The 62196-nt window shown below is 41.1% G+C and overlaps 1 protein-coding gene across 1 annotated transcript; it reads right to left on the bottom strand.

Moving 5' to 3' along the window:
- Positions 1–37863: 37863 nt before the first annotated feature.
- On the bottom strand, positions 37864–59799 carry tiparp (TCDD-inducible poly(ADP-ribose) polymerase). Its single transcript, XM_034701861.1, has 7 exons — positions 59464–59799; positions 57290–58343; positions 47206–47395; positions 46475–46662; positions 42669–42956; positions 40808–41065; positions 37864–39284 (listed from the first exon to the last, which is right to left on the bottom strand). The coding sequence occupies exons 2-7, from the start codon at positions 58315–58317 to the stop codon at positions 39095–39097; spliced, it is 2142 nt and encodes a 713-aa protein (XP_034557752.1). The 5' UTR covers positions 58318–58343; positions 59464–59799; the 3' UTR covers positions 37864–39094.
- Between the last annotated feature and the right edge of the window lie 2397 nt (positions 59800–62196).

The following is a 62196-nucleotide window of genomic DNA, read 5'->3' on the forward strand; positions in this document are numbered from 1 at the left end:
AGGAAGCAAAAAAGAGACATTTCCTGCTAATTTATATTCACACCATATGGCATATCATATGTGAATATGTAACTGCCACCTAGCACTGACAAGGGCATAAAGCAACACGCCATCACTGTTATGTTACTTCCCATGTGCTTTATCTTGAAACAGATGGAAGATTAAAAGAGGGTACATTTCCTTTTTTTTTTTTTTTTTTAAATCATATGGATTACTGCAGCATATGGAGTGAGTGAAGTGTGGAAATACCAATCAGGACATAACAAATATGCTTTCAACATATTCATTTTTCTGTTTTGTAAAAAAAAAAAAAAATCACATTTGCAAATAGCATATGTTGTGTCAACATGGTCCTTCATTAACATGCAAGGTAACATGTACAGAATAACCCCAGCTGCATGCTTGTCTTTGATGTAAATGATAATATATTGGTTCCCTTGGTGATAAGATATAGCTTTGACTTTCAGGAACATGAATTTTCAATTGCTTTCTACCTTTTTTTATCTCTTCAGGCAGTGGGTGGATCGGCGGACAGTGAAGAACAATCTTCATTTCCTTCTCATCCTCCTCCTCCGCCTCCATAGATCAGTCCTTGTCTCCTGGAAACAAGTAACAGAATTAGCTACACTGAAAATGGTTCACAGTATGTGGTAGGAAATCTTCTCTGGTGCAAGAAGCTTGGGTTGTATTAAACAACTGTTTTTAATACCTATCTGTCAGTTATGCTTTCTAATAACTGGAGCTATCATGTCTATAAAATTTAAAAATATTTTTTAAAAAGTCCATCATCACTTGTGTGTTATAATGTGTGTGTGTGTATTGTTTTGAAAGTTATAATTCTGATCAAACAGCTGTTGATATGACCTGCACCTTATAACTTACAACATAATGTCCAAGTGTGTGTGTAAAAAACAAAGCTTGCCTGCTACTGACTCCAAAAGTCAATCACTAAATTCAAAGTTCTTATACAAAATGTCAAAGACACAGCGTTCTACCCCATCTTACCCATAAGGGAAATTGACTACTCTTCTCTGGCTATAAGTGGGAGGTACTCTTAAATTGATGAATAGCACGTTGCCTCTGAGGTTAATGTAAGGGCAGATCCGTTAGCGTGATGCGCACCATATTAAACCCATTTGCCGTACACCCTATTCAATAGATTAATCAGCCAAGCTTATGGCATTAAGCTTATAGACTGTAGATTACGGCATTTCACAGCTGAGGGTATTTGGACTTCACAGCTATACATTAGCCTGTCCTCCACTGTAGGGCAACACAAGGCTTAACAACGACTATTTCCAGCTTCATGTGCTGAAACTAACGATGGGACAAAGTTTTTACAACTTCTTTTATGCATGTTGGTTTCAACTTGCTATGAAGGAGATGAGATAATCGTACAAAGTGTACTCAGTGCCCTGTGTACCCTTTGTTCTGTTTTCTGAATAATGCAAACCAGGAAAATTACAGTCTTCCCCTGTTCTGTGATAGCATCCACAGCAGTCACCCATGCGGCCATGGGTACAGGAGGTCGTGCGAGGAGAGCAGCAATGTAAGCCTCACCCTGCTATGTCTGTCTATCTGTGTGTGCACGCTCTCAGGGCATTTATCTATCAGCTCACCATTAGTGCAGGGAACGAATCACGCCAACCTAACACTTGACCTCCGATTAAATACCTCTGGCTAACTTGGGGCCAGAGGTCTCTCCTATCAGATGGTCCCTGTGCACGGCTGCATGCCAGACATTAAATGCCCTCACAAGCCATCAGAGGGAAATAGAGTGAGAGGACACGCAGGAAAATGTACAGCACAAACGCACTAAGATTTGGCCACAGGCACAGTGCACACAGACAGACACATATCTATCTATAGACCATTTAGAAACTCATGCAAAGGTAGGCAGGTTTAATTTGTAATACACGCACTTCAACATTCAATCACTAGCATGTTAACAAGCATGTGTGCTCCCTCTGCCTCTCTCTCACTCACACCAGTGCAGACATACAAACCCTGCTCGATCAAAGAGCAGGCTTCATGCTCATGCACGCTAATAGCCTGATTGCCCCCCTACTGTCTTTAGGCTCCGCGTTTGAAACACAGCAGAGATCATCAATCTCTTCCTCACACAACACAGATAAATTAGTAACGCTCTGTGACAGCATTAAGCAGGCCTATCCTTTTAGATGGACCCGAATACAAAGGACTGATTTTGCATGACAACTGTTCCCCCGTGACATTTTGTCCGTTTTAGCCCTGATTGAACTATTAATCAGTCTAATGTGAGAGAGGCAAGCTGTTCATAAACTCATCTATTCTGCATGGATGCATGCTTCAATCGTGACAGGAAACATACACGAACATATCAACTCATGAGGGCCCACAGTTCAGCACGAGCACAAAGACAAGCACTGAAGGGCAGGAAACATTTAGTAATAAGGGAAGGGAGGACCTGAGATGCTGGGATTTCAGAGACCCCTCACCCGGATAAAGCAGATAGAGTTGAAATAATTAGATTTTATTGATCCTAAACATAATTGTATGATTAAGATTTGGTGGAGAATTGACCTTGTTATAGATGTATAGATATTTCACTGACAAAAACAAGACTGATATTTGCAGGGTTGAACGCTTTCAGCTCAGTCAATACATTAATCCCTTTCATATTTTCAGCATAACTTGAAAGGTTATACTTGGATATATGGATGAATATTGGCAAGAACCTCACAATACGCATCACGATACTTGGGTCACGATATGATAGTATCACGATAGCACAATATTGTGATATATTACGATTTTCTACACAGTTAAAGAAAAAAATAGAGATGTGTATATGTAAATCACACAGTATTATTCAAAATTGAAAGGAAAAATTAAGTCAAAACTATTTGATTGAAAACAACTTTTCCTCTTTATTGTTTTTGAAATACTGAAGTCGTATTTTAGTTCTAACTCGGCCAAAATACGATTTTTTATTTTTCCAAAAAAATCAATATTAAGAGTTGAAATATCGATATTATATTCGAGGTCATAGTATTGTGATATATTGCCGTATCAATATTTTTTCAAACCTCTACTCGGATATAAAAGAAAATACATTTAAGCTGTATGTATGATGAGATACCAACCACTGAAGTCAGACATGAGCTATCATAACTAAGAATGACCGACAAATTGCCTCTTGTTGTTGTGTTGTGTCTTAAAGACAGTGTTGTTTGGGTAAGCGAGGGAGAGATGAATTATCATCAACTCCTAGTTGCATTAGTTACTGTTTGGCAATGTTAATAAAAAAAATTAGAAAAACATGAAAAGAAACTTGGTCGAACTGAATTTGATAGCAGATGCTAACCCTGTAAACACACGCCTAGCTAACGGTGTAAATAAACTAGTGTGGTCCCTCTCCTCATTCTGCGTTTCTCTCTAACACATGAATTAAGCTTTTTTGGTTTCGACTTGTAAGTGTAAAAAAATCTCTACCCACAGTAAACAGTCTCTTACCGGAGAGGATGGCAATGGTCATATAAAACACAAATCTTTTACTGACTTTTTCTAGAGTGAGTGGCGCTGTTACCAGGGCTAAAATGCTAACCATTGTTTCAACTTGTTAAGTTAGTCAGTGTTAGCTAAGTGGCAACATCTTGACTTAAAATATGAAGCCAATGCAGAAGTGCTAAAGACAGCAGTTCATCGAACATCCACTTGAGGCCGGTTGCAGAAACACTGGAAACCACATACTCACCCATTCAAAAGAGTTGATCTTTACTGCAAAATTAAACATGTTTACAGGCTGGTTCCAAATCGGTTTCGGTCTGAGTAGCTCATTCCTTTACACTGTACGGGGGTGAATTTCCTTATAACTCGTTATTTTTGAAGGTTTTATTATATAGTTATTAAACTTACAAGTTTTGCATAGGGCATAGCTGACTTGAATGGCAGGCGAGCACACGGTTGCTGTTACCGAAGAGGATAAAGTCCCACCCATAGACAGTATAAAATATGGACGTAGTATCCGTGACGTCACCCATCTGTTCCTGAGAGCTGTTTTGAAGCCAATAGACGGCGGCAGCCATATTGGAAATGCGGAACTCAACCAGGAAGAGTGTGACGTAAAGAGGTGGAGTTTGAGCCTCCTAACCAACAGCTATATGTTCCCGACTGGGAGTCAAGTCAGTCATGTCCTTGTTTGGGTAAAACTCGTAATCTTAATATCTTCTGAACCGTCGCGTTAGGAAAAAATTCAACCCCCGTACAGTGTGTGCCGATAGAGAAATTAGCTACGTGGAGCCAAGCCGTTTTTTTAACCAGGCTGTAAACATGTTTATTAATGCTGCAAATATCGTCTTTTTCCCATTCATGTCTATGTGGTTTCTGGTGTTTCTGCAGCCAGCCTCAACCAGATTCTCGATGTATTGCAGTTTCTAACACTTCCGCATGGGCTTTCCTCATTTGAGACCGGAGGTTGCCGCTTGGTCCCACCTCAATTACATCTCTTTGTATGTTGCTAGGTCGACCAAAAGTTAGCATTTCAAATAAGGCAACCACTTACTATAGGCTTCAAAACTCTGCCTTGGAGACAAATGGGTGATTATATAGTCTATGGTGTTAACACAGGACGTTTTTTCACTCAAAATAAAAGCAGTGTATAAATTAAAATAGAGTTTATTTCAGCATTGATTTTGATCATTTTCAAAATGCATGGGAAAACAAAATATTCTGCTTGTGGAGGATACAACTCCAAGTCTTGGAGGGAAAGCTCAATTTCTAGAGGTCATTGTTAACCTTGAGTGATCATTCCATCTCAGTAACTAGCTGTGTTTGTTGTCCATTATTGAGTAAGCCTTTCACAATAACATCTTGAGCATGTTAACCCTGATGACAACCACCTTACTGCCTTCGATCTCAGCGAATGGAGGCTTTACTCATTGTTTTATTTTTATACTTCAGCAGCTCTCGCATGACATTAAGGGCTCTGATGTACATGAAAAAAATAGATTGTCTGTTTGTTACATTTTGTAATAAATAAAAAAAATGGTATTCATATTAGAGAGATGAAGCCTTTGAGTCACATTAGCTGAGCCCTGCCTGCTTGCATGCATAGGTCACACTCCATGCTCTGTTTGGGTTGTGTGCATTCAATTCAATGCATCAGAAGTAATGTGAAATAACGGCCAGACATTCCCGCCGGGGCTTTTACAAGACAATTTTTTTCATGGTAATATATGGTTTACAAATGACTTCTGATGGACTATTTTGCCTCTTTATGGGATATCATTGCCCTCATTTCTTTGTGGCTGACCAGACCAAACCCGTGTCTTAGTCTGGGCTGATGTCCGCCAGCCTAACAGAGAGTGAGAGAGAGATCTTTGCTAGGATTTCATTTGCAATGCATGTTGTGCTATTTCTGGACCCGTCAATGAATCGTGCAGACACAGTCACTGTGATGCAAATTGCACTCGCCCACTCAAGTCTAGCCTACCTTCCGTGCTTGTTTATCTGCCTCCAAAGCAGAAAAAAAATTGGTGAACGTGACAAGAGAGGAAAAAAATGTTGTTACTCAGGCAGGGACAATAATCAAATCTCCCACCCTACTGTGTCAAAGAGGGGAGAGGAAAGCAAAGCCCTCTCTCTGAACCCCCCGCCCTCCACCCCCTCCTACTCTTTCTGTCTCACTACCCTCACTGAAACGGTCATAACCTCAAATACCCCTATGGCAAGGGCATAAGAAGAGGGATTTGATAGCATACAGTTAAGCAGCCTCTAATACAAGTCATTATTGCAACTTTATCAGAGCTGTTTTTCTTAAAATATCAAATAGTAAGAGCAACTTCCTTGTATGTTTGTTGAAATTTAAGCCTTACTTCATCATCCAAATGGTCTGATATCAGAACCAGCTTAATATTCCTTCTTTGAATTATTTTTTGATTACCTTTTCTTAACAAGAATAATGATATTCTTATATCTATTTCACTTCAGCTAGCCTTATCATTGAGCCCTAAAAGGTTAATAATTGATGAGCGCTCAGATTTACAAAACAATAATCGAATTGTTTCTCTGACATAATTGTTTGTAGATCCACTAGACTGTATTTTGGGCAGTCTCTGTGGCAAAAGCAAATTAACCTAATTTGGGAAGGTGCATCCAGTGTTTTAGGGGCACTGAGCCTGCAGGGACCGGGAGCTTGGCATCTATTGAGTCTGTTTCCGGCACGCTATGCTGTGTGGGCAAGTGTATAATGAAGCATGCTGAGTGTGTGCTTGCGTGCGTGTGTAAGAGAAAGAGAGAGAGAAAGGAGATGGCGGGGGAGGGGCGCTGGGTGAAAGTGTGTGAGTCCGTGTATGTGTCTGTGCGTGCAAGCATGGATTTAAGAGGCGGAGGAGGGGTGAATATGACCCACTATTCTTTTTTTGGCATGAAATGACTAATATTGTCACGCTTGACATATTTGGACTAGACTATACGGGACGAATGTGATGGGCAACCACGCAGGTTGAACTCCTCAAACTCCGCACAATATACAACAGGCCCTGCACTCCGCACACAAAACTGTGACTTTCAAAGAAAGAGGCGCATTATGACTCTGATGAAAGAGGCTGGCACTCAGAGAACATGCACAGAGAAATTAAAAGGTCTGTCTTTGTTCTGTGTCATGATATAACTTTTGTGTCATAAGCTCCTCTGCACTCACGCCCTCAGTTAACCCAAACAGTCCATTCCACCCACTGCTTTCACTGAGCACGTCAGATGTGAGCTGCTATCCTTGGTATTTCTTGGGTGATGCCAAATGGTCCTTTTGTGCACGCAAGGCTCTCCTGAACAAGCCCCATCCACGCTGTCTAAATGTTGGTGCTGTCCACCTGTTAGGCTGCGTCACTGCTTTTCTTTTCCATCTAGAGCAGATTGAGAAAACTTCTCTTATGATTCATGAAACATTGACACACCACTGATTTGTTCACGAGCACGACAGGCAATTTGTCATTGGCTTGTGTAGTTGGCTTATGTAAATGTATTCAAGGGCAGGAATCCCCACATCCCAGTATATAAAGAATGACACAAAAAGTTCTAATTAAAGCCCAACTATAACTAAAGATATAATTCAAATCAGCAAAGAATCTGAGAAAACAGATCTAATAATAAATCTGCCAAAACTTCTTACCACATAAAGTTTATTTTAAAATGTGTCTTACTTCCTCGAACTCTTCATTATCCTCTTGCTGGCACAGCTGGAATTTAAAGTCACAGGTGTCATAGTTCAAACAAAAAAGGAGTCTATTTTTTTGTAAGAAAGGAAACTCTTCACTCTAATGGAGAGTTAAGCATGTATGTCTATATAGTTTAGGGCATCCAGAGGTGCATAAGAGTTACTTGACCTACATGTTTCCTATTGGGTTTTTTGCACTGACTGAGGTCACTTCAGTTTCAGAAACTCTCCAGGAGGTTGAAGTCTACCATTCTGTGGTCTGAAACTGAAACATGCCAGTGTCTGGTCTCACTTTTCTTTTAAAATGTATATTTTGGGGAGCATTTTCCTCTTTAATGGACAGGACAGCTGAAGAGAGACAGGAAATGTTGGGAGCAGAGGGTGGGGGAGGACATGCAGTAAATGGTCGAGGCTGGAATCGAACCTGCCAACTCTGCAATGAGCCCCTGTACATGGGGCGCAAGCTTAGACACCTGGGACAATGCACCCAGTCTCCCTTTTCTTTCTACACATAGTCCCTCCCTACAGGGGTGTCCCATCTCTGTCCCTGTCAGGATGAGGGGGTGTGGGACGTAAGTGCAGAAAAATCACAAGCGATCAAAAGGGAGAGGGGAAACCCAAAACAAAGAAGGCTAAAACAAAGAGACTCCAAAACTTACACAAAGCTTTACAATGATAAGAGAAACTAAACCACTGCTGCAGAGCAACTGACTGGAAACCAAGGTATCACAGAGAAACCCTTTCACAAAACTACAATACAATACAATACAATGCAGAGATCACAGAAGAGCTCCTCTCACTAGCTCTGAAGGTGAGCCAATGAGTGAGCACAGAGCACTTACACCGACTGGTAAATATAAACTACCCACACCTGGTCTCAATCAGGACCAATCAGCCACACACACCTGACTATCCTGGAAAGATTCGTCCACCAAACTGAAAAAGAGTGAGTGCCCCTCACAGTCCCTGCTCTAACAGGACCAGCCATTTTTTTCAGTTACATTTGTTTCCCTGGTTTGTGTATTTTTACGTTGGATTGTTTATGTATTTGCTGTGTATTTGCTTTCTTTTTGTTTGCTGTTAGATCATCAGTTGCATTTGTTTTGGGCTTTCGTACATATGTTTGATTTGAATAATTTCTAATGGAAATGTTTCGGGCTTCTGCTGCCATTGTTGGTCAGTAAGGATTTGCTAAAACTTTGTTAGCTGCTTAGGTTTTAACAAACCTATTCTTACCTTTCGGAGCAACCCGCAGGTAAAACAGCTTTTGACAACTTCAAAAGTTGTGGACTTACAGCCAGTGAAAGTTTGAATCAGTCCATCAACGCGACTGTCAGGTTCAGTGTGTGTGCCTGTGTGTCTTCAGCTAGATTTGTATGTCTGTCTCTGTCTGTTTTTTGTCCTTCGGTCAGTTTGTTCCTCTGCCTAATGGTTTCCTGTCCACCTGTCTCTCTCAGCCTGATTCTTTATTCGCTCTCTGCTTGCCTTCCTGCCTGTCTCTCTGTCTTTTTGCTTATCTACAGGACTGTTAAGTGCGTGTGTTTCTGTGAGTGTGTGTGTGCGCGTGTGTGCTGAATGGATTTGCATGAGAGCCAGTGGGGTGACCCTGCTCTCTCACGCCAAGGCTTCTGTGGAACAAATAGGACTAGTCGGATGTCGTGACAGCACTCACATCAGTTTAAATAAGAGTGCTGTGTTGCAGCCATGTGTGTGTGCGTCTGTGTGAGAGTGTGTGTGTTTAAGCAAGCAGCCAGGCACGCATTTAGTCAGAAAAAGCTTTGCGAGGCTTTGTATGTGCGTATGTGAGTGTGTGTGCAGGGCTGTGTGTTTCAAGCCACTGAGCATGCAATTTCTTGTGAGGTTTGAGGTTTTTGTGAAGAGGGAGACAGTGATATTAACAGTTTAATGAGCTCTGTGGGGTTCGCACACACTGACACACAGGCCAAACGCTCCACAGAGTTCCTTTGAAAAGGAACAGGTTTGTCCTGTAAGGCCAACCTGCTCTCTGAATAAATGAACGCTGTCACGAGGTTAAACAGAGTTCACTCCATCATACATCACTGCAATATAAATGAGTGCCAAGTACAATTATGAATCATAACACTTCATTATAGTCACGAAGCCTGAGAATTCAAAGGGAATAGTTATTTCAAGAGGTGCAGTTAGGGACAGCCGGTTGTTAGATCAAATTAAAGTAATTATTCATGGCTGTTAACCCAAGCAAGGGTTAATCTTATTTTTGTTTCCTTGTCTGCATGCGCCCATTCTGCCATTTAAGATGCTATTATGTTTTATTTCACTGTTACCTTTAGTAGCTACTGTAGCCTTTTCTTGGATCTATAAAAACATGCTTGCTGTTTTCTTTTGAAATGCAAAATCTTAAGAGCTTTCATGAAAAGACAAGAAAGTTCAAAAAAGCAACATATTTCTGAGCTATTCTCTGCAGGAGACTTTGAATCTATGGATGTCAGGTGATTGACAGTGAGCAGAATAACATGAACACCACAATGCAAAAACACTACTCCAGCTCAGTCAAATGATAACATATTAAAACTGGAATGAGTCATGCTTAAAGATGTTTACTAACTGCGTACTGACAATATTTTGTTTCATCAGATTGTGTTTATATGATAGCCTTTGTTGCTTTGCAACTGTTGGGAAGGCGCCATACAAATTGCACTGAGACAGTTGAAGATGATTACAGTTTTTGTCCATGAGGTAGCCAACTAAGTGTTCTAGCTTTAGATTTATTGTACTTGGGGAAACTTTTTTTGCGCAAAAACCCCAAGATAAACATGTTATGTGTTCTCGAGTCATGCTTATGGTTATGGTTAGGCAGCGCTAGTGGTGCTTCTCCAAAACAATGAGATTGGAAATTACAGGTTTAGCTGTTAAGCTCCACATGAAGCATTTATAGAGCAGTGATAACTTTCTATTATGGTGGAAGAAGTCTGAGGAAATGTTTAATGATATAATGAGAGGAATGGGCAAGAGATGGAAACAGTTTAGGATAATTACTCAAACAACATAATCATCTGGCATTATACATAGGACTATAAAGAGTTTTGGTTTGCTACAGCATGTGTCTCATTGTTGTAGCTCTTGTCGCATCCGCCCATCCACCCACCCATCCATCCATCATCCATCAAAGCATCCATCCATCCATTCATCCTACCACACATCTATCCATTCATTCATCCTACCATCCATCCTTCCATCCATCCTATATCATCCATCCATTCATCCTACAATCCATCTTATCATCCTTCCATCCATGCATTAATCCATCCACCCATCATCCACCCATACATCCATGCATGCATCCATTCATCCCACCATACATCAATGCATTCATCCATTCATTCAAGCATCCATGTGTTGCGACCATGAAATATTTGTATTACTGAAGCGTAATATCACACATCTGTTTCATGGGTGCAACACATCCATCCATGCATCCATCCATCCATCCATCCAACCAAACATCCATCCATCCAAGCATCCATCCAAGCATCCATCCAAGCATCAATACATCTATCCATACATCTATCCATCCATCCATCCATCCATCCATCCATCCATCCATCCATCCATACATCCGTCCATCCATCCGTCCATCCATCCGTCCGTCCGTCCATCCGTCCGTCCATCCATCCATCCATCCATGCTTACATACATACATACATACATACATACATACATACATACATACATACATACATACATACATACATACATACATACATACATACATACATACATACATACTCATATAGCACCAATTCATTAAAATTGTTAACTCAAGACACTTTACAGAAAGAGTATGTCTGCATGACCATACACTTAACAGAGACTCAACATTGCATGAGTAGAGGACTTCAGCATTTAGTAATGAACAGTGGCAAGGAACACCGGTGATAGCATTTCAATAGGCAACGCTAAGCAATGGCAGAACTGTTGGAACTTTAATAAAAGAGTCCTACAGGGCAGGAAAGTTAACCAAGAAATTAACAAACAAAATAGCAAGACCACCAATTCTGTGTACTTTGAAATAAACTGGGATTGCATGCTTACAGTTGTGGAAATACTTCATCCTAACTTGCACTGACAAAATCAGTTGTCCAAAAACTAAATATTTTTTTGCTTGCTCATTTCCCTTTCATCATTTTAAGATCCTTTTGATGAATATATTGCCTGTCCAGATTCATGTGTGTTATGTTGCCATTGTAACACTATTCCCATAGCAGGGAAGGCTAAGACCTGAACCTAAAAAGCATAAGACAATGTGATGTTAAAATAAACACCAGCTATTTCAAGAGTTTAGCTAATATATCTTTGTATATTTGTTTATTTTTCTATTCATTAACAAATATTCATGTATAAATAATAATGACCTGCTTGTGATAAAACATAGGTAAAGAATTCAAATTATTAAGGGTTTCCCTTTAACTGAACTCTGAAGAAGCCAGTGGGTAGTCTGGATTTAGGATGCCCACAGACCTTCTGCGTCACCAAACACCCTGAGGCGTGATGGTCGATGAAACACAAGGAAGATATGCGTCATAGTAGCAGTATGAGTGTGAAGTGTGCAACAAATGACTCCTGCATTGGAAACTCCTTTTACTATACAGAGAGTCAGGGAGGCACCGGTGTTTCCTTCTTCACCCTGAAGCTTTGATCTGTGTCAACGCAGGGTAGTAGTATTAATCAATCAATCAGTCAGACTTTATTGTGAAGCACTTTTCATACTACAATAATGTAACATGAAGTGCTGTACAGAAACTGAAAAATTAAAAAAATCTAATATACAATAAGACCCCCAGCTTAAAGAAAGCCCCAACACATGGGTTAAAGATACACACACTCAAACACACATACACACACACACACACACTCATGCACTGCCAGCCACCCTGAGGCAACCAGGACTCTGTTCTCCTGAGAAAAAAAGTCAGGGAGGGAATGAAAGAGGAGAGGAAAAGGGAGAGAGAGAGTCAGTGAGACAGGGGGTCAATGTATGTGTGTGACTGAGAGCTGGCTGTGAGACATAATTACGGCAGATTAGTGAAGCCACACTGAGAACCTGAGTTGGAGCCGTCTGGACCCAGAGACAATGACCTCTGGGATAGAGACTCAACATTAAACACACACACACATACACGCACACACTCATAGACAAGCTTGGATAGATCCTCACGGAAAGGCAGAGTACAGGGGGAAGAAAATACCAAGTATCCACACGCTTATCCCCTGCTCGTAAATTCTGATCTGAGCTACATGTTTTTAGTCTGTCAGCAGATTCATCACATCATGAGTCCCTGAGGTATTGCAAAGTTCCAACTTGAATAACATCAGTGAGGAAATCATATCATAAAAGGCCACTGAGTTCAATAATACGATGTAGGATACCTGTCATCCTAACCGGAGAGGAAGCTTTGTCGGTGTTAAGTATGGATTTTTTAGTATCTAAAGTAAATATGGTATCGGGGCCGCTTCATTCTAGGAAAATACATCATCAATTGAACTAGCTGAAGCTGAGACATGTCATCAGGGGCCACAGTTGTTGAATCTGAACATCTGGAGCCAGTTTTTGCTAATGCACAGATTGCAAATATAGAGACAGTGTCCCAATTTGTCATTACCAAAAAAAAGGTACATTCAGGAGTTCTGCAGTTCATTTAGGTTGACTAGATAACGTTATGTAAATCACGTTAGAGTGCAAATTGTATCCTGCATTGTCCATGTTTATGTCAGTTGTGGTTATTATTACTTTAGAAACATATTTAACATTTTGCACCCAAAATACAATACAATTTGCTTAAGAGAAATAAATCAGGGAACACAAATGCTTTCACATTGCACATAGATTTTCACTTAACATTGTCGAGAGTCTGGTCACCAAGATGTGCCCTGATCCATGATCATTAAAATCCAGGCTGTCCTTTTTCACTTAAGAAAAAATATGAGCCTTCCAGTCCCTAATTTCTGGAATGTTTGTGACTAGATTGTGGACATGGCTCAGATCAGTCTCGTCTGTGCAGCAGTGGAAACAGATGCCATGTCTGCAGATGATATAACCCTAATGGTAGCATGGGCAGACAGAGAAGAAAAGAAGGGGACCTTAGACTGAACCTTCAGGCAAACTACAACAAATATTTTCTTTCACAGAACTCCAAAAGGGAAATCAAGTATTGCTGAGGTGTTATGTGAACCAGTCTAGAACTGCACCAGAAAGCCCAACCCACATTTCTCATCTTTATAATACAACCTTGACATACCTGCTTCCATCTACTTCTAGTCATCCAACTAAAACAAGAAAAAGCACCTTTAAATTTAAGTTAGCTGGGGAAATAGATAAGAAATAAATGTTTCAGGCTGAACAGATAGTTCTGTAAAGTTGACGTGTTTGTTTCTTCTCCCGTGAAAGACTGGAAAACAACAAAGAATGCTGATTTTTCTTTCCTTTCTTTCTACAGAATGCCCTTTTAATTTCCTACTCATTACGCTTTGTGTGTATGTGTGTATTTGTGTGTTTGTGTGTTTGTGTGTGTGTGTGTGTGTGTGTGTGTGTGTGTGTGTGTGTGTGTGTGTGTGTGTGTGTGGGTCTGGGCAGTGCTCCAGTCTGTCATCTCAATCTGATCTCTATCACCCTGGGCTGTCTGGCAGGGGTTATCTCACCAGAGGACCACCCCTGCTGAAGGGAAGAGGAGCGCAACACAGGAGCACCACTACTTGTCATACACACAGTTTTACACCCTTCTTCCTCTCCTACTTATTCAATTCATTTACTATTTAAAAACACCTAACCCTTTGCCCATTGTCCGTCAATCTGCCTGTACTCATCTTTTTACTTTGCCTACTGGAGATGTTTGATCAGCTTTTTCGGTCCAGATCCTGATCTTATTTTTTTCATATATTGAGTATCTGTCAATACCAATTTTTGATCCCACACTTGTATTGGACAAACATCAAAGTTTCACTTGTTAGTTGAAAAAGTAATAGCAGTAACATCACTTTTTAAATCACCTTGCATATTATCACAAACTGTGCTGTAGCTCTGGTAAGGTGATGTCTTATTTGTAGTGTTGAGACTGCAGGACTACCATGGATCCAAAAGCTCCAACAGACTGCAAAAACCTTCATTCCCCATCTTAGAGCTGGGCTGGTTGTCCAAGGCGATGAATCCAACCACCTTCTTTGTAATCTTTTTGGCCCTTTTGCTCTCTCTGGGATATTTATACCTCCTTTTACGGTATAAGTCTAGAGTTTGTTGCTTTGGTGCAACAGACTTTCCCTCTCTTACTATGATGAATGCACCATATTCAATTGGATGTTGAGTTTTTAGATGTTGTATCATATCGATAGCATTGAATGCAGCTCTACTGTTTCGTTGGACTGTTTTCACTTTCTAGTTTGAAATATTGCTGCTGATCCACTGCTAATTTAGCCACAGGACTGCTAATGCTCATTTGCATTCTGCTGCACGTTGTGCTTAGTTCACGACAGCTCAATTAAATGATTGAAGTTATTTGATTAGCTCAAATCGCTTATTCTCGATCAGCCCTAGAGTGCACTGCGGGTAAAATGATCTACTCTTCATAGTGTAAATTAAGGAAACCAGAAACTTGAGTCATAAAGGGCAGGTGCTTGGAGCTATTTGCTTTCTTGCAAATGTTGAAAAGTTTTTGTGATTAAATGTCTATGTTTGGACCATAGTTCACAGAGTAATTTGCTTCTGTCACAAGATTTGTCACATGTTCACACACATTATTGTACATTTTGGATCATCCTGCCCAGACACCACGTAAACTAGCTCTTTTAGCCAACTAAACATTGGCAGCTATATTCAAGTCATATCTTGTATATAATTTGGCTAAAACTATTGCATCACAGTCATCTACCAGAGCTGGGTACTATTCCATGACCTTGTCTGTTCGTCCCTCTACTTTCAGCCGACAAACCTGTGTACTATTCTATTCCCATTGGGTATCAATCAACTTGGTCAGCATCCAGAGGTTATTCTATTCTCAAGTGCGGGTGCATTCACAGTTTTTATCTTCCTTTTAAGGTGAGTACCTTTCTAACTGCTCCCTTTATGGTGTCTCTGAACCTTCTTTTTAATACTAAACAGCCCCCAAATCGCTGTATTGTTTATCCTGTGTGAAATATAAAGCACCTTTAAATTAAATATTTGCATCAACTGGATTTCAATAACTGGAGAAATGCTTATACAGTGATTGTTTCCATCCTCTTTTCGCCCCTAAAATAAACAATTTGTAAATATTATAAAGTGAAAATGAGTTTTCAGTTGATGTCTTAAACCATTTCAGCCAATTGAAAACTCTTCCCTCTCTGATCACATCACACATGTATCCATTGTAATAGTAAAATCTAAGACAAACTAAACACTCTGACTCTGGATAGTTCCATTACCATAGACCAAGTCTAACCCCTCCCCCATCAGCTAGTGGAAAGCACCATACAATCAAAAACACAGCCGCCTCTCATCGCTAGTGGCCCTGCCTTTGTGTTGGCATTGATGGTTCCTTCCTCACTTCCTCACAGGGAGATAAGGAGTTGGTCTGGCCCTTTGGAGGGTGTGTGTGTGTCTTAATCAAGCTCAATCTGTCTAGAGACTCAAGCAGAATGAACAAATAAGACTTGGCAGATCCCAATGGAGAGTTTTTGGGATTGGGATCTTGGAGGGCGTAAAGGGATATGATCTTATATACAAAATTAGCCATTTAAAATGTGCTACTCACATTGTTTTGTCTGTTGTTGACTCTGGGGTTGCCAACATTCAGGCGTAACATTTCCTTTATAAAGACAGTGAGAGAAACATAGCAGGAGGGGAGAAGGATCAAATTGCTTTCCTTGTTAACAAATAGATTCAGGGTTGAGCTGAAGAGCAACCTTCTGTTTTTCTGTATTTGCTTTTCTATACCTGCCTAATCCAGCCTTCCAAGTTAATAACTAGCAAATTAATCCTTGATTCATCCCAGGCTGTGATCCAAGATCAGATGATAATCCTCTGATCATTAAATCTGCTTGTGAAAGCTGAACTTAATGGTGTCAGTCTGATCTTTTGCATGGCTAAGCAAGGTGTTTGCCTTTAAGTTCCGTATTTTTTTTTCAGATCCATTTTCCCCCTCGGTAATGCGTTCTGAATATCCTTGTTAATTAGCACATACAGCTAGGCACACATAGAAAGGAGCTGACATTGCATAAGTGAATTTACACAGATGTGAGGACTGGCTTTCATACATGCAAGCACACACACACACACAAAACCCCCTAAGCTAGCCATGAATGCTTTCTCTGTACCAGAAAGTGCACATTAACACATCTTTAAAAGCTGACATTTATATCACTCCCTCTCTCCACTCCCCCTCTCAAAATTGTTTGCCATATTGGCTGTGGTGTTCCTGGCTCCATTTGGATTCCCAGCTACTAATTAGGCATTTGTTTTGAATTTTTCTTTTGATTTTTGCCTGGTTGTTACTTTTCCCACATTTGCATGTGAAGCACAGGCACGCCCAGCCATTAAAACTATCTCAGAGCTCTCAGTGAGAACAGCACACCAATGACATATGAGAAGGAGAGAATGGAGATGACGGTTTATCAAAGCCAAGTTCTTCAGATGTTGACAGGAGGAGACACGTGATGATTAATATCTTGTGATGTAGTATAAAAAGAAGATCAGACATGCACAAATCTCAGAGGACTAACAGGAAACTTACCAAGATACATCAATATGATTTCTATATAGGTTCTGTTCGTAGGTGTAATGTTGGACTCTGTAACCAATACATCATGTCCGAAAGTCTGCATTAAAGTAGGACACTTGCTGTGAGACTAAAGATGAAAGGTTGTATAAATAAAACTCATGACATGCTGCCAACTTTGGATTCCCACTCATCAGCTGGAGTCGTGAAAGGTTCCTCAGCCCCAGCCTACTAACACTTACTCACGCTGCAAACAGAACTATGCTGACGTATTCACCACACATGTCTGAGCGTGTGTATAGCCAACAAACCACACACATCACCTGTGTGTGTCCCTGAGTGTGTGTATATGTGTGTGTGGGGCTCCCGTGTTTCCTTGACAACCTACTGCCGTTTCTCTTTCTGTTTGCCCTTGGAGCTCAGAGCGGACTCACACCAACGCAGGAGCAGAAATCGGAACAGAGCGAGGACGGAGAATGCGTACGTCCCGGGCTTTTCATTTCACCCCTCGAGTGAACGACTCCCACGGCTCTCCCACCTGCTTTCACCTGTCAGGCAGCAAACGTGGGCTGATAGTGCTGATATGTCTACAGGGAGAAAGGAGAGAAACGTGTCTCATATGTGAGCTACACGTTCTTAGGAAGTGGTTGAGCTGATAAACCAAATGAAACACTATGGACCAGGGTTACGGCCTGCTCTTGTATCCTTAGTGGAAATTGATAACATAGTTAAACATTTGAACGATTTAGATGATAGAAGATACCGTTCTTATACAACATTCTTATACTTAGCATAAAGACTGAAGGGGTCAGTTAGCCAGGCCTCTTTCAATGCCAATTAAAACCTCTTTCGCAGTACAAATAAATTCTATCCTGTTGGTTTGATTAAAAAAAAAAGGCAGAGTGTCATGAAGTCAAGTTATTACTGGCCTTATGCTAGACAATTTTTAGATCTCAACAATTTTAAAACTGTGGCAGAACACACATAAAGACCATTCTAACCAATCTTTGACATTACAACCCTCTGAACACACACTATAGGACTTCTAAATCACAAACTTAACATTTGTGGTAAAAATTTCACAGTTGGTATTTCACAGACACAAGATCTCCCGAAACCCACATGATTAAACGTGACTTCAGAAGACAAACAAACAAGCTGGACAATCGCTGTCATCATCTGGCTGTGTGTGGTCTGTTTTGCACCAAAAAATAGAAAGAAAAAAAACGAAAAAGGATATGGGGGATAAGCTGTTCTTCTTCCACTTGTTTAGGGGCAAGGGTTGTGTTTATGTTTGATGCCATGTTTGTGAGCTCTTAAAGTCTACAACCTCTGGTTGGTTTGTTATGTTTCCCTGCCTGCTCAAAAAGGCCTTCTTCAACAGAGTAGAGTGACTATTTCACTAAGAAGGTAATACAAATGGACGAACGTTTCTGTGATGTCATAGTTTTTCCCAGCATTTTCCTATTGAGTACAGTGTACACAGCAACAGAATGGATTGCGCTTTCAAAAGATTCAGCCCAACCCAGCTGCCAAAATCACTGTTTCCATGTACAGGAACAGCCAAAACGCAACAATAGATTAACATTTTCAATTTAAAACTTTTCCATGAGAAATCCCTGTAAAATTTACTGGATAGATGAGGACAGTATCATTGATTTCAAAGTCCCAGAAAAAGAAAAAGATGTTTGAACACTTTGGTTTACAGCCAAGGTTTCAAGGTCATGGTCAGCTACAGCAAAAGTTACCACAAGGCTTTTATGGCTCTGAGCTCAAACTGGGGCATGTGGTAGATGACTCCACTGATATAGCAAAAAGAGGAAAAGAACAATTAAGATAATGGTGCAGACTGCAGTGTTAGGCTTTGTAATCTGTTACTTCAATAGTAGAACCTGTTGTTCATGTGTGTACTAGATCATTTGGGGTAGCTATGCTTGAAGGACTGCTGCTCCAGATGCCTGAATCCATGCAAGAATGTAAGTGGGTTAAAAAACGTTTTATTATTTTAACAACCTTAATACCTGAAGTGATGTCTGACAAATACATTGAAATAGCTGAAATGTAATCCTCAAAATAACAAAAGTATCCTTCAACTGAATAAGTGATTCTGCAAGAATGGATGGTCTTTCCAGTGATGAAAACATAGTGCCCTTCACGCTGCTTGCCATTATACCCCACAATCGCCATCTTACTAAGCAGCTGTGTTTGGCAGTAAACATCAGTTGGCTTGTGAGTACAAACAGCTTAGGACTGAGTCAGTGAAAATGACCTAAAACAACCACGACCTCCACAACAGAAATGCTCTGACAGTTATAGAAACAGAGCAGAGCAGCCTCTGGTGAATACAGGGATCTGTTCCTCCAGGTCTGCTGTTTCTCCTTCTCCCTCTTCTTTTTTAAAGGGTGTGTGTGAGGGATATTTGCCAGAGTACCAGACGCTGTAGCCCCGAGCCCACCACAATATCCTGTAACCCCCCCTTTAGCACCTTGTCAAACTACAGAGAGTGTGTCAGTGTGTGTCCATGTGTGTGCAGTTCAATCAGGCGGGACATCATGACTGCCTGAACAATGTCAGATGATTGGGGACCATTACACCCCCAAGGCTTGTTGTCAAGGTTACAAGAGACAACCAAAAACAATAAACATTTAATAGACTTTAAAAAGAAATCACAGAGAGGCTGTTAATGTTTAACTGGAACTTCATGTACAGCCTTTGACACAAATTGAGTCAGTAACAAAATCTTGGGCAATGTTTACATTTTGAGGTGTTGTCAGGAACAACTTTACAACAATGCTTGAGATGTAACACTCTTACAACAATATAAATGTCAAATGAAGAGGTTCAGATTGAATGTCAGTAAAATAAGGTGTGCAGATTTAACATTGATAAACCCAGTTCCTCACAGAGACAGAAACACAGTCACAATTTCTGAAAGCCAACTTAGGATGTCCTTTACAAAAACACTGTTGATTCCTTTTCTAATTATTTGCACATGGAATTCGTCAGCTAAATGATGTTGTTCTCTTTGACATCATTACCAGGGTTTACATAACCACTTTTTGCTTTCCGATGAAAAACTTTTCAATTTGATATTTTGCGTCATCTGTCTACGTCCTATATGTTCTATTCCAAACTAGTGTTGCAAAATCACATGCTCGGGGTGCCGATCATACCCTTAGTAGCGTGTCATTATAGCAGCATGACACACAGTGTAACCTGTCAACATGACATCATAGCAGACCCAAAAAAAGGAGATGGAGTTCAAGTGTTGAATGTGTAGATTAGTAGCTTTCCTTATCTTCTTGTGTTTAATGAAGGGGTGTGAAAACAGTGCAGGAATACTTCCATGGGCAATGCAGAGGAGAAGGCAAAAAGCTGACCTTTTCTTTGAGATATTGTTTGTTTGTTTGTTTTGTTTTCCCATGTCAAGCCTATTAACAATGCAATACAACCAATTTCAAGCCACCATGTTGTTTCATGGTGTCTTTACAGGATTTCAAGTCACGAGAAAGAAGCATCGCCAAACATCTGCCAACAGAATAAAATTGGAATGAGTGAAAACGTTGTGTGACTGGAAAACAAAGCATCATTCATTTGTTATTACAATTACAATCGGATCGTCATTTTTATTCTGATTGGTCCATTTTTCTTAAATTCTGATCTGATTGGAAGTGGGTCATGTAAACCCATCTACTGTACAAACCTGTAACAACAGGAGCAGACTATGTATTCCACAGTGTAACTATCTCTGAGCATCCAATGTTATTAAGAAGAAAAAAAACAGGAGGAATTATGTACTGCAACTGTCATGGAGACAGCTTTATGCAGGTGGGATTTGTCATCCAGTACTTAACAAAACAAACAAAAAAGGATTAATATAGAGATTAAACTGAACTTTTTTATGAGCTGGGTTGACTTTAGAGATGCCTGTGACTTCAGGATTACATTTGCTTTGTGAAATGGTGCTTTTTAAATGTGTTTTATATTAACTTTCTAAATTACAACTTTTCATATACTGTTTTAAATTCATGAACAAATGTCTCTGTGATGGTACCAAGGATCACTATCTACATGGCTGTTTTGAAATGTTATCCTGTTTGGGATGCATGTTATTATGTTTTATTTGACGCCCACATTGTGGACAAAGCAAGTTCTATTCTATTCTATTTTATTCATTCACTCTGCATTTCTGTAAACTGAATCCCACAAACTAGGAGAAAGCTTTGAGCTGTTGAGCTACTGATGATGAGTTTGATGGCTGGAGCCACACAGTGAGTTACCTGGCTGTGGGACCATGGCACTTCCTGGAATAAACAAATGGTGTGGCCAAGTGTGAAAGGGACTTTTATGCTGAAGCCAGCTGAGTGGAGCAGACCATGGGCTCTGATGTCACGGGGGGGTTTGGGCTTAGTTGGTATTACTTTGAATTCAGTTTCATTAAGCGTCCATTTTGCTTACCCCTTGAGTTAAACTTGGTTTGGCTCAACCACTATATAAGTTCCTTGATGTCTCATTGTGTGAGGTCTGTTTGTTCAGCTCACACCTTACATTTTGTTGTGTTAAATTGAGTTATGTTAAGTTGAATTCTTTTATCGGCCTAATTCTTATAATTTTGGTTTGTGAATTTGGTTTGCCTAATTTTGGGTAAAATTAAAACTCACTTCTCTTTAAAACTTACACCTGTGTCTTGTGCTTTACTGCTTGGTCCCTAACAATGAGAAAAGTAATATTTAGTCAATCAATCTTGATAATATAACTTAAAGTATGGTCTAGACCTGCTCTGTTTGTAATGAGTCTTGGGAAAACATTTGTTGTGATTAGGGGCTAAAAATAAACAAAGACCCAACATCAAGACAGTATAAGATCCAGTCCCATCTTACAAACAGGACTCAGTCTTATCTCATCTTAATCCACCAGGAGCAGAGCACTTTGCAGCATTTAGCAAGTTACAGCGGGAAGGAAAAACGTCCTTTTAACAGGCAGAAACGTCGAGCAGAACCAGGCTCATGTTTGACAGCCATCTGCCCCGACCATGTTGGGCTTGGTAAGAGGAATAGAGGGTGATGAAGAAAGAGAGATTATAGCGGTGAGATGGATAGTAGTAGTTGTAGCAGCTGGAGTCTGAGATGTCCACAGCAGTGGTCCATTTAATGACACTAGAAACAAAAAAATTGTAAGATACAAAGGATTTCAAAATGAGTATTTCTGCAAACAATAATATATGTTAAGTATCGCATTTATTTATCAAACGTATTGAACAACTACTATTGAGAGTTACTTACCATAGACCTTTCTGGAGTCCGTGAGTTCCATTGTCTCTTAGGTTCCTCTGAGTCGCTACCGTAGACGTCCTGCTACTTTGGACGTTCCAGACTCCATCTGCTACGGACGTGCCGGACTCAAACGACAACAGCTACTACTACAATTACAACCACTATCTGTCTCGTCGCTATCATTGCTCCCTCTCTCTCTCTTATTCTCCTCTATCTCTCTTTCCAACCCCAACTCAATCAAAGCAGATGGCTGTCTAACATTAGTCTGGTTTTGTAGCTAAATACCGCGAGGTGCAATGCTCATGGTGGATTAAGATGAGATAAGACTGAGTCCTATTTGTAAGATGGGACTGGATCTTATCCTGTATTGATGTTGGATATTTGTTGATAATTTGACATAGAGTATGGTCTAGACCTGCTATGTTTGTAATAAAGATTGATTGATTGAACATCTGGAAATGTCTGTCATTATGAGCACCAAAGAATGACACATGCTTGCCATACATGTGTGGGTAACACTCAGGCTGTTTGCATGTGTGAACTGAATCTATTAAAGCTGTTCTGAGTTATGTCCTATAATTATTATTTTCTTATCGTCACCTTTCACCTCGAAGTGTCATTTATTTAACCCTCTGAAAGGTATAGCCATGTAAAGCACTCTGTCGCTTTGTTTTGAAAGGTGCTTCTCAAATATAGGTTATTATTATTATCATCATTATTATTAAAGGTGAGTCACTTAGTTTCAAATTGCAAAGCAGGGTACAGAGTGTGCAGGCTGACTGCAGCAGGCTGGAATGCAGGCCTGCTGTGGCTAGTTATGCAGCTCGAGCTAAGCAGTATACAGCTCAGTAAATAAAGTGCAGTCTGAACTGTTTTGTTACATGCTCTGCTCTGTTCTGGTCTTTGGGATAATCAGGACGAATGGAGAGCAGCTGTTTTTTTTCGACGGGGGTGGGGTGGGGGGGGTTGTTGAGAGGAGGGGGGTGAGTGAGAGAGAAATAGAGGAGGCTAAGTTTTTACATGGGAAAAGAATGTGGATGAATTGAATGGGAAGGGAACATGCCCACAGCCACTTGTCAAAAGTAAAAGAAAGTTTGGTCCTAAAAGAGGTTCAATAAAATTGGAGGTAATGGCACAGGTGTACAAGTACAAAATACAATAAGATATCAGATTAAAGGTTTTAGGGATTCTTTGGTATATTTAGCAGGAACAGAGGTTAACACAGCAATGTTTGAAGTCAGTGCAGGCTCTAGTCTCTTGCAGTGCTGCCTTGAGATGCAGGTGAGTCAGCAGCAAGATTTGAGCTAGAGCACTAAACTTTTTGCTGTCTTTAAATGACAATTAGATCATATATCTATCCTGCTCACGGCAGCTGTCTCATTCTCACCCTCTATGTGCATCACTCTTCCTTTGCAGGTAATCTCTCTGACCTTTTTATAATTTCCCAGATCCCAAAGGCCCTCTCCTCATCACTTCCCTCTTTCATCCTCTCTCCCTTACTTTCCTCACTGTCTAGGCTTATAAGTCTCCCTCTTTCTGCCTGTGTGACTGCTGTCCTGTTCAGTGAGGGAGGACAGGGACTGAGAGAGAAGAGACTGACAGATGGAGAGAGGGAGAAAAGAAAGTGGTGCAAAGCAGAGAGGGATGAGTTTCACAGACGTGCCACCAGGCTGTACACATTCCTCAAGGGCTGTGCATCCTGTTCTATCGTCCCCACCTCCACCAAGGCTCACACCACACATTGCACGTACGCACAACAGTGCCCACTCTTTCTCCAGCATATTTCTAACAGGGTATGGTGACTCTTTCTTTATTCACTGCCTACTTTCTTTCTTTCTTTCCTTCTTGCTGTTTCCTTTTTTTTTACCTCTGCATGCTGCTTCCTGAAAAAAAGCCAACACCAGTATTTCATTTCTGACTGGGAGAGCTGTTTTCCATTTTACCTAGGACTGGCCGGATGATGGGGAACAAAATGGTTTTGATAAACTGAATTTGTGGTCTTCCTCCCTCCTGCTAGTCACCCTCCTGCTAGTCACCCTCCTGCACTCTTTTCCCTTCCTGTAACCCCTTTTATTGCATCACTTGGCCTCAGGGTTTAGCAGCAGACAGGGACAGGGGAAAGAGACAAACAGAGAGATAAGAGAGATAAATGAAAGGTTGCAAGGATGGAAAAAAGCAGCCAGGCAAACACTGATTTGATGGTGACTTTTTCCAAAGACATTTAACAAATAAAAAAGAAATGTATTCATTTAAATCAAGCAAAAATAATATTTATTTAACAAAACTAGGCGACATCATATGTTCCTACTAATAGCCAGGCTGTTTTATCCAATGTTTATATGGAATAATGAATAATGAAATATGAGTAATAAACACACCTTAAATAAACATATATATATATATATATATATATATATATATATATATATATATATATATATATATATATATATATATACACATGAAAAACATAAAAATGCAAACTCATTGGGTTAAAAATGGACCCAGCATGGTCCAGCATGGTGCATTAATGTAGCACCATGCTGTGCTGAGCACATATGACAATAGCCTCTTATACAATGCAATTCTACAACAGCACTGTAAAAGCGTTCCCTCATCACTACGCCTTTGTACTTACACATTGAACCCTGCATTTGCAAATTATTGGTGTCACAGTGTGTGATTTCACATCAAATCATGGTGTTGCAGAGTCATGAGAGGCATGGCTTGTAAACACACACAGGGGGACATTCATGTACCACTATCTACCCCGCATTATGCCTCCTTTGTGACCACAGAGTGAGGTTCAGAGGCGGATCCACTTTGCCCATTTGTACGCCTTTTTGCATTACACATTGTAAGGCACCTTGAAATGCCAGCATGTAAGAGGCCCATGTTTCAATGAGTGGATTTGACTCAGTGTCAGTGTCACATTGTTGATTCTATCTCACATATTCTGTTTTCTATTTTAAAGTACCGAACAGAAGTTTTGCTTTTAAATCGTACGCAATAGGGATGTTAAAATGAACACATTAACACTGGGTCAAACACTCTTTTGGTGCTGGGTCAGGTTAACCTAGCATTGCCACTGTGTTATTTTGACCCACACTCAGCCAATTTTTAACCAAGTAATTTGATGTGTTCTGTACTTTCTGTTAAAGAAAGTAAAACCAACATGTTTACTTGTGGTAGTGGAAAAAACTTTAATTTTAAACCAAAACAAGAGAGTCTGTATGGAGTATATAAATGTTTTAAACAAACTACAGTACAATCTACTTATTAAGTATAATCAAACCATTCAAAATAAACTCTGTTACAGTAGTTTCTTGGGGATAATGGATTAAGATGGTGAACTGAGACTCTCATTCAAACCAAGGACAGATTTTTATGCTGTATTCAGGAAACAGGAAGCTCCCTTCCGAAATAAAGACATGTTCAGATCCTCTAACATTTACATGAAAAAAAACAAACAAACACTCATAATGGAGTTTACTCATAATGGAATATGCTGTTTAAATGAAAATGCCAATGTTGACACAGTAGTTTTTGCATTAACAGAAGAGCATCTGTGCCATTTAAGGGCAAGAAGTGGCTATAACACATTTAGCCTCCGTTGCAGATTTAGATAGATGAACAAGCCACACAAGTTCATTTATCATGTTGAGAGCAGGGAGACAGTTTTAGCCCCATTCCATTATATTAAGAAACATTGCCACACGAAGTGTGAAAACAGAATTGGTATGCTGAATCATAGCCAGTCGTCATTTTGCTACTGCTATAATTTAGTCACTATACGGTTAAATGATTAAAGGTGTACTCGTGTCTAAATGAATAAGGATAAGAGAGAGTTTATGAAGTCTTGGGTGTCAGAGATGCAAAACAAAGAGTCTTCAAACTAGTTTGTTCATTTTTTGGAGCAACTGAATAACCATAAGTTTTGCAAGACTGAATCAGTTAAATCAGTGTTCTCAAAAAATGTGTGCGCGTGTGTGTGTGTGTGTGTGTGTGTGTGTGTGTGTGTGTGTGTGTGTGTGTGTGTGTGTGTGTGTGACTGCATGAGCTATAATCCTTGAGGCCTTGGGGAGGTGTGCACACATTCAGTCTTTTCCTGTTGCTTCCCATTAATTCCACCTGTATACACTGGGTATGAGCCCCTGCTGGCCCTCACCCTTCCTGCCTCCTCCCCCTTCCACTCCTCCAAGGCTCTAAATCCCCAGATGTAAGCTTACTGAACACCCAGAGAGAGCAGGCTGCTCCCTTCTGTTGCATGCTGTTCCTCACTGAACACTGTGTCCTCAGCCACAGCCCCACGTATGAAAATTTGAATGGAAAGGATTGGCATATTTATTCAAATCAACATTTGAATGGCATGTGACTGGAACACATTAGACTGCTGCCACATGGCTGCTGGACATATGATAATGTTGCCATGGGAATGTACACATGCACAGTGCATGAGCCTCCCGGAGTTGAGGTGTTGCCAACTGTGGTGAGCGCTGTGTTGTGTGTGCCTGTTTGCAGCCCTCTGACATATGCACACACAGAGATATCAAAGTAGAAACAGTGTTCATTTGAGTGACGTCAGAGGTCTGGTGGGGCATGTTTTCCATCACATAACAGCAGAGGGTCATCAGAACTAGAAGAAAAAATTTACTCCAATCTTTTATGTAGTCTGATACTTCCCCACATGCTTAACAAAGTGAAAAAGACAGCAACCAAGTGCAACTGAAGAGCAAAACAAATCAAGAAAACTTATTTACCAATCATGAATAATGTGCGGTATGTAGAAAACTTCAACAATAAACTGAATCAAGCACAAATAAGAAGCAAATGGCAGTAAAACAACAACAGAAGACATTGTAGAAGACGTAACATTGATAGATCAAGATGTAATGAACATTTCTTTGTCCACACGGTTACCCTGCCCAGCTGTCCTGTTTGAAGGCCAGAATACTAGGTTTTTCCCTATAGAAACTGCTTTCTGTAGTTGCTGACTGGACGCTTTTTCACTGTGAGACAACCTTTTCCGTTTTATCCAAGATGCAACCTTCGGTCTTGAGAAATGAAGCCGATGCGAAAGTGCTAAAAACTGCAGTTCCTCGAAAGTCCACTTGAGGCTGGCTCTGTAAGCACCGGAAACCACATACACACCCATTCAAAAATACTCTACATTACAGCAAGAATAAACATGTTTACATCCTGGTAAGAAAAATTATTCAGTCTGTCTTTCTAAACGTAATTAAACTGCAAGGTATCACCCATAGACTGTATAAAAATGGACGTAGTATCGGAGAAGTCACCCATCTGTTCTTGAGCGCTGTTTTGAAGCCAACCGTAAGCGGATGCCATATTGGAAATGCTGAACACAACCAAACTTCGTTCAAGCTAGTGTGAGGTAAAGAGGTGGGCCTTTAGCCTCTTTGCTAACAGATACAGAGTGCCCATATGTCAATCAAGTCAGCCATGTCCTTATTTGGGCAAAACTTGTAAGTTTAACATCTACGAATATACAGAGTTATCAAAAAATCTCCCCCCTGTATAGTGTGTGCCGATAGGGAAAGTAGCTATTCAGACCTTAACCATTTTTTGAACCAGGCTGTAAACATGTTTATTATTACTGCATAGATCGTTTGTTTTGAATATGTGGCTTCTGGTGTTTCTGCAGCCAACCTCAAGTGGACACTAGATGAATTGCAGTTTTTAGCTCTTCTGCATGGGCTTCATATTTTAAGACTGGAGGTTGCCGCTTGGTTTTACCATGTTAATGATTGACTGGATAGGGGGAAAACATGGCTGCAAAAGATATAGTTGACCTTTAACAGGACACAGTTGACGTGAACAGCCATGCAATGGTTGAAAAACTTGTGCTGTAACTATTCAGCCACCTCAACCTGGTCGCAGACTTTTGTATTCTCTAAACTACATCACCTGACTTCAAATGTTAACCTTTTTCCTAGACCTCTTCTCTGCCATCATTCTACATTGAGGCTGCTGTGCTAGCTAGACAGGTAACACCAACGGGTTGCCATTGGTCACAGCTCTCATGGAAAGTCCAGTCAACTTACAGTTCTGCTAGCTGCAGGGCTAACTAAGCTAATCAGCCAATAGCAGCTACACTTAAGCTGCAGATACTCTAAGCTTTATGGAAGACCAAAATTAACAAAAATCTGACAATTATTGATCAAAAGTCATCTGAGCCTCGCCCTGGAAAAATACACAATGTTCTGCTCGCCTCTGTCCTTCTGTGGTAAAGTGATCATGTACTTCGGCAAAATATTTCAGGTTACTCTTTGTGATGATAAACACCTTCTAATTTTTTTTATCCATCATGTATAGCTAATACTGACTGTGAATATGGTTCAGCCCTAAACTAAAAATTAGACAGGAATTATGTGCTGCTAGTTTGTGTGTCACCTTTAAAAAGACAAACATAAATTAGTGTTAGATTGACCCTGTAGATTAAAAAAAAATACAGTCATGCAATGAAATTACAGTACGTTTTTTTTTCTTGCAAATGACTCAAAGTAATACCACTTCACCCCTGTGAGGAAGACGTTAAAGGATTGATGGTGTTTTTGCAGCTGAGTAATGAGTGTGCAGGAGTGTTTCTCCTCACTATAAATAAGGAAAGAACCAGAGGGATATATAAATGTAAGACTGATTCATAAAAAAAATTTACCAGTAATAACTTCTTAAATGGAACTCTGCATGTGAGTGAGAACAGAGCCAGGGTTCACATTAGGCACATGAACTGGTAAATAATTGAGTTTAGACAAACAAGCTGTTTTTGCTCTTTCATGTCTGAGTCACTACTGGCTGAGAGGGGGGGGGGGGATCATGATGTTTTAACATGTGCTTGTTAAGCCTCAATTATTAAGGCAGGATTCACAGCACTGTGGCACGGCTAACCTTTTGAACTCAGTACAGACAAGCTCAGTTTGCATGCATACTGGCATACATGCGCCTACATGCACGCATACTCCATATGGCACAATTAACCTTTTGAACTCCAAACAGACAAGTCAGATGGATGCACATGAACTTACATAGATACACACACACACATGGAGTATGGTGATTGCTCCAAAATACATCCTTCATTAGAAGCCATCTTTCCAGTCTTTCTTCCTTGAAAGGCCACATTATACATGGTTCGACTGCTGTGAGCAGCAGCTACCTGATTCTCACGCATTTGAATTAGAGAACTTGAGAGAGAAAGGGAAAGTGGGGAGTGGCTAAGATCTATTTTCCATATTTTAAAGTTGCCTCTTTACTGCATCAAAATACTTGCATTTTGATTCAAATGTATTCTACGAAACTATATAACCTTACCCTCATTTCTTAAATAGGATCATATTTCCAATTGTATAAAAAGGAAAGTTATTTCACACAAACTTACACGTGACTAATTCTTGTTTTGACTCGCCTTTTGGTAGCTAACGTCATTGCACACTGAGTGAGCAGCAAACAGATGCAATCATTTTGGTATGCTCCGTGTCATATCCCCAAATGAATGATTGTGTTTTTCTACCAGGCCATCACAAAGCCTCACCAGACACAGTTATGAATTTCGGTCAAGCAAATGCATGATTTGTTAAAATCCTATTTCAACAACACTAAAGAGAAAATGCTAGTGTTGTTACATCTGCTCCACACACAGAGAACTTGTACCTTGCACATTCAGGTACTGCAGCAAAATGGACCATGGGACAGCACTGTACTTAACCAAAAATAAAGTGAATGAGCTAATGATTTCTCCTTGTGTGTCATGCCTTGGTTCCTCCTTGTGTTTATTCTGTTATAAGTTATCATTTGTCTTTTTTGTGTTTAGTGATCAATTTCTTGTGTTTCTTAGTTTAGTCTTGTTCTCCCTTTTTTGTATTTTATGATCCCGGTGTTATGATCCAGTTTAGTTTTACTTCCTGCCCTTGTGTGTTTCCCTCCTTTTTTAACCTGATTTGCTTCACCTGTGTCCTGTGTTCCACACCTGTGTTGATTACTCTGTTTCCCCTGTCCTATGGTGGATCATTGTACGTCTTTATTGTGTTCTCTGTGTGTGTCTTCCTTGTGTTCCTAGTGTTTCCTTATCCCACTGTTTCAAGTGTTTTCTTTAAAATTCAGTTTCTTTGACTTTTAGTAAGTTTATTTGTACCTTTAGTTCCTTTATTATTAATTATTTATTTTCTGCACATGGGTCCTCCTCAGTTTTTCCCCAGTATGACAACTTTGGTTGTACAGGGACAACAAAACATTAAATGGTGAGGATGAGTTTCTCATGAGTAAAGATGGAAAGAGTTTCACCATTTTTGAGAGACTGTTTGGGCAAACAGAATTTCAGAATAATGTGTCTCAATGTAAAAATGTAAAACAGTTTGGGGGTTTACCGTTCACAGTACATAATATTAAAGGATTCAGAGAATCTCTTTTCAAAAGTGACAAGGTCAAAATCCAATACTGGATGGCTGTGATTTTCAGGCCATCTGCTCTGCATTAAAACCAGATATAGCTATGTAGTGGAAACCACTGCATGGGCTCATATTCACTTCCAAAAACGAATGTCTGTGAACACATTTTGTCACTGCATCCACAAATGCAGGTTCATCGTGCAGAGGGAAAACCATATATAAACATGATCCAGAAACTCTGGTAACTTATCTTGGTCTGAGCACATTTACGATGGACTGAATCAAAGAGGAAAACTGTCCGATGCTCCTTTGTCCTATGACAAATCAAAATTGTACTCTTCGCTCTGGGGAAATCTTGGACTCCTTGCCCTTTGCACAGGTTTCGGAATAATGTATGCTACCATGTTGGAGAAGATATTGGATATTTCAGCAAGACAATGTCAAATCACATAACGACAGCATAGCTCCATACAAGAAGAGTCCTGGTGCTAAACTGGCCTAAACTCCCTACTTGTCACACGTTGAAAACATCATGATATAAAAAATACGACAAAGGAGACCCTGAACTGTCGAGCAGCTGAAATCATGTATTAGGCAAGAATGGGAAAATATTTTACTCTCAGAACTCCAGAAACTGGTCTCCTTGGTTACCAAACTTACAACACATGATAAACATGTCCTTGTCCCAACTGTTTTGAAACATGTTGCTGGCATCAAATTTTAAATCAGCATATATTTTTCATAAAACAATAACATTTCCCAGTTTCAACATTTAGTATGTTGTCATCTCATGATTTTTTCGATTAATTATATGTTTTAAACAAATTGCAAACCATCAAATTCTGTTTTTATCAACATTTCAGTGTTCCAACTTTTTACGAATTGAGACCTTCTGTTGCCCCACACCTGCAACTCTTACATTAAATCTAGACTGGGAAATGTATACCAAGTAGGTCACGAAGCCTTGACTTACTGTCACTTGTGGGACTTACAAGAGCAGTAAATCTTGGCATCAAGTTAGCCACTCCAGACTAACACTCCAAACAGATTAGTTCAATCTAATTTGAATCTTCCCGCCTTTCAGGGCTCCTAATAGACCTGTTCTTGAACTCTCTTTGTCTCATCGTATCTCTCCTCCTCCTCATCTCAGTCTTCTGACCCCCTCCCTGCCAGTCCTCTGAACCCCAATTAGATAAACAGGAGATGACAGCATGACTGGTGGAGCACAGCCAGAGAGAAGGATGATGAGAGAGGGGAAGAGAGCCTGAGTTGGACCCAGTCAGAGACAGAGGGCTTTTATTTCCTACCTGCTCAGATCAGGAAGAATGACAGACCTAAGAAATTGTATTTCTGTAATTGGTCTCAAGTGGATTTATTAACACCTGCACATGTGTGGTTCTTTCAAGCCTCTTTGTGGTCTTCCATAAACTGGACAGTTTTATTATAGCTCAGTTTTTTGTGGTTTCATGTTTAGAAACTCAACAGAAGGCCTTTTGGGAATTTGAATGTTCAGCAACGGGCAAAGGTTCGGCATAGAAACCTCTTTCCACGTAGTTTTATGATGGAAAAACAGATGATTGGCTGTTTTCGTAACTGCCTACAAGCAGTACGTACTGATTTGGCCAAGTAGAATGTGAAAAAGAGCAAAAATCTGCAGTATGCCAACACTATCCGGATGTCGTACTGATTCGGGGAAATTTCATAGTATGCATCGGACTAGTCTTCCTCGCATAATGTTTCCCATATTACACAGCGCACGTTCCACTTTTTCTTTTTTCTTATTTTTTTTAAGGGGCCCTCAGTTTTTAGGTGCTGTGAAAACTACTAAATTACATATAAACCACTTCTTAACTTTTTAAATCATAAGTGATGTGAAAGAAGCAGTTTCTCTATCAGATTGGCCGTTGTTTACTTCCGCTTTCCGAAACCAGAAATCCAGTGATGTCTGGCTCAGCGTACTGCAGAACAGATCCAACAGAACAGTCATACTACATACTAAATACAAACGCAGTATGTAGTAGGCAGTACCTACTGCCTACTACATACTGCAGTACCTACTGCCTACTACATTCTTGGTAGTATTTAGCAGGCCGTTTCGAAAACAGCCTACGTATCTCTGTTGTTATTGCTCTGGCAGTTATCAGGTGTCACAATGAGGGAAAACTGATGGAGGACCCAGGTGCAGATTTTAAAATAAAAGGTTTTAATAAAAAAATGTACTTAAATGTCCAAAAACTAAATCCAAAAGGAAATGCTGGGAAAACAAAGGGAGACAGAAACACACAGAACACAGAAGAGATGAACAATGATCCAACACAGGGCAGGGGAAATAATAAACGCAGGTGTGGAACACAGGACACAGGTGAAGCAAATCAGGTAAATCAAAAAAGGAGGGAAACACACAAGGGCAGGAAGTAAAACTAAATTGGAAACACAGGGATCAAGAACTACAAAGTAATAACAGGAAACACAAGACTAGACTAAGAAACCAAAGAAAATACTAGAGACATTGATCACTAAAAAGACACAAGGGTGACAAAGGATAACTAATACAGAATAAAAAAAGGGAGGATCAGGGCAAGAAACACAAGGAAAAAACTAAACTTAACATCAACTCATGATATCAGGTTGCACTTCCTATAAAAGGGTATAATGACAGATGGAATTGCCACTTTTTAATGAAAAGTTCTGTTTTCTAGATTGTTTATTAAGAAGGGAGAAATATGTAAAAAGAAGAGAAAAATGTATCACCAAAACAAGAGTTGCAGATAATTAGGAAGCCATAAACTATGGACTTAGAGACTATAAAATGAACCACTAAATAGTCAGAAATATTCAGTAAGTCACAGGTCATGAACTCTGTCTGGGACTTACCATAGACAGCGTGCATACATGCACATGCACTGACTTTTCTCCATAGTCATGCAAAATGGTGCCTAAAGCTCAGCCTCGGGCAGGGTCTTAAAGGTCACGATCTCGATGCAGCTTTAGAAGGTCGCACAAAGTTCATGACACAAGCCTGACCATATTTGGCTGCTGGCTCTCTTAAAGGCTTAGAGCTGAAATTTGAAATGATAGAGAGGGAGGGAGGAAGGGAAAAAAAACAGTAACTGGAATGTTCATTGGATGCAGCTGGGCATCGTTTGAGCAATATGGACCTGGCTTAATGCAGGAAGTGTGTTTGTGTTTGTGTGTGTGTGTGTGCGTGTGTGCGTGTGTGCGTGCGTGCATGTTAGCGTGTTAGTGTGAGGGGAGTGAGATATTGGGTCAATACACAGCAAAGCTTGGACATTTCCAGATACATGTGTCAGTATGAGTGAGTGTGTGAAAAAGGAACTTATGTATGCAAGCTCCTGCGTGATTGTGTGCTTGCATGCCGGCATGTGTTTGAGTGACAGAGATATTATACTAATATGAAAAAGCTTAAGCCGGAAGCATGGGGCCAAAATACGAAACTTGCGTGTGTGCGTGGAGTTTTGGTGGAGCAGAACAGAGCAGAGTGTTTAGGACACTTTCTTACACATAGTGACATCTAAATCCGAGTCCTCAACTATTTACTTTAATGCTAAATCATTCACTTTACAAATCAAAGTTTTTACAGGGGAATCAATCATCTGTGTAATAAGTCACGGAGGCTTCTCCAGAAGTTACTGTCTCATTTAAAATCACCCGTTTGCATGTTTTTTCTCTGTGCAGCAAATTAGTTGAAGCACTTTTCTGCTGCTTTTTCTACTAAACTTTGATTGAAAATTCAGCAAAGGCAGTTTTGCACACAATCATTGCAGAACTGCACGTCATAAATCAGTGGGAGTGTGAAACTGTCTACAAAAGCACCCCTCTTTTTACACAATGAATGATTTAGAACATAGAATTGAATAAGCTCTGTTATAATGGATGTGTGTGTGTGTGTTTGAATGTGTAAGTGCACACATGAGTCTAATGTACAATGAGACACAAATTAATTATTAATGCATCCCAAATAATTGGCATTCATTGTTGGAACCTCGAGTTACAGCAGCAACACCAGACATAAAAACATGGTTACAGTGGTAATGCATAATCTGCAATAATCCGACTGCTTTTACTAATTCACACATCTTTTGTTGCTCTTTATGAAGGCTTCAGTTTACTCTCTTCATGCCTTTATCTTTCACACACAGTCGTTCTTCCTACAACCTCTCATTGTCCCTTGTTTCCCTTGACTCTTTCATCTCTTCAGTCCACCTCCATCCTCCCTCCGCACCTTCTCCTGCTCTCTACCTCTGACTCGTTTTTTAAGGCCAGCCAGCAGGTCTACTGTGTGCCAACAGCAATTCCTGGAGGGCAGTCAGGCAAACAAACCCAGTCAGTGCCCGCTGCATGACTCACGGAGAGACAGAGACCAAGAGCGAAAGAAGGAGGTAGAATCATTAAGATGAGAGGGCGAAAGGGTTTTAAGCTGTTAAGAGCTGATGAGAGGGGGCAGGTTGGGAAAGGAGATTGAAAAAAAAAGAGAAAAGAGAACGAAAGGCTGTAGGAGAGATTAAGTGAGGGAAGCTAGGAGAGAGAGAGACTAGGAGATAGTGCGAGAGAGAGAGAGATGGGGGCAAACAGAGGGCAACCTGCGCGATCTTGCATGCACACGAGAAGAGCAGACAGGCACGCAGCTCAGTGAGGAGGCACGAAGAGAGCAAAATAACTCCTCCTCCCTCTCTCTATCCCTCTCTACTCCCCCTCCCTTCCCTTCTTTCTATCTCTCCCGTTCCCCTCTCCTCTGCCAAAAAGCGAAGCTCAGCACGACAGTCTTACACGACATGATGACCAGAGGCTGAGCAGAGAGAGAGAGGCTGAGGGAGGCAAAAACACAGGGGTGCGCTTGCAGAGAAAGGAAGAAAACAGGAGTGAAGAAGACAGGGGGGAAATGTGCTGATAATAATGATTCTAACATCATGATATGTGCGTCCATAAAGGCTGACATGGTACTGGAGTTATTGTGAATACTACACTGATATAAAAAAGGAGGGTCAATACATAATCAACATTTTGGAATCACACAAAATGACACTTTCACAAAAAATCAAGCATATTTTAACCACAGTTAAGGTCATGACCTGGAACTATTTCTACTTGCAACATGTCCAGAAGGCCCCAACCAGAATCTCCGCAGAGTCTAGCCAAAAACAGATCCTGCAAATAATCACCAATAAAATGAAAAGTAGATCTTTTACAATAGTTTTGTTGCACAATCTAAACAAACATAACAGAAGATGTCAATTATTCTGTGCTTGAGAGGTGCTTTTAGGGAGAGTTTGTTTCTCTTGGACTGTTTTTTCCTTTGTTTTCGGTTCTTGAGCTAGGCTAACTGGCTGTAACTTCATATTTAGAGTGCAGACTTGAGCACAGTATAATCTTGCCATCCTATTCTTAAGAGATTAAAGAGTATTTCTCAGAATGCTGATCATTTCCCAAACAAAGAAAGAGTCCCTGGTGAGCACATGACCTCATCATCTGCAGGGACAGCCATGGTTCCTGAGACAAATAAAACCTCCAAGTGAGACCGAGTGAGATGAGAGATAGAAAGGTAAGATAAAAGGATTAAAAAGACAAGATGAGGTTAAAGATACGAGAATATGGGGAACTTTGTTTGAGACATGAGAAGCGAATGAGGAGGAGCAGGAGGAGGGGTGGGTCTCGAGTTCTGCTGCTGTGCCCCATATGTGCTGTCTCTGGGCTGGGATAGAGAGCTTCCTTAGCCAGCCTCCCTCTGGACCACATTAGACATGCTGCTCAGATAATTCATTGCTAGGGACGAGGGGAGGGCGGGGAAGAGCCTGGGGAGGTGGCAGACAGAGGGAGGGCTGAGTATGGGAGAATTCTTTTCTGATTTTAATACCACTGGACCAAGACGAGAACAAATAATCAGACGAACAAAACTCTCCCTGAAACTGCTGACTATAAAACATCACGCAGGTCTTATGAGACCAGTGGTGCAGTCTGCGGCATATGGCTCACAGTTATACTAACACCTTTCTTCATGTTGTATGGGTGAGAAGTTCTTAAAAGCAATTGATATTTTAGAAACGTATTTATAAGTATTCCTGCTGAGAATGAGTTGTAACTGCTACCTCTGTCGTGTCTGTGAGGTAAACACAGGTATCTCCTCTTTTCCTCATTCCAACCCCGACTCGGTCGAGGCAGATGGCTGTCTAACATGAGTCTGGTTCTGCTCGAGGTTTCTTCCTGTTAAAAGGAAGTTTTTCCTTGCCGCTGTAACTAGCTTAATACTGTGAGGTGCAATGCTCATGGTGGATTAAGATGAGATAAGATTGAGTCCTGTCAGTAAAGGCTGATTTATACTTCTGCGTCGCCCTACGCAGCAGGGGCTGACGCGGACATGAGCCCCTCATACTTCTGCGTCGGTGTGTCTGTGTCGCGCAGCAATTCTCCGCCGAAACGCCTGAGGGCAGTGCGGTCTCTCTGATAGCCGGTCGCCTGCTTCCGGTCCCGCTACGATCTCTGTTTACTTTTCCACATCGATTCAGAGCGTGTTCTGTTAATCTACAGCTGATACATGTTGCTGTTTATCATACAGACATGATTACATGAAGAATAGAGAGGAGGAGATGAAATACACGGCCGATGTGTGGCCGATGTCCGGGACCCCGGAAGTGCTGTGAATGCGGGAAAGACAAAGCCGTCGAGCGGACCAATCACAGAGCTTGCGGTCCGCGTCGGCTCTACGCGTAGTTACATTTTGGAGGAGGTGCACGTCAGCTACGTGCGTAGGCCTCTGCGTAGGTACGGGAGCTACGCGGACCTACGGCGTAGGTTACGCCGTCGATTCGACGCAGAAGTATAAATCAGCCTTAAGAGGGGACTTGATCTTATCCTGTCTTGATGTTGGGTCTTTGTTGATAATTTAACATAGGGTATTGTCTAGACCTGCTATGTTTGTAAAAGCGTCTTGAGATAACGTTTGCTGTGATTTGGTGCTATACAAATAAAGATTGATTGATTGATTGATCCAATCCTAGAAAAACAAGCAAATAAACATATTTCCTAAAGTTGCAGAAACATTCAAAGCATGTTGTGCTTTTTATACTACTGGGCTACCGTAGGCTGCTTTTACGCTTTCTTCAATTTCTTTCTAACAAATAAAGCCCAGGCTCATTTTGCTTTGACCTAGAGTCTTTGGTGACTGCGTCATGGTTTCATGGTGAAAGTAATCTTGGAGTCCATAAACAAAGTAAAACACTGGTTAGATAAATCACAACGTAAACAGTGAGTCATTTTTCTTTTAGAATTTTTATTTAATCAATGTTACATTAAACTAACATAAATAAAATTTTTATGAACAAAAGGCACACAGTTCAAATATAAACAAAGAGAACATCTGTACAGTTTGTCTCAATAAAACATGTCTACTGTCTCTGAGCGAGAAAGCTGTCCAAGAGAGATGAGTTTCAGGGGGTTTGTTGACAAAACGCTACAGCACCACCGATGCTGCAGCAGCACAGAGTCTCAGCGTGAAACTGTACTCTCTTCAATCCCCCCATGAGGAACTAAAGCGGTGGGCACAAAGGCAAAATCACCAACCGGGAACAGCACTGGCTTCATGTGAAACCTCTGCCTGGAGGTTTACAGTACGAGGATGTCAGTTTGTAAAAGGCCCGCTGAAACTCATGTCCATGACTGTTTGAAGAGGCCACCAGATTCATGTCCACTAAATCAAAAGATTCAAACACGCTGCACATACACTTGAAAAAAAAAAATAAACGTATGGGCCAGAGGCTGGGTAAACACACTATGATTTTCATAAGAGACTGACTGGGATCAGAGTCGCCTTGGTTTCTCTATGGAAGCGGTTGATTGGTTGGCTGCTTCCTTGTAATAATACAACCAGTTGGTCATTCACAGTACTAGCAGGACCACCATCTACTACAGCACTTGTCCTGATGTGAGTTCAGTTACAGCCATACGACTAAGTCAAAATGATAAGAGGGCTATGTTTGGTTTTTCCTGCATCTGCTCCAGATCAATAAGGTAGATTGAATCCTCTTGTGTCCGGTGATCATAATGAGGCTCCTGTCATACTATATAAAGAGTTGTTTAAGAGTCCAGTTTAGTCTGTTGTGGACGCAGCTGTCATCCACCTCTGATGTTGGATAAAACAGGTGTCTCCTTTTTGCTAGTCCAGTTTTAGCCAGTTTAATCCGGTCTGGACCCGTCTGTTGTTCCTGTTCCTGAATGCAGACCAGTCTGGTTAGGATCCAGTTTACTGCAGACCTAAATCACTGTGTATTTGCAAACACGTCATAGATTGTTTTAACCTGTTTGGAGCAACAGATGGGTGAGGTTTGTCTTCAAAAAGGGATTCTAAATTTTGGCATGTTGTTGGTCTAATATGTTCCCTTTCATCTTAAGAAGCAAACTCCACCCATCCAGCTCTGTAACAGACCAAAATAAACTATGAGTAAGCATTGGCAAATACAGACAAAGCCAGGTCTGATCCAGGTCTTAGACAGCGACAGTGCTGGGTACCTCCTCATAGTGAATGATGAAGTAAGGGTAGCTCTGGTCATCATTGAAGATGACATAGATCTGGGGGTCCACCCAGTTGTCAACACAGGAGTCATAAAGGTCACTGGAGGGGTCACGAGGGTTAATAGGTGGAGGTCGCCGCATGGAGGGGTTTCCAACAGTGAACCTGTTTTAACATAAAAGAGATAGTCATCGTTAGATATGTGATTACAAATCTGTAAAGGCTTTCAGAGTGGAACTGGAAAGAGTTCAAATTTTCATTTCATTTTCATTCTTTATAAGTGAAAATACTGCTGACAGACAAAAGTCTAAAGTTACCGAAGAATTGTTCACCATTTAAGAGAGCCTCATCTAAATTTAATGAAAGTAGCTTGCAGCTCCTGTAAATTTTAAAGTACCTTAAATAATAATCTCGTGCTGTAAGTGCATGATATAAATTTATAGTAAGGACACAGTCTGAAGTGAAGCAGCATCCTGTCACCAGTTTGTTTGTCTCTTAAATATTCATGTAAAGCCCTAAAGACAAGTAATCCATCACTCATTGTAGCTCTGTCTTGTGGGTCATGAATAAAACACTTTCAAATAAAAAGAAGCTACAGACAAAAGCACGGGGTAGAGATATGCAAGAGTCTGTGAGCCAGATATGATTCAAACAGGGGAGCTAAATACATGCTACAGATAACTTCTTTATTGGTCTAGAGGCAATGTCTGAGTCTGTGAAACACATTGAGCCCAGGTTTGGTGATGGAGTAGGAGAGGGTGGCGTGTTTCCACCCATTCTCTGCTGTCTGCTACAAGGCTAGAAACATATGATAGGTTCAGCCAAATCAGCTGTTTTACATGTGTGTCTCTAGATTTGACTCCAATTTAAGGAACAGGAGGAGCATGGTGCACAGCAGGAGTAGATGATGGCTTATGAAAAAGAACTACAGGACATACACGATCCAAATTAATGCTGATGCATCCTTACAAATTTAATTAGAGAGCGCTAACAGTGAGTAAGCAATCAGGTATTAAATAGGTATGATGTAGCAGCACACTTGATGTATTCACCTAACTGCTCTTCTTGTGGAACTAAAACATGATCATGATAAAAAATATACCTGATTTGTTACATACCAAAGTTAATCCAACCCAAGCTAACATTTAAAACTCAGGCTAAGACTGAAACAGAGAGGAAAGAAGCAGCTTAATCCAATCCAATTATATCATACAACAGTTAGACAAAAACACAAGTATCCCTTTAATACCTCTAGCTGGCATTATGTTATTGGTGGCAGTGCCATTAATCAGTGCGTGGACTGCATTATGGCAATATTGGATTTCTAAGGTTTAGCATCTGTGTGATGAAAAATAGAGATTCTGTCCAGTCATTTTAAACCCTAAGGGTGTAATCTCAATTGATTTTCTTAAAATGCATTATTTTAGGATCTATATCAATTATATAATTAGAAATGCTGCACATATAAAGGGGCTCTGTTGGAGCTTTTCGGGGGGGTTTCACTGTTCAAAAAATGAGACATCATTGCTGTATATGTTTGTTTGTGTACAACTGTCAAAAAAACAATATAAAGACCTTGACTAAAAAAAATAAATGCTGCACATATAGCCTTTAATTCAAATCTCCCCCCTTTGTGATGAAGTGGAGAGTAGGAAGAGAAATGAAACTCATTCAGAGCATTCACACACCTGCCAGTGAGGACTTTGGCCAGGAACATGCAGTGAACTCCTTTGGGTGAGCGCTTGGAGAAGTTGTGGGAGTAGACAGCCTTGCGGGCAAAGTAGGAGCCCTGGCCGAACATGGTGGCGTGCTTTCCACAGACCCGAGGGTCGAAGTTGTGCTTGCAGATGCCCTCCACAACGTCGGCCGAGGTGCCGTGGAAGAGGTGGCGCTCGCTCAGCAGTCGGTCCATCTCTGACATACGCCGTGACATGTACTCCTTCTTCCTGTGAGGACAGAAACAATAGGAGAGAGAAGTAAATGAATGAGTTCTGATAGATTCTGACAAAATATGTTATCAAATATGATAGAGAAGTTTTATAAAAATGTAATTGAATAAAATAAATCTGAATTCTCTGAAGGGGCTGATGTACAAAGACAGATCATCTCTCAGGTGATGAATAAGTCAAGAGCTGGAAGCAGTCCTGCTGTCTCGATTCAAAAGTTGTGACCATGTCCTTGTTTGCTCTAAAGCCTCGTAAGAACATTTGGCCTAATCCTTTTTCTCGAGCAACAGACACACGCACGCACACATGCATGCACACAGACACACTTAGCTTCTTTGAAGTGAGCAGATCAATCAGGCATGCAGAGGCGAAAGGATCGAGAGCGGCTGTGACCCGGGCATGACCTGCCATGACCCTGCAGCTTGTGACCTGACACAGACTGACACCGCATGCATCCAAGCATGCACACACATAAACACACACTCCAGTTTACCGATTTGTAATTCTAGTCACAATTTAAGGATGTAGCTGCTCAACTTCCTATAAAACAGCTGACCATTTATGGTATGCACAGACACAAAGTTACGACTGTGCTGTCATTACCCGTGTGTGGGTGGGATGATTTTGCATTCGGAGGCAGCATCACTTTCAGAGCCAGTCACACACAAACACACACTGTCAGTCATTGTGAAACCTTGTGGTACCAGTCAGTGTCGGAGAGTCTAACTGTCACAGCTGATAGGACCTGCCTTCTCTAGCCACAGCGGTTAACCCAATGTGTTCTCAAAAGGAACATCATCATCACCAAACATCTCTTCTTCCGCTGCATTCACACACCACCGTGGACTCCTTCTCACGAAGTCCCACACAGCTGGTCCCATTTGCCCTATTTTCTTTTCTTTCTTCCTGCTCTCACATTGCTCTGAATTCACCTTGTGTTTGTTGTTAAGAGATGTCTTTGTTCTGGTTTGATGTCTGCAAGTAAAATAGCAGCTGTGTGTTAAGTATTCTTAAGTTCAATGACTGAAAGCTGGATACAAAGTTTACGGAACAATTTGTGATAATGCAGAATGAGATCAATAGAGGGAAAAATAACTACGAAAAAACACTTTTTTATATTTTAGTAATTTTCATGCACTTATTGTGCTTTCATAATATCATAAAGTGACATGGGTTACTTTTGTTTTGTATTTTATTTGTAATATACTGTCTTTGATTTCTGCTTTTATTCTATAGAGTTATCCTTGTGTCTTCCCAGTGTTGTCTTTTAGTGATTCATATTCTGTGTTTCATTTGTTAACTTAAAGAAGGACTTCAAATTACACAACTCTCATGACACTTTTAGCTGGTCAGTAAAATTCTGTTCAAGTCATATGCTAAAGCTGCAGTACAAGTCATGTAAACAAAGATGACACATACAGAAGAATCACAGGCACTCATACTGGCTGACCTTGAAAGAAATGTCCTAATGATGTTTTTAACTCAGTGTCATGGGTACTGGTTGTGATTACTGGAAACGAACCACGCGTATGAGGTTATATAAACAGATGGTATCTCCAGCGCTGAGGAAGTAATAAGTGCATGTTTGCAATCCTTAGCTCACCTCTTGTACTTCTCCCAGAGGAACGGGTTCTGCACACGCTGGATCTTGAGGATCCTGAACTTGGTCTCCGACACTGTCTTATGGAAAAGGCTGTACACCGTCCTGTAGCTGCGGTCTTCACGTGAGACCGGCACCTGGAGGAAGTCCTGGCTCATTCCCATGGGCAACCAAGTTTCTGGATAAAGGCTTGGTGGGTTGGTGGTGGTTGGTGAGAGAGGATGTGACGTGGAGAGATCCATGGATGAGGAAGAGGAGGTGAGGGGAGATGAAGAGAGGCCACCCAAAGTCCTAAAAAAAAGAGAGAAGAAAATATTTTTGTTTAGAAAAGGTATTTATTTATACATAAATCATTATCGCAAATAGGTATGAATATCAAATCTGATTAATATTAAGGGTTGATTTCCAGATTTGAGAAATAAATTCCAAGGTGAATCAGTCATTCTTCTAAACTCAACACAATGAACTAAACTTAAAAACACTTTTTAGGTAATTCGCTTTTACTCTCAGTAAGTACCAGGTTATATGGGTAACTCCAGGAATGCTTTAACATAAGATGAAGTCCAGCTAATTCAACCCATCTTCTTCAAATTACAAAAATCTAAGTGGTTCTTCCTGTGCCAATATCTTATTCCTGCTCAGGTCCAAGAAACCAGCGTACAAGAACTGTCCATTTTTAGCAACACAAGCTGGGCATCACACCACACTACCTATCTCCTCACAGCTTCAATCCCATGTGTTTCCAATCAGATCTGCATCCTAACATAAAACAAAACTGCTGTCTGCCGCGATGAACCCACACGTGTGAGAGCTTCCAAAATCATATCCTACCAACTGTCAACAATGACATCACTGCTCTGCCGAGTGGAGGTGCTCCACAGCAGCAGCAGTCAGCCATCAGCGGCCAAACAGAAAAAGCAGGGCAGCGTAAAAAGTGAAACCCAGACACCAAACAGGAAAACACTGAAGCAGAGCGAGGCAGAGACAGGAACGAGAGTGAGAGATAGAGAGGGAATAAAATGCCAATTGCAACGCTGTCATGAAAGTGACAGGAAAAACTTCTGTGTCTGGCATTTGAGTCAATAACAGTGGTTTGGCTGTCAAGTTATCACTCTCTAAGTGTAAATGCTGTTAGCCCTATCAGCTATAAGAGAGTGTGCATGTGTGCGTGTGCGTGTGCGTGTGTGTGTGTGTGTGTGTGTGTGTGTGTGTGTGTGTGTGTGTGTGTGTGTGCTGTCAGGAGACCGTGATCAGTGTGACTCTCAGTTAGTGCGACAGTTTTTCTCATCTCTTCTCTCTCTCTCTCTTATCTTGTCTCTCCGGCCTTGATCTCCCTCCCTGCAATCGATGTCTCTATTCCCTGAGAGCTTTGAAGAGAACACAGACAGCAGGCCGCAGAACACGAGTGTGAAATGAAAAGGGACGGATAACGAGGGGAGTGATGAAGTTGTGGGGAGAAATAGTGAAGAGGAGAAAGATGAGGTAGGAAGGATAATAACAAGGGAGGGGAGAGAGGGAGTGGGAGGAGATGGCTGGAAATAACATCATCAGGGGGAAGAGATGACAGAGGGAGAAGTGGGGAGGAAGCAAGGGAGGGTGCCAATCAAGCTAATGACCTCAACCTCTAAGCCTAGAATGGATTATTCCTGACCCCCTCCAAAACACACACACTTGTTTTGGTCACCTAGAATGGCATGGCTCTAGTCTTTATTTGTTCTCCTGAAGAAGAAAGAGAATTAACTCAAAACAAGTCCGGGTAATGACTCTCACCTTCATTTGAGATTTTGGGGATTTTCTGAAATACACACACACAACTAATGAATATAAAACTCCCAGGAACAAATCCCTGGCTCTGAATTCCCCACAGTCACATTTCACACTCCTTCAGTCACCAGCTCTACTCTGCTGTGCACCCAGTCTGGAAACCATTTAAACCAGCTCACTCACTTCCTTCTCACTGCACACTCCACTCTCTGTTCTCGCCCATTCCCACTCTGTCTCCTGCTTTCTCCATCTAATTTTCTCCCTCTTCCCTCCCTCTCCTGCTCTCCATTTTGTCCTCTCTTGACTTGTCAAGCCTGGCAGGAACAGCTCGTGCTAATGTTCGCTCTGTGCGGGACACTTGGGCAGGACACAGTGACAGCAGCCTGCTCGGAACAGGAAGTGAAAAATTCTGCAAATGGGGTGAGATGACTGCACTTGTTTACAATCTGGTATCACTTGCTGAGGCGAGTTCCATTTCACTGCTAGAAAGAAAATGCAAGATCAAGAATGAAGATTACTGAAATCCACCAATATCCTCTGAATAAATGTGAAAAGATGAAAGGAAGATCGAAGAATGATTTAAAATTCTTAAAGAGCAAATGTCTCAAATATTAACAGAACTTAAATGTAGCTTTCTGTGTGTTTCTCTTCTCTCTGTGGTATCTCTTGTCTTCACCCTGATCTGTTCTCATTTGCCTCATTATCTCATTTTCCATCCGTCTGCTTCAAGCCAACTACAGGAAAAGCTCTGTGTCCCGGTGACTCTGTTTGGTTTGCCAAAACTCTGAAGCGTTAATACGGGTTTCAAGTTCGACTCTGGCTGCCAGCATGCAACAGTACTGCAATGGATTAAAGGTGAATGTGGTGTTCAGAGGCTTTTCAGTATGCAGCCCTGACAGGGACATTAGCATTGTGTACCGACCTCTGTGTGCCTGCCTGTCTCCAAACAGAGACTCTAGACGCTCTCAGAACACAGAGAGCCACGGGGATAGGCTGTACCACATACTGAGGAGCCAACACTTTGTGAGAGAGTGTGTGTGTGAGCTTGTAACTACTGTGCATATGTTTCGAGGCACTTTATGTTAGATTGAGGACTTTGTCCTATCAGTCAATGTGTGTTCATTTCCAAATTACAAAATGTTCCCTAACAAGGGTGAGCTCTGAGTGCTGAATAATCTGTGAGGCTGTGGTAGTAGAATGGGAACCTGAGGGAGAGTAGGAGAGGGGTCAAAGATAGAGACAAAGAGTGACTATCAATCATGTGAATGACCTCTGCCTGTCAACTGAGGACTGGCTGTTCCTGGCAGTATTCTTAACTACACATAATAGGCTATCCTAATTATTATAACACTGTTGTTATTCTTATAACAGATCACTCAGAAACAAGAGCTATCATATGCGCAACCTGAAGCATGTTGTCAAGATGAGCTAGTTGGTCAACTTGTCCTCTACATTAACTGGTAACTGTCGAAAACAACAGCAACACAATGCTGACAATATAGAGGTAACATGCTTATATTAAGCAGGTATGATGTTTCTCATGTCACCATCACCTCCAATTATCAGTCACCTCTCCTTTGGAATCATCTACCAGTCAGGGTTTGGGAGGCAGACACCCTCTCTACTTTTAAGATTAGGCTTAAAAATGTCCTTTTTAATAAAGCGTATAGTTATAGCTGGCTCAGGCTTGGACCAGCTCTTAGTTATGCTGCTATAGGCTAAGACTGCCGGGGGACTGGTACACTGGGATCATATTTCGGGCAAGTGCTGAAAAACTGAACGCTTACCAAACCACAAGCCAGAGGACCACGAAGGTATTAACAAACATCCTGGATGAGACACAAATCTCTCTACGAATTTTAATCACAATACATACAACAATTAAACAAACCCGGAACGACTGCAATTATGAGATAGCCAATCGTAGAGCTTGCCTGGCTCAAAAAGCAACATTTGTACCATTCAGGACAAGCCTCTGTGTGCGCTTTCATCTTTACTCTAGGGACAATACATATTAAAATCATGATTTGAATATATTTACTTACTGTAGAATCGGTGTAAGCATAACAGAGGACATGAACATGGGCCGCTTCTTGATCTGTCGTCTGAACCCGAAGACAGCATTCTGCTGGAAGCCTTCCCTGATGTTGAGGATATACTGGTTCTGGAGCGTTATAAATCGCACCTCCTTAAGACCCCGTGTGCTTGCCTCCTCTATGAGCTTTACCACAGGCTGTGGAGGAGAAAGAAAACAGGAATTAAGAAATGAGGCATTAAGGTTTTTAGACTCATTTGTTCATTTCAGGTGAACATTCTGCATAATCATCCAGCAGATGGAGGAGGAACTGAGAGTTTGTAGAGGGAAATATCAGTGATGCATCATACAATGTATTGTGAAATAACAGAAAAGCAAATAAGTATCATCCTGATACTCAAATTATTTTATGCGCAGACACATAGAGATAGAAAAAAGTCCATATTTAGTGCTTTGGTGAAATACATTGCAATCAACAGTGTTTAGGTGTGTATATGTGTTTATGTGGGTCTAATTCAATCCCATCACAGTGACCAGACAATCGATTGGTGTTAATGCGTCTGACCTCATGTTCACAGGGCATGCAAGCAAACACATACAGACATGCTCACATTCACACTCACACACACACACACACACACACACACACACACACACACACACACACACACACACACACACACACACACACACACACACACACACACACACACACACACAAACACACAATCAGTGGCTCACCTCAGAGTATTCCCTCCAGCCAAAGTTGTCTCTGCAGTAGTACTTCCACACTGTGTGACAGCTTGGGGTTGGGTTCGGGTTCGTTGTGGGAAGAGGCAAAGGGCTGGCTGGAGAGGACAGTCGGCGGACGCGGTCAAACTCGAGGTCACACACTCGCATTGCCCCAAAGTCTAAGGAAAACACTCGACCCCTGAAACAAAAGGTGAAAAACAAATTGTAAAACCAAAACTGATCCTGCATGAAAAACATATTGCACATTTACATGGTTTGCTAACATGTGGCTGGAGCACTGTGACCTTGTTAAATGGTCACAGTTTAGATTTCCATCAGCAGCCTGGTCTGGTAATGCGGCCACTGATTAAGCCTTAACTAAACCCCAGTGCCCTGGAGCAAGACGACCAAAAACCTCTAATTGCTCACTCACTGCATGAGTCACACAGGATGACAGCATTGACTACACAACTTATATGCTACATGTAAACATACAAAGCATAGAAACAAACAAGACATTTATGATCAAAACACCGTGTTTGCACACACTGAAAACACAGATGTGACTATAATGATTCACACATTAATCCGACTTTTGTTACAACGCTTCAAAAGCTAAAGAAACCCCCAAACCAGGAAGATCCAAACCAGAATAATGTCAGAGAGGCTTCGAAGGTATTTCTTTCTTTCTTTCTTTCTTTTTTGTTATGCAGCATAATGGCGTGGTTTTGGACAAAATTACTCCCTCGTTTCCTACCTTGTGTACTATTAGATGGAGAGACTGGCACTACTCTCATGTCTATGGAGGCCAGTTTAGCTGACTTGCTTAGCTAAGCTTATACATTATTGATCAATTGCTTTTTAATGAGTGAACTTTAGAGTTTCTGTGGGACCTTGCAACCTTAGTGCAAGGCCTGGTTAGCCCAAAGCCTTTATACCATGCTGAGCTAGTTGATGGCTGTAGGTACATTTATTTTGACTGTTAAGTGATGCCATTTTTTTTGCAGGAATTATGTAAAAAACAGTGAGCTATTCCTTTAAATGTTAGAACAAGGGGGTCAATCATGGCCTATAGTTTAAGGTTGAGAACTAGGTAAAGCACCAACATCTGCTAAATAAAAAGCAGTGAATGTGCATAATCTTTTCATGTACAACTCCCCCACTCCAACCCCTCTCTGTCTCGACAAGCGTGTGTCAAATCCCTATCACGAGTGTGTGTGTGTGTGTGTGTGTGTGTGTGTGTGTGTGTGTGTGTGTGTGTGTGTGTGTGTGTGTGTGTGTGTGTGTGTGTGTGTGTGTGTGTGTGTGTGCCTGAGAGTGTCTATGTGCATCAGTCCCTCTACATTAGTACTCCATGGGGCCTCTGGCAAATCATTTCTGGGTCAGACATACCACTCACATAAATGTGGGCATCATACCCGAGCACGCTATGCCATAGACGGCAGACAGACAGAAAGGCTGGCAAATACACACACATGCATGCACAGGCATACACATAGATACACATCAAAAACACACAGAGACATGCAAACTTCACACCTGCAATACAAACATGCACGCAGCCTGACAGCATTAATGGGCTCATTGATTTTTGCAGGGAAGCTACTTGGGTATAAAGTCAGAGGTCATACTGCGGTGAAAGTGCACGAGCAAACAAAATAGAAAAAAACGTGTGTGAGTTTGTAAAGAAATTGTGTATACCCTTTTCTCTAAATGAAGTATTTGAGTGACATAATCCTTTAAATGGTTCCATCAAAAGCCAGATAAGCTGGGTAGGACTGTTTTGATATGATGAGTAATTAGTTCCATCAGCCTGGAGAAGTGAAACCAGATATGATACTATATACAGTATCTAGTTTCATCTACTGTAACTGCTGATACCGGTCACTGGGCTACCAGGCATATTTGCAAGACACACACAAACACGAGTTTCTGTCAGGGGGCTGGGTGATATCAGGAAGTGCTAAGTCAGATTCAAAAGCATTACAACACACTGATACAAAAACTGACTTTATGCACTTTATTTCCAGCCTGTGCTCAGTCATAGCTTTACGGTGTCTCTGTAAGAGGAAGTGAAACTCAAATTCACGAAGCAGAACGTGCATAAACATATCAGTAAGTCTAAAATGCGTCACTGCTTTTCAGATCACCAGATTACCAGAAAGAGCAGGTAGATAGGTCACACAGATGTCAGTTTTGATTTGTCTTCTCGCAAAAGTCACATAAAGCGTGCATTGGTTTCATATAGAGCTGGGCGATATTGAAAATGATGTTATCACAATTAAATATTTCACATCAGTCGATATCGATAATTATCACGATAAATATCAAACAATTATTTAATGTAACCCTCCTGTTATGTTGCGGGTCAAATTGACCCATTTTAAAGTGCAAAAATCTAAAAAGAAATTGTTAATAAAATGAAAAAAATTCAAACTTTAAAATAAAATAAACAAAAATATAAGTAATGTAAAACTACTGTATTTATATTTAGGGCTTTCCAATGTACATTAAACAAAGCTTTAACATGAATTTTCATAAAAAAACGAGTGAGTTATCCTCATTGAACCATGATCTGTGAGGATTAAAGAACACCAATGCACTAAATATTGATTTAAAAGGTTACTAATGTAGTTAATAATGAGATTAAAATAATGTTTATTGGGATTTTTTTGGGTTCTGACACTTTTAGATAATTTAACATGTCCCGGGTCAAGTTGACCCAGGAACATTATTGCTGTTCCTGAGAAACGGACATAACAGGGGGGTTCATTTTAAAGCCAGATTTTTGCGCCTGAGTGACAGTTGAAGAAAGCAAACAGTTTGTCAGCTTGTATCTGGATTTAGTTTTATGATAAGCTTCTTGAATTCTGAGATCATTTCCATGATTTGATTTAAATTTACAACAAAGAGATATCAGTTTATAGAGTATTGTTTTGAGTTGTGCACTCCCCTTTAAGATTACTAAGGGTTACAGGGAGAGTGAGGTTCTTTCACACAGTGCAGTGAATACAACATGGTTATTAAGTGTTCAGTTGTACTACGGTCGCGGTGGACATTTAACGCGTTAGAAAAGAAGAGCAGAAGTTGTCTCTGTGCTCTTCCTTTACTTCCACATTCTGAAAGTGTAATTTAATGAAGTGTATTAAGTTTAAAGTTACTGCAGATTGGTGAGCTGGTAGGTTTTGAGTTTTCTTCTATCGCTGTGTTTAAATTCGGCTCAACCTCCAACGTGATTGGCTGTTCAATGCTGTCTTCTTCTTCCGTCTAATGTTAGTTGGCAACTCGCGTTAAGGCTCATTAGCGCCCCCTCCCTTTCCAGTGGTTGGGGGTGGTGTAATCATAGGTTTATTTATGTCCAATTCTTATCAACATTTGTTCTATTTATATCACGACAATTATCGTTATCGAATTATCGCCACGCCCTAGTTCCATACATAAGAAGAAGATAATTAAATGTAAGTATTGAAGGTAGACATTAAGCAGGAAAAGGGGGAGAAATTTGAAACAAGTGTTAAAAGAAAGGACATGAAAGGCAAGAAACTGCAGCAGAGAGAAGTGAAGACAGTACATCCGATAATTCACCCCTGGTCAGCTGGTTCTCTTCTGCTCTGTTTTCTTACTTTGCTCTGTCATCTCCTGCTCTGTTACTGTCTCACTCTTCTTTCTGTCTGTCCATAAATCGCTGCTCTCTGTACTTTCCATCTGAAAGAGAAACTGCTCTGGATGCACCTGCATGACCGTGTCTCATTTTCTGTCTAGGTCTCTCAGTACAGAACAGTTTCTGCCTGCAACAGTGTGTTATGATGACAAGAGCTCCTGACTTCTGGGTTACAATGCACACAACAGCACATATTCAGGGTTTATTATGAGGAAGTCAAAGGAACTTTGTTGCACTTACAGGCAGCCTCTCAACCTTACTGATTACCTAGGTCACTATCACTCTTACACACTCTCCCGCTCACACACTGTAGTCAGATGAATACAGGTCTCCAGGGAGGTCAGTCACCGAGTCCTTCTCACTCCCTCACTCCCAGACTACTTTGTGCTGCTCTAAAAATAAAATTCCACCGGTTAAATTAAGTGCACTGAGATTTGGTGCTTTCGGCAAAGAGGCCAATCAAAAAGTTGGAAAGAGACATGAGTCACGCCCGCTCTGGCTGGGACTCCGCTTTCAAGACCATGCTTGAAATGTTGGCCTGCTGCTGCACCAAAGTCAACTGAAATTACAAATTGAAAGTTACGATTTGAGGCAGCATGTTACACAAATCTTAACAGAAAAACAAACCATCTCTGTGTACTAAAAGCTAAATAAGAGGGGCCCTTGATCAGAGCATGTGGGGCTTAGCACGAAACCTGCTCGGTTCTTGTACCGGGAAGCCACCAGGTGAGACGGTATGCATCACTTCTGAATGTGTGAGCAGGGTGTTGCTGGAAAAATGAGAAAGCATGCTCAGCAAAACCTTCCTTGAATAAATAAAGGTTAAGAAAACCCACTGCACTGTCAAAATGGCTGTTAATCCCTCACACACTGCCTTTAGCACACACACCTTTAAATTTTCTCACGGCTGCATCACCGAGGACCCACATACCAGCATCAGTCATGCTGTTGGCAACGTCACAGGCTCGGAAAAAAATAACATTCGCCCTCACTCCCTCTCCAATACACAACAGCCATACACAGATTCTTTTGACAGATGTACACACGCACAGTCCTCATCCAGTCACGCCTTGATAAGTCAGCCAGTCAGCCAAATCTGCTGACGAAGGCCTCTTTCACACACACCTTGATGTGCTATTAATGTGTTTTCCCTCATGTTAGAGCTCTTCACTTTCCAGTTATCTGTTTTAATTGACCTTCATTTTAGTGTGGTTTTCTTTTTAAGCTCTCAAGGCTGTGAAAAACACGAGGTCATCTACACACACACACACACACACACATTAAGACACAGAGAACAGGAAGAAATGTACACTGTTGTATCCTGCACGTCCTGAATTGTCTTGTTAGAGAATGTCTCTTTCAAGGGAGCCGATCATTAAGCACAGAGCGCAGGATGTCCTCCCTACTGCTCAGGTATTTCAAACCTCTCTCTAAAATTTCAAGTACAAACAGGCACACGATGGTAGGATGAGTTTGACTTTATAAATAAAGCGTATTCGGGAAAGCTAATGTCCGAGAGGAGAATATGAAGGAATGGGTGAGAGGGAATAACACGCACACATTTTCACATCTTTCACACCTTTTTGAGCCCTTGAGGGACAATTGAGGGATAAAAAAATAGAGGTAGAGAGAAAGGAGAGAAAAAGAAGGACGACATAAGGAAGCCAGTGATGGAGGATGGAGCGGAGAGGCAGAAAAAAATGATGGAAGGATGAAGGCAGACTCTGAGTAATAAGAGACAGAGCGACCCGGACCTCGCCCCACTGATTCATGGCATGAGCTGTCTGACACATTACAGTCACACACACACACACACACACACACACACACACACACACACACACACACACACACACACACACACGCATACACACTCGCACGCATACACACTCACACGCATACACCATCAGTCTGATTATCTTGACACCACCTCTTTTTTTAATACACACGCAAACACGCTCTTAAAGACACAACCTACATTGATTTTCTTTGATTCGTGACACAATGAACATGGAATCCCCCCCGCGCGACACACACCCACTCGCACAAAAAAACACACACACCTTGGTGTCAGGTCGCTCTGCCCTTGGTGCTCTGTGACTCTTTATGTCAGTTAATGACAAGCAAGGCTTTTATCACCTGGCTGACAAAGACTAGCCCTATGCTCTCTCTCTGTCTCTCTCTCCCTCTCTCCCTCTCTCTCTCTCTCTCTCTCTGTCTCTCTGTCTCTCTCTCTCTCTGTCTGTCTGTCTCTCTCTCTCACACACACTGTTTTTTATGAATGTGTGCTTCGTCAAAGTTAAGTGTGATTTAAAGGAAGTTGGACGAATGGTGTGGTTTGTGTTTCCTGAAAATGACACGAGAGTGTACATCACAGTGTGACTTAAAGAAGCGATGACTGTGACATTCCTCCTCACTGCTGAGTTCATGACTAAGGCGGATTAGCCGGACTTCCATTCCTGCTTATCATATGGATGGGATTAACCTGCACTATGGATCATACCCACATGGGAACAGCTCAGCACAGAACACACACTCACGTATACATGTGCCTAAATAGGCTGTACGGGATATAATCAGATGCAGACACACTAAAATCACGTCCACTCCCTTTCCTTCACACACGCGTATACACACACAAAAGTGGTAAAGGTAAAGCAGGACTCTGTTGCCATACCTATGGTGCCTTCAATGGTCTTATCGTATTCACGACACTGTAAGTCAAAATTTTCTGAAAGCTGCGAGTTCATGAGTTGTGGTGTGCCTGATGATGTTCACAGAAATGGTGGAGCCCAGAGACTCCAGTTTATTTGCAAACACATGACATTATAATGAAACTGATAGGGTCTGTGGTTAGAGGAGCGAAATAAATTATCGTTAGCAGGATTCAAGCGTGAACAGCGTGATTTGATTAACGTTAGCCATGTACGGGACCAAGAGGAGTTTGTTGTTCCTCCACACGGTATTTCAGCACATAAAAAAATGTAATATTAGCATTTCCACTTATAGAGAAAGGAGGACAAAGCTCAAACATTTGGCCTTCATGTAGCCGTTGCCCCGTAACGGTGTTACCACTTGAACGCCAAGCCATTCATTCACACGACTTCACCACTTTACCCATTTGAAGGCAGCACTAGAGCAAAGCTTGCAAGTCATCAGCTGCTCTTCAGATTCTTAACAGTGTTATCATTTAGCTGTGGTAACCAGGGTGATACCCCCTCTTTCCCCCTCCTCTGTGTGTCTGTGTGTGTCTGTGTGTGTGTGTCTGTGTGTGTGTGTCTGTGTGTGTACTTTAACACATGAAAAGACAGCCTGGACAGTGTCTCCAAAGAAGGTTCCAAAAGGGCTCTCTCACACACACACACCCAGTGCAACACAAAGCTTCAAGTAAATGACTAAACTGAGTCCTGAGAACCAGAACAGTGTGAACAGAGTTGACTAACTTTCCTGTTTCTCACCTGATAGGCAGACTGAGAGCTAATACTGAATGTTCCCAGCGTCAACATATCACGGAAACAACCCCGCAAGAGACGGGGCAACTATCCGTTCCAGAGTGGAGTGAAAATGCAGAGTGTGAGAAAAAAGGCCAAAAAACAAACTTCATTCAAGAGAAAAGGAACTAGTCATTGTTTGCTAACTGGTGACTGATTTTACACAGCCTTGCAGCATTATCAGTTAAAAAGTCATGTGTTTGAAGAATGAAAACATATGACATCATGTTACATATTTTATGTTGTTTTCACTCTGTAGTGCGCAAACAGTGGAACCTGTTTACAAGGTCAGGGTTAGAAAAAAACAATTCTTATGATGTAAGATGTAGGGAACACAGATGGTAATGATTAAAAAAGACATTGATTTAGTAATTCATTGTCAGAGGTGAAATATTAAATGGCATGACATTAGAGTAGTGTAATTGTGTAAAATAGATTGTGAGTTCAGTTATTATCTTGCTTCTAACAAAGCCTGAAGGTGTTAAGAGGCTCAGATTTAACAATTTATCAGGGGTATGTGTAAGTCAGACTTCATCAAATATCTCTAAAAGCTTGTTTTCTAGTCCATCACAATCAAATAGAGATGACATTGTTTGCTAGGCATGTTAAGTATGCAATATCGACGAAAAACGGTTCCCCGATATTCCTGACTTTATACAACAACTACAAATATACTGTATTTTCGAGACAAACTGGTGCAATATTCTGGCTTTTCTAGTTTCCACAGAGTTTCGGGCGAGTGAGCCAGATGGTCCTGTCTGACTATGTAAGAGTGCTACACACTCAAAAAGGCCTCTGAAGAATTTGGGTTGACACCACCAGGTGCATATCCTGTTTGTGCAGCAATATGCGCTTTGAATAGAGTTTCAGTTGAAAACATGAGTCAACAAGTCAAGCACACGGACACATACAAATCTTTGAGTACACACGCAAACCTGCGTTAGAGTGCGCGTGTGTGAGTGTGGATGTCCACGCCAACATAAACAAAGACAAACACACATGGCTGCTCAAAGGGCACACTTAGGAGTGGATGATGTGATCGGAGGGGGGGGCGTGGACTTGGCTGATAGTTCCAGGGTATAATGTCATAACTTTGTGCCACTGGCTGTTTGCACTGATCGCACTTTAACCCTATTCCGGTAATAAAGTCACTAAAACAGAGTTCAAGTAAGCTGATTACATTAACACACGATGTGACACGCTAAAAGCAAACATTAAAAGGATGTCTTTCTTTTTTTTTAACACGACATGTTTAGTGGCCTCAAGGACAGGTCTACACCTTTATCAAACACTGACTAACAGAAAACTTGACTGCAGCTCTTTTGGTGATATATTCATTGAGTGTTTTTAGTGACTGGTCATTTAAAAGAAGCTGCCACTTTTGGGCTCTGAGGGTATTTTCATCGTAAAGGAAATGCTGTTTGATGAAAATGTGTGCTTGATTAACTATTAAAGTGGTAAAACGGAGATCTGAGGTAGATTGATCATCACTGAAACTATCTTAGTCCTGTGTGTTAATCCAAACTGCGCTATCTGTGTGTTTCTGACTGATCAGTCAAATGAAGGTATTTTATAAGTCACATTGTGTTGAAATGAATTTGTCATTGTTGAAAATCTTATGAGCCAAACTATTTTTAAAAAGTTGAGTGTATCTGAAGTTATAACACAAGTGAAGAAACGAGTTTGAAGCAATCTCTGTTTGAAATAAGGTCAAAAGAGTCAATGTATACATACTCTTTGTATGCGAATGCCTGTGTGTGACAGTACGTTTCACAGGAAGTGGTGCATGCTCCTTTATTTCACCCCACTGGGGCTTGCCAAGTGCTTGCATGTGTTCGTATCTATGTGGGTGTGTGAGAGAGTGAAAGAGAGGTTTATCTCTGTCTGCTAAAAGGCGTGCGTGTGAGCACTGCGAGCCACTGAGCTCCTCTGTACAGCCGATTTATGTGAGCAACTGCATGCCAAGCTGTGTGTGTGCGTGTGTGTACACAGTGGTGTGCATGTCTATGACTGAGGGAGGGAGAAAAGCTGCCAAGTGCGTCTGTGTCAGTGACCGCACAAGGCAACTGAGGGTCATGGAAGTTCACCGCTTGCTGCCATGAGTGCTGTATAGTCTGGTGTGGATGGAGCTCCAGCCAATCACAGGGGGAGTTTGGGAGCAGGGAAATACAGCAAATAGATAACCAATATTACAGCTGGGTAATGTCGTGCCATGTCAACACTAGGGCGCAATGGCTGGTAAGGTACATATTAACAAGACACATGATTGAAACGAAGAGCTACGTAGACTGGAACACACAATCACACATGCATTCATGAGCTGCTTTTGCTGCATTAAGATGTGTTCAAGAAAACACTTCAGCAAACCCACTTTTGGACTCAATCCATCAGCCACACATGTAGAGAACAGCTGTGGACTCAATGCTTTCAGTTTGTCACCAGTGGTGAAACCAAAGAGGAAGCACTTGGGCTGAGCTCTACAGTTTCTAGAACATCATACCAGAGTTGCTTATCATTCACATGTAGCCTATCAGCTTACTGTGTCATCGTTACCATGTCACCAGTGTCAAATGTTTGATAAATCATATGAACTTGTGACAGGACAACAATACACCTGTCCATTTATCACAGAGGAGCCTTTTCATACTTAAGACACTGAAAAAATTAAGTAATTTGTCAAAAAAGGTCCTGACATCAAATAACATGTAAGTTTTATCTTCTGTTCTTACCTAAAGCTCTCCAACAAGTGCATGTATTATATTCTCAGTTCCTTATTTTGAATCAAATGAACTGAAAGAGAAATCCCGCTGCTAAAAAGCACAGATCTACAACAGAAATTCTTAGTTTCTGCTTTCTTCCTATAATAAGAGGCCATGCAGTGTAAACAGTAAAGGACAACACAGTGTGCAGGTTGCAGTAAACACCATAGAGGGTCACTTACTGAAACTTGAGTCTGACTTGCTCATTGTCTGGGTTGCAGTACAGTCTCTCCAGCTGTTCCTGGGAGTCGTCTGCTATGCTCTGCCACTTCTGACTGCTGCTCCTGCGGATCTGCCAGTGGTAAGGCAGGACAGTGTGGTGGTGTGCACAGTCACTGCCATAAACACACTGTCCTTGGAGGAAATCCACACAAATGTCCACTGAGTCTGACTGGTGTGTGTGATACTGGAGCTGGGTCAGCAGCTCAAAAACCAGATCTAGAGAGGCCTCTTCACTTTTGTCCTGAAATAGCACTCCTTTGTCAGGCTGCAGCAGGAGGGGAAGGGGATCCTGGAGGCTAGAGCTGTCTGTTACTGGAAGGTTTTTAGCCAAAGAGGTTAAGAGGTCATTGCTTTTGATGCCCCCCTCCTGGTGAGGGGCCTGGGGTGCAGCTGTGGGAGGTAAATCCCTGGCGGGAGGTGTTATTGTCACTGTGCTCCCAGCCGCCCTGAGGCCAGGTTTTGGCTGAAAGCAGCGGCTGTCTGGGGTCGGATCAGTGATCTTGGGTCGCTCCCCTCGCCGCTCAGTCTCTTCCAACTCCGCAGTAGTATCGGCAATCTCCACATCACCGTCCCGGGTCAACAACCCCGGTACTCCAGTCCCAGCTGTAGCACCATCAGCAGTTCCCGGGTCTTTCAGACACACCGGGCCAATACAGTTCTGTTTTGAAACAGCCGCTGCGCACAGGTTGCTGGGAGTCCGACTCGGCTGATTCCGGGGAACAAACACCCCATCTCCGGACACCAGCGTGTCTGTGCTCAACAAGGTGGTTAATATAGGATCCTCTAGGGCACGGTGGAGGCATTTGGCGTCCAATTTCCTCTGCTTCTTTTTGAAATATGGTTTCACTAAAGGTATTTTGTCCGGGAGCCCCACGATTTGCTGTTCCGTGAAATCTTCCCCTTCGTCCATATTTAAACTCACATCCAGGGAGATCCCAGTCGGCACACCGTCTGAGGATTTCTGGAGAATGCGTAAAGTTTGATCCATTACCCTTCTCCTAAACCCCACGAGTCCTGAGAGAAAGAGAGATAGAGAGAAATAGTCAGAGTTAACACTTATAACCCTGTAATCGTATTAGTACTTGCACCTTTGCTTTCCAAGGTGAAGTCATCCCGAACATAAAGCGATGATTAATAGGCTGCGTGGACGCGTAATTACGCTGCGAAATAACAGCTATAACTCATGTTTCCTTTCCTGGAAAGGAAACCCCTCGCACTCTACACGCTGAAACGAAACCGGTTAACCCTTCTGACAAGTACTACACCGATCAGTAATGACCCAGCAGATAAAACAGGAACAACCACATATGATGAGCTTACAATGTACGGTGCCCACGCAGGAATATTACAGGAATACTATATTTATAATAGATCTGAATAGAAGAGGTTCACGCACTCTTTCAGCCAGTAATCGAAGTGGAAAAATATGACCTAATCCTGCCGGTCAGAGTCACCAGCTTCAGATTAATCTAAGGAATAATGAGGAGAAGTGATCGGGCATGATCTCTCTTACTTCTGTTCCGGTATATGCTACTTGGGCTCTCACACGCCTGCAATTACAGCTGCGTCTCCATCAGGAACGATAAAATCAACACTGTAACAAAACCTCTCTCTCTCCTGAGACCATATATTTTGATCACGGGAGTCCGATACGCGGCCCCTGCCGTCTACGTGCCGCTTACACATTGCTGCCCGAGCAAGTTTGCACGTAGGCTACGGTCGTCACACACACACACACACACACACACACACACACACACACACACACACACACACACACACACACACACACACACACACACACACACACACACACACTCTCTCTCCCTCTTTCTCCCTTTCTCTCACACACACTCACATACAGGCACTGCGGCGGAGCAGTGACAAAAGATAAACGGGGCACCCTGGAGCTCTATTTCAACACGCTGCTTCAGCAATGTCCTCGTGCTCACAAACACTTCTGGGCTGCAGAAGTTGATAAGCTTTTTTGTTAAAACAAAAATCCACTGCAGTAGACATGCAGGCAGGCAGGGTGATTTGTTATAGCGCAGCTTTCCCAGAGCCGATATAGCTTGTATGAGACGACGCTTTCCTCTACATTTCTCACACACCGAGACCACGACAAAATCCCTACCTGTGCGTTAAAGTCGGCCCCACTCCCCCCAGTCTCGACACTTTTTTGGTGTTTAAAATCCAGTGCGTACATCGGACGAGCTCCGTGTCCAGTCTGAAGATAATAGTATCCGTGTCTGGACTACACCATAGTCCGGTTGGGTTTCTCGTGTCCTTCTGCTGCCCCCGCCGCTCTCATGCTCTGTCTCTATTTCATACTGTCTGTCTGTCTGCCCCTCTCTTTGTATCCTATTGCCGGGTAGAAAAACGCAGGAGAGCAGCGACCGACAAAGAGCCTAAGCACAGCTGTGGTAGGAGACGCTCTGCCTGCCTTTCGGCTTCGCACAGTTAGGCTCCGCCCCGTAACCTGGTCAAGGCGGGGCTTAGCTTCAAAGACAGAGGGAGGAAGGGAGGGAGGGGGAGAGAGAGAGTCGTCTGGTGGAAGAAGCTGTTTCGGTGAGGGGATCCTTTGGGACTATCCAATTGAAAAAAATTTAAAGGAAACTCTAGTTATTTATTTATTTAATTTTAATTAAACATTTTCTAATAATACATTTCTGCTGACACGTGCTCAAACAATTTCCATATTGTTTGAGCACTAGTGAGTACTGGTGAGCACTACTCACCACTGCACTATTATCATATCATATTATTTTAGCCTGTACATATTAGTAATGCCTACATGTTGTTCTTTTTTGTGTTTATAGTTTATGTTATTATTATTATTATTATTATTATTATTATTATTATTATTATTATTATTATTATTATATTTTTATTTTTATTCTTGTACAATGAGAGCACAGCTTACCAAGTCAAAGTCCTTGTGTGTTCAAGCATACCTGGCCAATAAAGCTGATTCTGATTCTGATTCCATTATAAATAAATAAAAAGACAAGGAGAAGATTAAACAAAATGAATGGGACATATAATTCATGTCAATATATAAATAAACAGAAATATGCAAACGCACAGATGCTAAGATGTCAATCCTCTCCAAGAAACTATTGACATTTTTTTTTTTTTTTGCTATCAATCAATGTACAGGTTTTTAAGAATAGTTTTAGTTCCTGTATAAAAAAACAAAACAGGGAAGTAGAGGGTGCACTTTTTCCTTTTACATTTGTGAATATGACATTTACCATATAGTACCAATACATTTGCAATACTATGTCAATAGTACAATCAATTGTAAGATTATATGTGGTTTTGCTCAACAAATATCCTGTCATTTGGGACCAGAAAGTAATAATAATAATAATAATAATAATAATAATAATAATAATAATAATAATAATAATACATTTTATTTAAAGGCGCCTTTATCGGCACTCAAGGACACCGCACAGATATATATATACACATACACGGATTTAGGCATCAAAGGAATCAAAATCAAAATCAAAATGAAAACAATATAAACTGCAAAGTGGTAAGAAAATAGAAACAAAGAAAGTAGTGGAATATGTACAATTATACAACAGGTGTTGCAGAGATTCTGTTTCATCATTACAAAAAGTATAATTCTAATTAATATCTAAGAATTTGGATAGGAATACATTACATGGATAAATGTTGTGCCAAACTTAAAAAAGAAAAAGGACACTGTATGCAGGGGGCTTTAAACTAAAGATGTCATCACGTCATTACAGTATCATGACAGATAAGCACTAGCAGTGCCAGAAGGCTTGTGTAATTACCATTCAAAAAGACGATGAAAGTGTTAAATGTCAGTAAAATATGACAAAGGCCTTCTTACTGATATAAGCGTCATGTTTTTATAACCCATAAAAATATGTTGCAAGTCGCCAGTTAATATCTGTTTGTGCCTTAATAAATTATTTCAGAATTAGCCAGTAGTTCTTTTTAACTCAGGGGGAATTTGTTCAATATTATACATGGCCCTTTCTAAATACAATCTAATAATAATAATAAATAGTTACCATGTATGAACTCTTTTTAAAGTATGAAGTTGTAGATGCATGAAATGGTAATCCTTCAGAAAATAATAAGCAACTTAAAACTTCACAAAAGTAGTGGTTAAGTTAATGTACTTGTTAACTGACCTTTATTTAAATATCATACAAATTTTGTGCATACAAAAAAGTCAAAAATCTTTTATGAAAGTTATTATTCCTCTGGAGAGAGTTCATCTGATGAGGTGAAACTACATTGAAACTGAATGTTCAAACACACCAGATGATTTCACAAGAAACATGCTGAAACAATTATTCCTGTTTTTTTTTTGTTTGTTTGTTTTTTGTAGTGACAAGGAAGCCTGACCTGTGCATATGATCTGTCACATTTCCATGAGGGAGTGTAATATTTACTGACTTTGTGTTGAGTCAGCTTCCCTCTCCTCCCTGCTTTACCAGAAATAGTTTTTTTAGGAACCTGCTGTTCTGCACTGCCTTCCAGCACAGGATTCACTGTTTGCAGCAGGCGTGATCAGCCAAACAGTTACGTACATGAAAGGGGCTGGTCTAAAAAAGAAAGCCACAGAGATATGTTCGTTAGATTATCAACAGCAACAATTCAGAAATTCTTATGTTATTTAACATGCTTATGGAAAATGTTATTCCTGAAATTGATCACTCTCTAATAACCCTGCAGCAGTTTTGGCATATACACCTTTAACGCCTTTAACATCTTTAATCAAGAACTCATTGAACTACAATGAGTGAGGTCAAAAGGGGAAACCTCTTGAAAATGCCCCAGAGCAATTTACATTCAAACTCCATAACAACCACAAGCC

Source organism: Notolabrus celidotus, chromosome 14, assembly GCF_009762535.1.
Source record: "Notolabrus celidotus isolate fNotCel1 chromosome 14, fNotCel1.pri, whole genome shotgun sequence".
Classification (NCBI taxonomy): Eukaryota; Metazoa; Chordata; class Actinopteri; order Labriformes; family Labridae; genus Notolabrus; species Notolabrus celidotus.

Bases quoted from the DNA above. Each gene is read 5' to 3' on its own strand.
- tiparp (XM_034701861.1), bottom strand. From the start codon at position 58,317: ATGGATCAAACTTTACGCATTCTCCAGAAATCCTCAGACGGTGTGCCG. The intron at 47,396-57,289 runs GTAAGTGACCCT...CTTTTGTTTCAG, and splicing joins CAAGTCAGACTCAAGTTTCA to GGGTCGAGTGTTTTCCTTAG. The intron at 39,285-40,807 runs GTGTGTGAATGC...ATGTTAAAACAG, and splicing joins GCCAAAGTCCTCACTGGCAG to GTTCACTGTTGGAAACCCCT.